Consider the following 72089-nt stretch of genomic DNA (forward strand, 5'->3'; position numbering starts at 1 on the left):
ACATTCTAGTAACATGGCACTGCCTGGGGCCAATGGTTCCCGCTTTGCTGATGGATCTTGTCTAAAGGATACCAGGGGGATGTGTAGCACCTCTCATGATGGGGATACAGTTTGCTGCAGGTAATGGGGGAAGTTCTTTATTAATTACCTATTGTTTGCGCCCCCAGAACATAAGAGGCAGGATATGTCTTGACAAGAATGTGGATGGTTGCATGTGTGAGACAAGATAACATGGTTGGAGTCTGGAATAATTGGTTCAAGTAGGAGACAGCCTTTTAGAAGTATGGATTTTTGAGAAGAGAACACAAGGGTTTAGTAGGATGTCAAGTAAGTGATGTGGGTGCGTTTGTTGGCAAGGGATGAAAAGTAGGGAAAACTTTGTAATTGAGAAATTAATGAAGGTGCAGCCGGTGCACCAATAATATTGATATTGACTACGCACTGATTATGCAATAAGGTGTTGGTTCATCACATTGATGGCGCTTTGTTTTTCCATTATATCTCTCTCTTTCAGAAGAGATTGTGTGTGTTGCAGTGTAGGAACTCAGACCACATCGAAATGTCACTAGAGGTCCAACCCTTATATGGCTCTTTTTGATGTTATGCATAGGAACCATGTTCCTTCATCTACTATGTTTGATAATAGAACAGCACAACAATGGCACACTGTTTTAGTGAATACACCACTGTTGTCACAGATTGGCTCTTGTACATCTGCCACCTCACAAAATGAGTACAGCTGTGTTGGGGTGGGGTGGTGTGCAATGATGGTGGATATTTGCACATCTGTGAAGCATACAGTACACGATACAACAGGACATGGTACAGCAATACAGAAGCCATCAGAGGTCAGGAGGAGTAAGTCACCACGGACCACCACCACACCTACTTCACCCACACGCCCACAGGGACCATGCAAATGACTTACATGAAATAGTAAAGAATAATTTGTGAGAAATAGTAAAGGAATACCAATTTATTTTGTATGGTAGAGGAATGACCATCCAAAAGGAAAAATTGAAGTTTTTAGTTAAGAAAGTTGAATATTTGGCTTATTATATTTCACAGGAGGGAATACCTCCCATATTTGATATATTGCAATACATTGAAAGAATGGAAGCCCTACTAAGGCAATAATGACAATGCATGCTGGGGTAAACAAAAAAAAGTACCTAAAATAAATTTTGGTTCACCCCTGGTACCTTGTAATGTATTTATGCAGAACACAGGTAATAAGATGAAACTGGTATGCAAGAGTAATACTAGACAATTTACCAAAAATAGAGTACTTTTCAATAGATACAAATATTCCATAAGTGCACATATACAACAAGTAGCACTTGGATAATAACTTTTAAAGATTTTAACTAATAAGCCCCAAAAGGAGAATGAACAATTTTTATACATGTGTGCGCATATTAATAGTTTCCTTTTTAGGGTCAACCAGCTCGTGGACAACAGGCTTTTAAAGGCTTAGATTGTAAGCGGGATGCGCTAAAATGCATTTTAATGCAGTGCATTCGCTAGGGTCTACAACGAATGGATAATGTGTGGTATTGTTATGCCAATTTTTGTGTTTTATTGATGTTTTAGTTAGAAAAGGTTAATTCCAATGCAAAAAGACAGTATGCATTGAATAACTATGCTTGGAGTTGTAATATTTACAGGATTTAAAATGCCCTTTAGGTAAAATTGCTAGGTGAGCGTGACAGGGCAATAAGCTTTCAGTCGAGAGATTTAGCACTGAACATCAAAGTTGTTTTCAAAGCGATGCTAATACCTTTCATACTCCCCTTCATTGTTTTTTTTTGCCCATTCTTACCGCAGGTGTAGACTTTAGTGGAGGTTGCAAATATTTTCCAGGTATGAGGAAAGGGATTGGCACAGTTCACCCACTATAAGATTTTAAATTTCCTTACATAAATATGTTGCTTTGACTGGGATTCTAAAATATGCTTTGCTGGTGAGAGCCAAAATAGTATAGCATTTTGGTCCCGCCTTGATTTCGAAACGGATTATCTAATAAACCATGGTGAGATGATGTTATTAAGATTAACTGTGCACTGATTGATGTTTTGGGGTTTGCAAACTGATGACAATTTTATTTTCAGGTTCCTTCCTTCGCCTTTGTATGCAGTATAATAGGTTTTCCTACTCTGAAAGTAATTTTTATGCATGTGCCCCCTGGTAACGTTTTCACCCTCTCATGTCTAGTTGGGAGTTCCATGGTGCAACTGTGTTTTGCATTGCTGGCACTTGTGCCCATAATGTAAGATACTGAACAACTATTGTTTTCACACCTGACCATAGGTAATAGACAGGGAGTGTTTGATGAAGGGTAGACCACACACGCGGTACACTGGGTGTATCAGGTGTGCACAAAGGAGAGGAGTCATATAACTGATTTCTCTTTCATATAACTGATTACTCTCACATGATAATGAGTTGTTTTATCAAGGACTGACATTTTCTGCCCTAATGAGTGACTTATTAACCCTGTGGTTTAGATTTGTTTACATCTTTCTGAGGCTCTTGCAATGAACTAGAGACAAACTTACCAGTGTTAAGACCAACAGCAGTACCCTGTACCATAGCAGCGTCCACGACGGACGGGAGAGCGAACCAAAAGTCTCCTTGCTGGATGCTCGTGCCTCTCCAGAGCTGCAAACGTTCCAGGTAGCGCATTTAAGGCAACCCAGATCTACTACTACAAAGCAGTATGTCCATAAACTGGAGGCCAGTAAGGAATTAAGAGGTTTCTATGCACCAGCCACAATGCACCATCACTGGGAATTTTGACACAGACACAGCGCAGGGTCTGAGAGGGCTTGTGCAACACCGACATGACATTGTGCATATCACCCACCATCAGCAGAGGATGTTGAGAGAAGAAATGGTGGGTTGAAGAATAGAATAGGGAGTATTTTGGCATCCACAGAACTATCATGGCCTGGTGGTATGCCACTAGTTTTTTTGTACATCAGAAGCACTCATGGGTGGGCCTTCATCATCTGGTGCTACAAACTCTTGTCTACATCCTTGCCAAAGCCCACATCAGACGGCACTACCTTTCCCGCTGTTTCTCTGTGGTGTATGTTCTACAAATGTGTAGTTGGGGTGAGGTGCCTATACTGATTTCATGCACCCAATAGTATATGTTGGCCTAGAGACCTGCTGGCTCACAGTGCCACCATAAACCCCTCTAACCTGTCCTCAGAGAAATATACAGAGAGTACAGAATGGGACGTTCTTCAATGTATTTATTTAACCAATTTTATTCTTGTATAGAATACATGTGCAGGGATACTCAGTAGACAAAAGCATATGAAAGTAATTATAAGCACCAAAATAGTAAATAGCAGGTATGTTCCACCATGGTGCTAAGAACAGTGTATATATTCAGGCATATAAAACAATTGCAATGAGGTGTACTCCTGTTATGGAATCCCTACCCTACGGCTGTCTATGGTGTGTTTGAATGTGTTTGAGCATATAGCCAAGAATCTACCAGAGATGATCAAACCCCATTACCTGGTGGGTCAGAATGTAGGACCCTGTCTTGGTCACGAACTGGACAACCCTCGTGGAGATGTTAGGCAGCTGTCTCGATGTCAGTAGAAGTGTCTCCTCTGACTAACCCCCAGAAATGCTTATTTATTTATAATAAAATGCATCATTGCAATGTGTAAGCAAAGCAGATTCAGAGAAACTAATCCAACATTGCCACATACGCATATTTGTAAATGGTTATTGTCAAATGTTATTGTGAAGAAAGAGGGCAATGTATGAAAATGTGCAGCATTGCTACATGAGCCTAACTCAGGCACATGACGCCCACTCCTCATACTATGTGTCGACCAAAAAGCTATCTAGAAATAGCAGGCCACATAATATTATAAAATCGATAAAATCTTAAAGCACTCTATGTAATCTCTAATTTTTTTTAACTAAAAATGACCATCAGGGAGTTTGAAACCTAAAGCACACAGAAAGCCAAGGTGACTAGAGGCAAAAGAGGAAAGGAAAAAAAGAGATAAGGAAAAAAAATCATAATTTTTGTCCTTTTTTGAAAACAGGGCCATATAAAAGCTCCTACCAAATGGAATAGCCCATTATTTATCTGTTCCGAGTGGCAGCTGCAACATTGCTGTTGCCAGCAACCGCAGTGGATGTTCCCAGCGGCACACCTTGAAGCAGGCTTATAGAACAAAGGTGTTCCCATCCGGCCCCCCCAGCAGCTGCCGAGGGAGGGACTACATCCTGTAAGCATACTGCAGAGCCGATATCCAGTTCACTAGGATCCAAAGCATCCCAGGGTGACTCGAAGAAAAAACAATGGATTTAGGTCCAGATCTCTGTAATGGGGTGAATGTATGACATTGTTCTGCATTCTGTCCATCAATTGTTGTTTTTGCATTTGTCACCCGAGTGGGACAGGTATGCCAAGACATGGGTCTTGTGATCTCCATGCCACTGAAGTCAAGCTATCCTTGCTCATGAGGGGTGAAACCCCGAAACCGGTTCTAGGATGCTTGTTTCCAGTCCAGGGAAAACCTGGCCTGGGTGTTCATGCTGGACAGTTCCCATTGGGCGCAGGGTCAAGATTGATTTGCATATCGCTGGTTCAGAGCGGAGTGGCATGGGGAGCAGCAAAACAATGGATTTAGGCCTAGATCTCTGTACTGGGGTTAATGTATGACATTGTTCTGCATTCTGTCCATCAGTTGTTATTTTTGTATTTGTCACCCCAAGTGGGACGGGCATGCCCAGACGTGGGTCCCGGGCTCTCCATGCCACTGGAGTCAAGCTATCCTGATGATGAGGGGTAAAACCTCAAAACCGGCTCCAATGATACTTGTTTCCAGTCTAGGGAGGACCTGGTCTGTCAGTTCAGGCTGGACTGTTTCCATTGGGCGCAGAGTCAATACTGATTTGCATACGGCTGGGTTCAAACTGAAATGGCATGGGGAGCAAAAAATGATGGATTTAGGTCCAGATCTCTGTACTGGGGGGAATGTATGACATCGTTCTGCATTCTGTCCATCAATTGTTGTTTTTGCACTCGAAGAATGCATTCATCAGCAATGGAATACGCTGTGGACAACTATACCCACGGGCCCATAAAGGATCAATCAGTACCTCAATGTCCAAGGGCACAGCCAAGTGCGATCTGAGGCAGAAATCCAGTACGCATTCATGACTGCACAGCAGGCAGCGGAATACAGGTTGCACGCAGTGAGGCCTCACAGGCCTGAACGATAAGAACAAATGCTCATTAAGTTCTTGAAGCTGAGGTGTACCAAAGCAGTGTACCATGCATTCATGGCATTGTAGCACAGGCAATACTGTCTCCATTCTATTTAGAACTGGTACATCCATCGTGGAGTGGAAAAATTAAAATAAGAATCCCAGCCACAAGTAGCAGGACCTGTCGAAGACCTCCAAAAACGCTTCCCAGTACAGAGTGAATACATGACGGAATTACTCTGAAAACTGTCTGAAAGGTTATAACCAATCCAGAGCCAATACATTTTAAAAAGTGTGCTACTCCCTTTGTATCAGATACATTAAAGATACAGTGGACCAGCCCCCCAAAATGCAGTGGGGAATTAGTATGAAGTAGCGTCTGTATTTCGGATGAGGACCTCGCAACCTGGAGGTCAAACGTTTCTTTGGCGGATGTTAAGGGCACATTCTTTTGAAAAAGCATGTCTTTCAGTTTGCTAAGAGAATCAAAGCGTATGTTGGAAACATTTCTCGAAAGCCACAGCGCTGCCTCCCTAATTGTTCGGGACGGTGGAAACAGTACTTGTGTGCAACAAGTGACTATGGAATTAACTGTCACCAGATAAGCAATGCCTGGTTCCATTCCACAGCAGCCTTGAATGTTCATCATCAAATAACTCCCATTAGAAAGCAGTCTGAAAACCGGACGAATCACAGTGGATGGGGTACCCTTCAGATAACAGGAAAATTTTGCAACCAATACATTACAAGCCCGGTGAATGGAAATGTCCTGGCACACTAAGACCTGTCTGAAGCATTCTCACAGTTTGAACCTCTGAGAAAATCTTGTGTCCCCATTTCTGCATCAAAACTTGAAAGGTTATTTCCAGTATTCATGCACTAATCCCTCCCATAATGCCTCATATCTATCTACCTGGTGATGTTGTAGACAATATTTAAATTGGAACGTCGTGACCAGTAGGATAATATATCCATAGATTATCCAATCCGTGGGACGTTGTTTCTGTAGCGGTGAAAGGTAATCGTTCCAGTTTTTAAATGTGCAACATGGTATACTTTGCATCACTCCATGCCATTACTATCTGTCATTCAGTTAGATCGTGTGAAGAAAACAGTTTGGAGGTGTTATTATAATGCCACAGCACAGGGCTAGAACGTAAGGTTTGAAGTGTCCAGCTTAACACAATGAACGATAGTTGGGACTGTCCATGTTCTAACATTGACATGTCTTTTCTGTATTAATTCAATTGCAGATGATTCTATGTTGCCCAATAAATATATCCTAGAGAATAACATGGTCAATCCATTGTCAATCACTGCCAAAACCATTCTACATTAAGCCTATCAATCCCATGCAGCCTCTCAGCAGCTTCCTGTTGAGAAACCTTCCATAGTTCATTGTATATGGCATATAGGAAGCACTTTTGATGTGGGTTCCGGGGACCTAACAAGATATCCCTAAGATCCAGATCATCTTAAAGAAGGAACAAGTGCTTTTTTCACCTGAGACAGTGTCAAGGTCTTAGCCAATCGAAGCATTTCCCAACACTGTATGATGTTACAACCCAGAGTGTTCAGATTGTACATTGTACCATTGATCAAGTCTATTGATCTTAAACTCTCTGTCATTACCCATTAATCTGGACTGACACCCATTAGTGTCTAAAGGCCAAACCAACTATCCCATCCAAATGGTGTCTGCTGAATTGTAGGAGCCATTACGTAGCATGGCATTTAGTGTATTCTCACTATAGCGCGTAAACTCTAAATTGTTTCCAATTTTCAAAATCGTGCAAATGTCTGGGAATCCATGGTGTGTTCAAGTCTTTTATCTTGGCTATTCCAAGACATGAGGTTTGTTGCACAGCTTTGTTCAGGAAAATCAGGTGTGTATAAGGCCTGTTCTAAACAAGGACTCAGTTCCCTGAACCTGCCAATCTTTTGTCCCCCAAACAGACTTCACATCTATTGTATCTTTTCAAAACTCAAAACCCTGTACAGACATCTGGGAAAGAAAAGAAGCAGCATATCCCTGCTTAGTATTTGTTGGCATATTTTTCTTAGCAGATGTAGGTGTAAGCATATAAAAATATGAGGCTGGGTCAAATGTATTTGAACTACATTTTGGTGGTGTTGGGCAGTGTTCCCATTGGGTGTAATTATAAATGGCACATGGAATACTTTATGCAGAAAATTGTGAATTTAATGTTGATAACAGAGCATTTCACTACAGTTAGAAATACCTTCATACAATTCATCAGAAGAAAATACAGATGATAGATCTAGATCTTTCAGCGTATTAAGAAATATGGAATTTGAAAAAGTTAGCTAGGGCCATAAACATCGTTCAATGCCCTGCCCCACAATATTTCTTTGGGAACTGGAACTGCTGTAATATTCACCAGGGACAGATCTCTTTGTTGACGGTGCGATGATTCATGTGGTGTCAATACCAAGTTCACCAGGTGTACTGCAGGCGTTCGGGGAGATAATGTTCATTCAGAAGTAGGAAAAAGACAGTCATCAAACCAATCCAGAAGACCAGAAATAGTAATCTGATTGCAATCCAAAAGTGTAACCAGGGAGTAACAAAGTATGTCTTTTTCAACCAAAGAAAGAGAGCACACACTTGTATATTGAAAGGGAGTGGCAGCGGTATCTCAGGTTCATTTGAATCTGATGAGAAGTTGTCATAGTCCAAGAAGTAGCCAGATTCAGCTCAGTATATTTTTGGCAGCTCAGCAGGTTTTCTAGAACCAGGAGATGACTCAATCTGTGGTATATTGATGTAGATCTTATTGTCTTCACATGGTCGAATTGAAATTTGCGTTTCTGTACTAGTTGATTGTACAGGTGTTGTTGTTCCAACAGGGACAAGCAATACTTTATTGTTGTTTACTGTTTCTCGTTGGAGAGAGGAATCTTCTGTAGTTATCAAAGCTTCCATCTGAACCTCCTATGCTGTATCTAGATGAGAGCAGTGGCTACCCAGGAGCCCACGTGGGTTACTGTTGAGAATCGGCCACATAATGTGGTTTGATCAGATCAATGGAGACAAACAGTTCTGGTACCTTCAACAGCCAGGACAAGTACGGGTGCTCTGTATCATTGGCCAAACTCTTTTTTGTCCACAATTTTCTCCCTGACCAGATCCCCAATCTTTGGGACCCAAACAGGTCTTACAGGGACAACCTTCACTTCACCTGTGGTGGTGAATTTTACTTGGATGTTGCTTTGTTCATCCCAAAATTCATTCAGTTCCTGTAAAACAGCCGATGTTCACTGTTGTCAAACGGTGTGTCTGTCGCCACTGTGCTGACTTTATCATGGTCTGGGACACATATTCTTACCCTGAAAAGGATTTCATATCGAGTTTGACCACCCAGGGATGTTCTTAGCATATTAAGTGCCCTTTGGACCCCATATAAGTGATGGGCCCAACTGCGATGTGAGCCTAGTTCCCTACCTGTTAAAGACTGCTTTAAGTCACAGTTTTTCCTCTCGACTACTGAATCTTCCTCTGGATCATAGGGTGAGGAGTATCACAAGGCCACACACAAACTTCCATGGGCCTCTTTGTAAGCCCAAGAGCTAAACGCCAGACCCTGATCGGAATATAGTGTGCCAATTGCATATGTCCCGATGATGACTTGCCAGTTCTTGATAAAAGTTCAGGTGTCAGCCGACCTTTGTGACTATACCCACATGAATCTAGAGCATTAATCCCCTGCCACCAAGATGTACTTGTCAGCCCGTCAGAATATAAGGGGCCGCAGTGGTCCAAATAGACACAAGTGGGAGGCTTGTTTGAAATCAATAGAGGTGTCTTTGGTGGACATGTGATGGTGGAGCCCTTTATCTGCTGGCAGAATTCACATTTGAGGACAAAGTCCGTGGTCTGTTTAGTAAGATCTGGCCACCAATAGCACTGCTGCAATAATAAAGTAATTCTTGCGTGTGCCGAACCAAGACCCTCATGTGCAGCTAGAATTAAGCTCAGTCTGCGATCAGTGTGATTCTATCCCCCACTTCTGGAATGTGAGCATATGGTATGTTTTGTGCATCTAACTTGTATGAGTACTTCAGTGGAAAACCTTTTGGTAAGTTCATGTCGTTGCATGCAGCATTGACTGCCACAATAATGCCTCTGTCTATCCTCATAATAGAATGAGTGATTGCAGCAACTGCAGCAGTACGAGCTGTTGCCTTAGTAACTTCATCAGCCATAGAATAACCTACAACGTGAACGACAACACTTTGATGACTTAAGGTGTGTATTACATGAGCCCGTGGCAAGCAATCCTTCAGCTTTGCCACTTGATACTAAAGCAGCTTGTGCTTGATTGTGCAACCCTTGTAAACTTACAGCCATCAAGTGTGAGGGGCTGATGTTCAGGATGCCCAGCCCTAACATCAAGCAGATGTCGGGCGGAAATGCTCCGAACGGCATTCGGATTTTCCTAAACCGTGTCAGAACCCATCGTAATCAGTCGGCCGAAAATATTTCCGACCGACTGATCCATTTTGGTGGAAAGGTAACCATTTGATCACTCCGAGATAATGACTTATAGAGTAATAGGGTTCATCACACCATAGACAGTGCTGCACAGTGATGGTAATAGTTCACTAAGGTAGTGTCCTTCTGCCATTTTTCTGTCAGTTAATTGGTCCACCTACTAGGCTGTCCACCCGCTCAATTTAGATGCTGGTGGGTCTAGGGGAGATAGATCGTCTGAGTCCCGCCATCTCTGCCAGAATGTTCCTCCTGTGTCAGGAGCATCATATGCAAAAGCAGCTGTCAGAGGGAGTTCAGCCAATATTTCCACTCGGCCAATTACGGTGCTCATCCCCATTGACGTAATTGAGGCGGGTAAACCTCCACACCTGAGTTGGTCATTTCAAAGGGGCATACGGTAGAAACTTACTTTTTTCTCTTTTTCATCTTCCCTTTCTATCATGAACCCGACTGTCCAAGTCCTTCCTTTGCTACTGCTACTTGATCACAAAGCCAATTAACCCCGTTGTTGCCGGAATCGAAGCTAAGCTACTTTTTTACTTGTTTTCTTTTGAATTGTCTGTTCACATTTGCTCAAGACTCGTGCATTTTTAAATTTCTCTTAGAAGCATTTTTTTTATTGTGTAATGCATATATGTGGAATGGTATTTAAGAACTTTAAAGAAACACACCTGCATTAACTTTTTTTTCCACAAGTTTCTATCATGAAAATGGACACACAAAATCTTACATTAATCAAAATTCATAATATGTTCATACAGGTGTGTTTAATTATTTTTCGTAAACTATCAAATTTTAAACATATGCATTACACATTTCTTCAATAATTAAAATGTTATATAATACAGTAATTGCACTAGACAAGGTAAAATGTTTTTATTTTAAATAAATGTAAAATCAATGTTAGGTCTAAACCTAAATAATGTAGGTATGTATTTATTTATTTATTTATGTAATGTTTCCATTTGTCTAGTGCATTTTAATAATTTGTTTTAAGGTGTAATGCATATGTGTTTATTTTTGCACTTAAGTTCAAATAGACATACTTCTATTAACACTTAAAAATAAACAATTTTTCTGCGGTGTAAGTGTTCATTATCATGATGAATGCTTGCACCAACATTTTACTGTCCATTACAACTTTTTTCTAATGTTTGCACTTTACAAACATGTTATATAAAAACTCTTTTGTATTTTCTGCTATAAATGTAGGTAAGAATATGCATTTCACATTTTCATCATAAATTTTTTTTGTAAACATTGATTTGTAAATGAATAAGAATGTTGGGACAAACTTTGTAAAATTACAACTTTTCAGTTATAATTGCGATAATTTTCTCATGAACTCTATTTTTAATCGTAAAAAAAGGGTTTTCCACAACAACATCTTGTGGCTTTGTTGCCCGAACTTGCCTCCTAAACATAGTCCAAAGGGTAACCTCCTCAGGAAGGGGCATCTATTGGGCACAGAGAATGTGCCCAAAGGATGTTTCTTGGGAGGGGTGGGGTTTGATTTGGTATGCGTTAAGGACAGATAAAAGGTGAATTCGGAAGGAGGAATGGGGTGGTAGAGGATTGGCTTTTGGATTTAGAGGGAGCTGGAGTAGGTGATGTGCTTGTGACTGTATGTTTGGAAGTTGCATGTGGGTCTGGTGTTTGTTTGGACTTGTGTTTTTGGGCTGTTTGATATTTTGGTGAGTGTGTGATTTTGGTGTGTGTGCAGGTGTGCTTTTGTGCGAGTGTGTTGGTTTTGATGAGTGTGTTGTTGTGGTGGTTGGTGTGGTTATGGTACTTGAGTGTGGGAGTGGTTGTGGATGTTGTGGTGCTTATGGGTATATTTGTGGTTGTAGGTGTGGTTGTGGGTGTGAGAGTCGTGGTGGATGTGGATGTAGTGGTGGCTATGATGCTTGTGGTTGTGGTGGTTATAGTGCTTGTGGGTGTTGTGGGTACGGTGGTTGTGGGTGTGGTGGTGATTGTGGTGCTTGTGGGTATGGTGGTGTGTGTGGTGGTTGTGGATGTAGTATTGGTTTGTATGTGATGGTGGTGGTTGTGGGTGGTGTGCTTGTGGGTGAAGTTTCAATAGTGTACATAGGTTCTTTGTGTTTTATTGTGTGTATATGTGTGTGTGGGATTGTGCTGAATACATCTGTTGGAGTGGGTGCCTGCAAAGAAGTGAGTGTGCTTGGGATTGGGGTGGGATTTTAGATTTGGGTGGAAGAAGGACCCTGAATTGGGGCAGAAGGTCGGGCTGGTTGATAGACTGGGGTGAGTGAGGAGGCTGCTATTTTGGCAAGCAATCCCTGCATGCCAGACATTGAACTGTGAATGGCATCCAGAAATGCAATCATTTATTGCATTTGGCCTGGATAACCTTCACTATTGCAATCTTGCCGACAGAGATGCTGTGTAATAGGGCAATAGCCTCCTCACTCAGTACAGCCAGGTTGACAGCAACCAGAGGTGAGGTGCCTGTGGCACAGGAGACCGCAGCCCTTTTAGGGGTTGGGTTTGACTAACTGGGGGGAGCAAGAGGGTGGGCGGAGATGTGTCTCTGGGTGGTGGACAAGGATGAGGTTGTTACAGATCTGATAGGGTCCACCACCACTAGGGATTGGTCACTTGTGGAGGCCTCCAATAAAGATGACGCTGTGGTGGCCTTCGTTCCAGTCCCCTCACCCTCCATGCCACTGTGTCCATCGGTGTTTGATGTTTCAACACCTGAAACACAGTGGCAGCTGCTTCCCCACCTTCTTGGCCAATATCTCCTTCACCTGCATTTGAAGATGCTGTAAAGACATATACAATAGTTTTATTGTGTCATTTTTAATATAACTGATCATGAAGTTTATTCAAAATTGTTATATTTCACCTGTTTCAAGGCTTTTAAACTTTGGTTTATTCTTATCTTTTTCTCCTACATGTAGGGAACATCTTCAGAAACCATTTGGTCACAGTTTTGTAATTTATATTATTGCTTCAAATTATTTTTGATCAGTTTTCTAGTCTTTTTGCAGTTCTCTCCAGGAACTGTTTTACACTTCCAAATGGTTCTGATTTGTTGTTTTGAATAATGAACGTATGTTAAAAAATGTAATTAAAAAAACTAAAATCCCTGGGTTCATTGTGTGTGCAAGGCATAATTCTCTAAAATATCTGAATTTATTTTTAGTTTCTTTTGCTATTGTGAAAAAAAAGTAGAAAATATTCAGGCTTTCAATTGAGTCAAAAATTAGTACATTATAGTAAGTTTTTAAACACATTGATTCATATTTTTTTTAATTAAAAAATCTAAATGAAATTTACAATTAAAAATGTTTTTACTATGACGCATTATAAATATTTCTAAATGAGTAATTGTTTCATGCATCACTTTGAGTTTTGCAGATGGGATACTCAAATATATACTAGACGGAATTTCCATCCATCCAGTCCCAAGTGCATTATAAAATATTGCCCTTGGAATAGGTTAGAGAGAATATCTGTTTAGTTTGTGATGGAACATTCCATCTGACAACGTCCCTTTAAGTATTCTATTTTTGTTCATTATTGATTCATCATCTGGACATAACAAAGGACATTAAAATAATGTTTTTTGGTATATGTTACTCTATCACTAATGTGTTCACATTCCTGTCTGTTTTATTAAAAAATGTATGCCTATAGAATTCATTTTTCAATAAAAAGACTGGCTTACATGCACAGTTCTGAATGAGTAAGACATCATGCAAAATTGTCATTTTTATATTTCAAAGAACTTTATTGATTTTCTTTTCAGACACAAAATACATGAAAAGACAGGACAAAGGTGTACAGGTACATCATACACACCATAGCTAGATGACATTTAAAAGGTTTTCAGGTGGCACATTGTAATCGGATAAATGCAATGGATAACCAAACTAGTAAGGGTACAGATTTTGGATTGTAATCAAGTTATAGTGTCCAAGTCTTCCAGTATATTTGAATTACGCATGTCTCCGTAATGATCAGTGAGGAACAGTCTAATCGATTCCGGTCATCATTATTGTCATTGCAGTTATTGATAATCCTTTATCTAGCATGGAGCGAATCAAGAGAGATAGAAAGACAAAGGTAAAAAAAAAAAAAAAGAAAATAGTAGCAGTAAGAAGGGGGTGAGAGTAAGAAGAGAGGTTAGAGCTCGGGGTCAAAGGGTAAGACTAAAGGGGGTGCACGCTGATTTTAGTAGGGAACCATTGTTTAATCCCAATGGGTTGGTTTCATAAGCAGAGGGGATCGTGAAGTGGCGTGATATAGTCGCTACTGGGATTGGTAGCTCAGGGGGGGTTAAAAACGTTAGGGGTAGAATCAAGCGCTTTCCATAGCTTCCTATGCCTGGGTTTCCAAGGGGAGGTGTTTAAGGCAATATTGTCCGCTCCTCTAAAAAAAGTTAACCATTCTTGCCATTTTTTAATGTGATTTTCCCAAAACTCTTCCAATTACACAATACTATTTTACACGCCAATGTTAGCATTAAGTCAAGCAGATAGCGGTCATCCTCTCCCTTCAGATCTGGGTCCGAGAAGCCGGCTAATATATATGATAGCTCTTTGACCGGTGAGATGTTGAGTGTCTGGGAAATGAATTTGAAAATTTGATTCCCAAACTTTTGTAACATAGGCATAGCAGGAGCATGTGAGATAAGTCACCTGTATGGGAGTAGCAATTCCAGCATAGATGGAGACTGGGTTAGTTTTAGTTTCAATAGTCTTGCAGGGGTCCGGTAGGTCCTATTTATGATCATGAATTTTGTTTGTGAAAGATTAGGGGAGATTTTGTGTTTGAAAGGCATTGTCTGTATTCGCGGCCAGTCCAATGTAATTGATTTGCTGTTCGGTTCTGCCTCCTATTTTGATACACTGCTCAAATGTTGCTTACCCAGCGAGGGTAGAAGTAATTTGTAGATCCTTGAGACTGTGTGACCAGCAGTCAATGATTGGGAAAGTTTTGAGGGAAGTGAGGGGGGGTTAAAAATGGAATTAAGTTTGGAGATCTGTACTTTCAGCTTCAGAAAGTCGTAGAAATCTAACTCTGTTAAACCTTTCTCATTTTTAAGTGTGGAGAAAGGAATAGGAGAAGTCTTATATAGGTCCTTGACGAAGTTAATACCCTTGAGGGACCATTCTTCCCAAAATATGTTTTTTTTATTTATTTTTATCGCGGGGTTGTTCCAGATCACCTGTGAATTTGAAGCACCCATTTCTGTTGTAGAAAGGGTATCAAGCCATGTTAAGGCTTTTTTAGTGTTTATTATGATATAATTAGAGTGCTCCAGTATAGTGGTCTGCATTGTCATAATTGCTTGGAGGGGAATTCCTTTAGTGAGATTTAATTCTACATCCACCCATTGTGGTTTGTAATTAGGGTTATCCATAAACCATGATACCCCTTGTTTGCAAAGATATGCTATTTGATAATTTCTGAAATTTGGTAAGCCTACTCCTCCACTATTTTTTGCGAGCCTCAAGTTACTTGTAGATATCCTTGCTTTTTTCCCTTGCCATATGAAGTTGCTGATAACATTATCTACCTTTTTTTAAAAATTGGCCGAGAGCATCATAGGCAGCATACTAATGAGATAGCTTATGAGAGGCGAGATCATCATTTTAACCGTTTCTACTCTCCCCCACCACGATAAGAATTTGGGTGACCATCCTTCTAGGAGATCTGCAATTTTTTTATAAGTACTAGTTTCATTTTCTTCTAGAGTGGAGATGAGGTCATTTGAGAATTCTAGGCCAAGGTATTTTATTGTTCAAGGCTACCATGACAGCCCTGACTCGCCCAAGATCTCCTTGGAACCACATAAGTTGAGTAGTTTTACCTCTGTCTTATCTCTTGTCATTTTTAACATAAATAATTTGTTTTAATTAAAAACAATTGTGATATGTTTTTAATAAAAATGGTATTCATATAATCTTATATTTTTATTCATTTTGGCTCACGCTTAATATTGTTTGTTTAGAATATTAAGTCACAAATGTGAAGTTTGGAACATCCACTGTATCATAAGTGCATTTTATGCTCTGTCACTTGCAAAAGGGGGAATATAACATCCTTCACAATTGTGATGGAGCATCACATCTGACACAAATACAACTTTTGGCCTGTTTGGTACAACTGCCCCTATAAAATCTAACAAAATCATGTTTAATTTACTTTAGGCTGGCATGTGTGTGCTCGAAACATCCTTTGTTAGTGACCAAAAATACCTTGGGACCACTTTTAACAAATTTAGAAAAAACAAAACATGATACACCTTGTTCAAAACTTACACCTTCAAGAACTCTTCTTGTGCATTGGTCACGTGTCAACCTTTCAGATGGTGCCAGATGATGGTGCTGTAACAAAAAATAGTTATTTAAAATGAAAAACACACAAAAGTACCTCCTTCATGCTTCTGTCTTGCTTTCATCTGCCCATCAAGCTGGGCATAGGTCACCTCAAGGGGCCATTGGGGGTGTTCAGGGTACAGTGCACAAGCTTGGTCCAGAGTCGTAGGTCCTCCCATCTCTTGCCACAGTGGATGCTGTGCCTCTTGTAGACCCCGAGGGTTTGCAACTTTTTGGCGATGGCCTTCTTAATATCCTTCTGTATGAATACGAAATTGAAATAAAATGAAAGATTTTTGTGACTTTTTGTATTTTTGTTCTGATGTAACACAATTTTTTTTAAATTAATCACAAGTTTTTGAAAAAATTAAAACAGCGTAGCTTTTTGTTTTTAATATATGTTTACATAAAAATATAAACCATTTGGAAGTAAATTGTTGAGAAACCTTATCCCTTGTAAGGTCCATTTTTTACTAATCCAGGCCAGTGGCATCATCTAGGCTGAGTTATTTGTTGGATTATAAAAACAATTATAATGTATTTATGCAGGTTCTGAGTCCAGAAGCATGTCAGAACTGAATCTGCAACACCCACCAGTAGTGACACAACTGCCATTCCAACTTGCATCTTGTATTAAACCTATCACACTAACAGCATTACCTTTACTTCCAACATTTGCATTGCATTGGTTTATGCGGAATATTCCAGGAATTAAATCAAGAGCATAGGTGAAGCAAACTCAAAAACAACAAATGGCAACTATGACAATAAAGAAGATAGCACACGTTGACTTGTATGATGAAACAGAAGTCTACTTGGATCAAGCGCCATTGGCCCAATAGCCTGGCAAAAAGGAACAGTGGCTACAACACAGCAGGCTGGCATTAAAGTATCTAGCATCTGGTGTAGCTAGTGTATCTAAGGAGTGGGTATTCTGTCCAGCTGCTAAAATTGTTATGTTCAGAAGAACCAGTCTCTCTCCTTACAACGTGAAGTGATTAATGATGATTAATATGAATAAACATTTCAACCTCTACAAGACACAGCATTGGATGAGGGTAATTTCTCAGATATCCGAAGTGTGGCGAGTGATCATCCTCCAGATCACCTCTCCAAGATGTACTTTACTTGCCACAAAAAGTAGCGTAACACAACAGAAAAATCTGCCTAAAAAAAGAGAAGACAAAAAGTCAGGTTTACTTTTACATTTGGTGTTGAATTGTAAATACACTTAGATGGAGCAGTATGTAAAGCTCAGACAGAATAAAGGTGCACACAGCCACTTTGACCTAGTGACTCAGTGGTGATAAGAAACTAATTCAACCTTAGGGTCAACCATAGACTTTATAATGAGCAATGGTCTCTAAGTCTTTAATGGACACCTCCATTTCCTGAAAGTACAAGATGCCTCCCAAACCTAACTTTTCATTTAATCTTCAACCATTACTAAAGATTCAAAGGAGTGCACTGCCTATGCATGTTACTTCTATGTGAAAAGAGACTCCTAGATAGATAGATGAATACCACATTTAGAGCAGGTAATGTATGTCAATTTAAAGCCAAATGATGAAAGTGACATATGTGGGGGAGCTTAGCTAAATTTGGTATTTCTAATGCATGTTTGACCATTCTGGATGAATGCTTCCATGTTTCGCTGGAAGTGTTACTTGATTGGTATTTTGTTATCTGCACTTAAACATCTCCTGGTTCTGTAGAGACCTTTCTGTTTACGTTGCCAATGCGGAGATTCCAATTTCTTTTTCTTTACTCATCCAACAGGTCCTTGAATCCAACACTGAAGCAAGAACAAATAAGGACTTGCAGAGCTGTCGTCATAAAATGCTTAGGAGGCTTGCAGTTGGCTTGCAAAGCAATAGAGTTTTCAAGCCTAGCGGCAAAATAATTTGAAAAGAGTGATAGATGAATTGAACATGTCTTCTCAGAATTAACTTTGTTTACTCAAATTTAATCCCCACAGCTCACATGACTATAGCAGCAGCACTTCATTTATGAATTATGAAACTATGAGAGGCTCAACCCGATTATATATCAGAAGCCCATTTTCTATACTTGGGCCGGACATCATATGCTCACATGCAACCAATGAAAATTGTTTTTAACATCATTTTTAGAATACATTTTAACAAGTTTAATGCAATACCATATTTGAAATAGTACTATTGTTTAATAATCTTTATGTATTTTGTGGGTAAATTGTGTCATGCTTTTATGATTTTAAATGAAATCGAATAAAAGTATTTATTTTTATTATTCAACAGGTCCGTTTCTTTTTAGAGGTTATAATCTGCAAGTCCTGTCAACAACATGCAGAAGAAGGACTAATTCCTGTCTATCCCTATGAGAAAAAGAAGACTCTAAGAAAGTCCCCTATGGACTGGAAAGAGGTGATTTATTTTAGAATATTGCAGATTGAGGCTTGAGTGACTAATCTTAAGTGATTAGAATATTCTGAGCATGATGGCCATTGCTACAGTTTTTCATTATTTGGTTGATTAATCATTCATAGTACATGTATGCAGTTGTTTGGTTGTTAGGGATTGGTTAGTTTAGTCTTAGTTAAGGGTATGCCAACTTGTGCTTTGCTCACTTGCCCACTCCTCACGCACCACCTTTAGCTTGACTCTTTTGCATAGCAAATTTATTTTCTTATTCAACTACCATTCTATTCTGCAAGGCACCTCCACGCATTACTGCTCTGCAGTTCAGTTATGTTCCTAAGATGGACAATGCCAGATGAGTGCAGTTGCACAATTTGCATTCTGTATCGTTTTCTTTACTTTTAAATAAGTATTTTTGAACTGTGTAGATTGCCCTTAGCTTGCTTTCCTACCTAACACAGACTTGGAGACTGTGGGCTGCTAAACACTATTTGAAAAGCATAACTTAACAGACATATTCCTTCATGAGAGCTGTGATGTGTTCATGGAGCTGCTGAATGCTGTGTCTCTTTCTCAGCTTTTCACTAATTCCTTCAACCCAACCATTAGTTTACTTCTTAACCTTCTGCCCCCAAGTTATGAGATCTATCATTATCTTATCTCTTTCCACCATCAACAGGTCCGACACTTTGTTGGGCAGATGTAGTGTAGTAAACACAATCCGGTATGGATAGAGACCACAAATCAAAAGTGCATGTCCACACCACCCACTTACCCTGGTCAGAAAGGGACATAATAGTAGGGACTTCGTTGCTCAGAACATTCATTATAACAATAGTAGACCAAGGATAAGTACTGTGTACTATTTTTCACAATCTGCCCCATACAGAGAACCATCTACTTGTAGATTATGCTGAAGTAACCTCCTTCAGAGACTTTTGAATGTTCATTAAACTTTCTTTTTTAAATTACTTAGTGCATTGTGTTGATTTATGATGTTGTCTGTCATAGATTGTCTACCCCCACTGTCTTTTGTTTTAGCCTCATGTTCTACCATGAGTATCCTTCTGGTTCACACAACACTGAAACAACCTGGGTATGGAGAGAAAACAGGTAACATCTAATCATGCCTGAAAAAACTCTCCTCTTGAAGGCATGGTATAAAAACTGAGAAACACCCATACAGTGCAAAGGATGGCAAGTGATGGTCAGTCCAAACGTTAGTGAAATAAAAAGATTGAAAAAGCCTAGTGAGAACGATATGTGAGTTTAATATCGTTCCCCTTGTAATGGTGTTGCTAGGCAAGTGAAGATATCACATGAAAAAATATATATATATATATCCTGTAGAGACAAACACCTAATCGGTCATAAAGGTCCTTACCAACAGAAAGAGCAAACTTTAACTGATTTACACAAGACAACTGATCTCTCTATGTTATCAAGAGCGCGAGACCAGCGAGACTAATAAGTCTAACGATTAAGGTGGCTGAATGAGGAAACAACCACTAGGTACGCATCAGAGTTCAAAATAGTAGTACCTATTCAAAGCATACGCTCACCTGTCCGTCGGTACCCCGGGGCGGTCTTTGAATCAAGACCGGAGGTATCTGCGGACGGGCGAGCACTGTCTATTTATCCGTCTTGCTCCGTAGTCGCTTCAGGTGTGATGGACCCGTGTAGGTAGCCACGGCAATGCCCGCACTAGGAAGTGCTGCACATGCGCAGAGACCCGATCATTAATCCAGAGTCCCTAGATCGCGGTACGCATGTGCAGACTCCAGAAGCTAATCTACAGCGAGGTTTACCCGCTAACATCAAAATAGTGTTACTATAAGTAATCGAGTGCAAAATTGGCTCGGAATATACAGCCGCCTGTAGCGCCAAACCAAGCGCATGCGCAGAGATAAGAAAAATGGGCTGCAGTCCCGTCTTCACAATATGTGTGTGTGGTGTGTAACACCCATAATATTGTGAAAATTTTTTTTTTAAAAGAGTGAAAAATAATAGCAAAAGAGTCAAAGAACCACATGAGGGTGTATGTGATTCACCCGCAGTGTACATGTGTGGTATCAGTAACAACGCTCAAAACACCACTAAGTCCTACGCCCTACCCGCTCACATACGTAGTGTAGTTAGAATAATACTATATATGTTCAAAGCGAACGAGTGGGTTGAGAGTGGTGGATGTCGTAACCTGCAGATATGAAAAGCCAGAGTACTTCACGTAACCTACAAATGCGAAAGACCAGAGTGCTTCACTCTAGGTTGTGTCTCATTACGCCCAAACATAGCTGGGAGAGCCCAATGTACAATACAAATACAGATCGGTATTTGTAGACAGTCTCAATAAGGTGAGTATGTCTATGACAAGACCTCCCAATCATATCAATTATCTGATATGTAGATAAATCCTTATCTACACCTTCGTTACAGGGAAGAATTATAGCAACAGCCAAGGAATTTCGTCATTCAAGCCCTCTGTATCTGAGTGAAGTCTATGCACCCACCTCTGCTCTCTAACAAAAAGGAACTTCTGAATGTCAGTAATGTGAGGGGGGATGCATGGTTGTTCAAGAATGACCCAGTGTAGCTCGTTCTCCTTATGACCCACTGATAAAAAATGGTTAGTGAGCTTAGTTGCACTTTTCTTGCACCGAATGGTGCTTTTGTGCTCCGAAATTCTCACTTTGACCTTGCGTGATGTCATGCCTACATAGTTCTTGTTGCAGGGGCATTTGATTAGATAGATCACCCTTTCACTGTTGCAGTTCGTATGTGTTTTGAGGGACCAAGGTCTACTTGTCCCAATATCCACTTCAGTGGTATGCCGAGTTTGTGGACATACTGAACAGGTCCCACATGGGAAATGACCCACAACTGGCGGTAAACCCCACAGTGTAGTGGATTCTGGGTTCTTCATTAGTTTAGGGCGAGTATGTACCAACTGGTCTTTCAAATTCGTGCCTCTTTTAAAAGAAAAAAGAGGAGGAGGTAGAGAACTACCCTCAATTTTGAGTACCCTCCAGTTTTTTAGGATGCTCTTCTTGAGCGCATTTGAGTAGTTACAAAACGTGTTAACGCAAGTAATCCTCTTATTGTCTTCGATGAGGCCCTGTGTTCTCCTCTCAAGCAGAGCCTCTCTATGGTTGTTCCTAGCTCGTTTCATAGATGTTTTAATGATCTTTTTAGGGTAATGTCTCCCCTGACTATGTTTGTACACAACTGGCCATTGTATATATATTTTTTCACTTTCTTCCACAGGCATCCGGTTTTGATTGTTCCTGACCTGACCGGTGCGGTAGGATGAGTTTATTCACATACCTTTTTGTATATTTTGTTGACACGTTTTCACACTCAACCACAGCAGTAATCTAGGTCCTGACGAATGCCCTGATACATTTGATCTTGAGTGGGCAGAAACATGTTGACCGACCATGCTATGGACAATAGCATAATGACAAAACTATCTATGCCATATTGCCATTTTGCTTCTTAATCTTGACAAGGATCCTCTACCAATAAAGATTTTTTGAGCATCCTTAGTCATTTTTAAATTCACTTTATTATTTTTACTGCTGCTTTTAGGATCTCCCATTCTGGCTCCTTAGGTAGGATTTCATCACAGATATCATCCGTGAGGGATCAGGTGACCATCCTCCTTTGGTGCTTCTTCTATGCTAGTGACCGGTTCACTGCTTCATGAACTGGTCCAGCAGGTTGGAGCCGGCAGACCCAGATGATAATAACAAATAACCACCTTAAGTGATTGATGGGTCCTGTTTTGGGAGAGGCTCTCTTATAGAGTTGTCACCTTTATTTCGGGGTTTACCTTGGCTTATTTGTGTACTTTCTTCACTCAGTCCCAGACCCAGGTTGTTTCAGTGTTGTGAGATTGTTAATTAGGGGAATCATAACCTGCTGGTCTTTAAATTTTTCCCTTAGACCTCCACCCAATTTTTTGTGATATTATCCTTCTGGTTCACCTGCTCCATTCAGAATGAAAAGAAAGTTTTTTCCTTTTATGGATTCCCTGTTTGGGACACCAGCATGTAATCCCCTTGCAAAGTCCCTGCATCAACAGCTTCTCACACGCATTAGGGGAGGTGGGAGATAATACATTTCTGTGCAGGTAAAAACTGGAAGGAAGGGGTGAAAGGGTTCGGGGTTGGCAGTAGGCGTAATGTGACATTTCTGTTTTGTGAGCTATAAGTATTCCTTAGTGGTGCCTGCTGAGGGCATGGCAGTACACATCTATGACTGATGTAAGGGTGCTCAAGTGACAATACAATGAGAAGTTAAAGGATAGGCATGGTGGTCAGTTTCTCAACATTGATTTCAGGAGGACGGACTGAAGGCCAGCAGGGAGTGCCTAGCAAGGGAGCTCAGTTAAAGGGAAACTATGGAAAGGACGATGGATGGACATGTTCTTTGTGATGGGCCAGGTTCAGGGCTCGACCTCTGTCTGTATTTATCTGGAACTTCCTGGTTTTATATGGGATGCTTCAGTAAACATAAAGCAGACAACTAATAATAATCTTTTTAAAAAACACATATGTCTAAAGAAAAAGCCTTTATACAAAAACAACTACCTACTCCACCCACAACAGTCCGTCTTCCTTGAATTACCATCTTTCAAAAAGGCAAAGGCACTGAAGCAGTCACTAGAGGCTGGGACACCAGTTGTAAGGACATTTTTTTCTTTTGATACAATAAACAATAATTAAATGGTCTGTTGTTTCAACAATTTGCCTTGAGGTGAAAGTTTCAGTGCCGGTTCACGAACTCTGCAACATCTGTATTCCTGCAAATAAAGTTAATAAATATCACCGTGCGTATGCACTGCTTTAGATGTGAAATGTTATTATTATATTGCCCATTCTCGGTTTATATATCAGTATTACATGCAACACACATGCCTAAACAGCTGTACATCCTGCTCATATTATTAGATATGCTGTTTCTAGTTTTGTTTGCTTTATTGTTCTATGCATTATATGTAGAGATTTTTAGTAACCTGTACATTATAACTTGGTTTTATGAAAAGCAATATGTCAACCACTGGTCCCTCACCAACCAATATAAAACTGCAATTAAAGAAGTAGAAAGAACTCTTCTGTTTAATCCAAAGTATGGTACATGCACTTTGGTTTCAAACTGGTTTTATTTATAAAATGCACAACAAATTTCCTTCTCAGGATTCCATATAGTCACGTTTTTCTTGAAATGATTCGCTGCGCTGAGAGACCTCTGCTTGGAAGATGATTATAACCCGCCTCCGTTAAGCTACACAGTCTCAGCTTCAGGGTGGAAGTTAAACCGACAGCTGCATATTTGACAAGCTTAATAAATGTAATCATGGATATGTGTTTTGATCACTTAACCTTCACTTTCCTTTGCTAGGTTAAACATGAGCCCTGTATACAAGGGGGAGATGCGAAGCAGCAATTTCCATCTGTTGCTCCCTGGTTTTACATTATGCACATGCGTGCATAGATTTTATGGGAAACTAGCATGCAATATTTTCCCTGCCCCGCGCTTGGGAAATCATGCCCGGCATACTCCAGTTTCCATCAGTATAACCCGAAGCCCAGGATTATAGGGATATGAATATGATGAACATGTGGGTGTTTACAGTTAGAATGGCTTTAGAGCAGCTAGTTTTTTCGGAATGTTTTCACTTTTTGACTGTCAATAAACTCAGCCCATCCTATTTTCAGGCTTGAAAGGCATGTATTGTATTATTTGTACGGTACTTACTACTGCCATGTTGTGCGCTGAAGCACTTACCCACACGTATAGCAAACTGCTCTGTGCAGAGTGTGTGGTTTGAAGGGTGTTGTTTTTGTTGTGGCCCTATGTAGGAATTGTATTCATGCCGTGGGTCGGTGTATGATGACCATCGAGATCAACACCATGCCGCAAAAATGCGAAACACGAATGCGGAAATTCATGCAATGAGGCCAATCGTGGCACAAAAAGTAGCGAAAACCAGCCACGCGTCTTGTGGGAAAATGCACCATAAAAACCACAGAAACAACACACCAGAAACAAGCCTAAGCACGGAGCAACATGGATGCACCCTGACCCATCACTGAGGACAATGTGAACCCCACAATCCCCACAGACCACCAGCAAGGAATAATGGGCACGGGGAAGGCCAAGGAGAAAGGGAGAAGAAGACGGGGTGCAGACCACAGGAAAACAAAACCCCCATCACGGAGGTGAGAGAACACTACCAGCAACTGACCCACAAGCAGACTACCTTGAATGTAGCCAGAGTGTCGAGGAGGCCAACAGAGGAGGCCATGAGGTGCCAGCAAGATGTGACAACCTAAACCAGGTACAAACCCCCCCCCCCCCCCACCACTAGGACCAGGGCAGACAAGCTACTCAGAGGAGAACACAGCCCCTGCAACAGACCACACAGCAGGAAGTAAACATGTAAAGTGATACTTGTATAGCGCACTACTCACCCGCAAGGGTCTCAAGGCGCTTGTACGAATACCGCTGTGGAACCCATCCTGGCTTTCCCTGTGAGGCGTCCACTCCTGGGCACCCCCAAGGTGGAGGCCAGGCATCCTTAGCGTTGTGGGGGCCGTTGTGGAGATTAAGCAAGCTATTGCCCAGAGTTACAGAGTGGGACTCCATGATTTGAATGGCACCGAGGCGAGAATTATCAGGTCCGTGGAATTTTTTAGCCCAAGACCCGCCGAGGCGGGGAATTGAACCCTGGTCCCGGGCTAGACCTCTGCATCAGGGTCTGCCGCTCTAATCATTGAGCCACACTTCTCCACTCAAGAAGCACACACAAGAAGCACACACAAGCACAGCTGTCTCAGGAGACTTCACCCACCCACAAATGGCACCCCAATGCCATGTGTCAGCACGCCAAAAGGAGGTGGCCGAACAGGTGTGGCTGGGGTCCCAACCCATGGAAGGCAAACTAGATCACATACATTGGTGTCTATTACCCTTCAGGGACCACATACACCCCACAAAGGAGACCCACACTGCCATAGAGACATTTGCAGATGCACATTCACAGTACAGAACCAGGGGCAGGGGCGCTCAAATAGCAGTCACACACCCATGTTGGCTCTTCATACGATAAGCCTGGACAGTCCCCTTACAAATTGAGTGGGGGACGACAAAGCTACATGTTAAAGCTAAAACCCGCTGCCTGCGGTGTCACATCTGCATCCGATTTACACAGCACAATGTAATGTCATAGGGCCAAGGGCCCTCATGCATACAACAAGACCACAGGGACACACGCCAATATCATGTTGAACTAGCTACGGGCACATGCGCCTGGCCCCTTTATTGTCAGGGCCACATGTACAGTGACGCCTGTGCTGGATGTGTGTGAGGTGAGTGTAAGCCAGTCCGCACTGAATGCTTGGTGCTGGCAACAAATTGAACATTGGACACCAGTGCAACGGAAACAGAAAACACAGGCATAACGGAGTCAACTGCACAGCAACATGGTGGGAGCCGGAGTAAGGACAGAGGTCCCCCAATATTCAGTCAGGAGGTTCCGTGAGTTGCAGTGCACTGAGGTAGGGGCACTAGAGATGAGCACGCTCATGTGAAGGAATTGCTAGTGGCACCATGTGTCGCAAGAAGCCCATATGGAACTATGCCTCACTGATCGTTGTGGGGCCTGGTGCTGTTGCAGCTGGCCCGGATTTGGGGTCACTGGCATTCATGACTCAGGACACAGTTTCACATATGGGACCGACTGGGCCGAAGAGTAGCTCAGAGGCGGCAGTAGAGTACGTGAACGAAAAAGGAGTAAAGCCTGTGTCGTGGAGGCCGTGACGGTCTGAGGAGGCTGCCAAGGTCATGGGACTCAGGCCTGGAGCTTGCACCAGAACGTGGCGGGCCCTCCTTGACACACGCCAGTGTCGGAATGTGACCAGTGAGGCCTGGCTGCGCAGGGGCAGGCTTACGGGTTCGTGGTCCAGCATGCCGGGGTCCGGCAGGCGCACAGCGTCGCAGGCAACTCCGCTCAAGAGGACGGCATCTGCCTCGTGGCAGGGTGAGAGGTGCCACCCTGCCAGAGACGTTGGGCTTTCCGGAAGAGGACCATGACCAGGGCTACGTGCTTCTTATTCACACCCCTACACTGGCATGGCATACACCGGGCCATCCCACTCCGGTCACGCTTAGGGGGACGTAACAGGCAATATTTCCGCGAGGTCCCCCACTGGCTGTGGTGACATGGTTGCGTCCTCTGTCCGCTACACTCCATACACCAGAGGTGTATGTCATCATGGATATGGGTGTGTGCTGCATACTGCGGTCTGTCCGGCACATCTCCACCACGCTTGGCATTGTGTACTTTCCCAATCTTGGTACTGCTGCATCCTTCACACATGCCTGTTTGCCCCCTCTCCCCACATTAGGCTGTTATGTGGCTGAGGTGCCATGCTATTGATGGCTCATGATCACAGCTTGGCTAGGTAACCATTGTGAGTTGTTCTGTTGTGTCTGGTGGTTGGGCGGGCATGTTGTTGTGAATGTTGTTTGTGATTTTGTGACGTGTGCATTGCCAGAGTTGTGATTTTTGTGGTTGTGGAGTTGAGGTGAGTGGGGTGTTCATTTGGAACTTGCCAAGGGGCTGTGCATTTCCCTTGTTGCCATCCTGGGTACGCTGGTTGATGATGGATGGTCGGAGGACACTGGCTGTGTATTTGAAGGCGACATTGTTGGAGGTTCCACGGTGTTCTGTTGTTCTGTTGTTGCCTGCACATAGGGGTGGGATGTGTGCTTTCTGATGAGGTGATTGTGTGCTGTGTCACCAGGGGGCACAGGTGGAACATGTGTGCTGTGGATTGCCCCCAACACGTGCGTGCATCCTGCTATGGCGTGTGGTCCTTGCTTATTCTCCAATGTGACCTGCGTATTGTGTTTGACGTATGGGGACTGGGGTACCAGGGTGATGGTGATGTCCAAGACATGTTTGAGGGACTTGGATGTGGCTGGCAGTGAGACTCCTTAGACTCTGGCGGGTGTTGGTTGTGGGGGTGCCAGGGGCCAATAGGTGCAGCCAAGCCAGCAGCTTGGTGTGGGGTGGGATGTTGGTTGTCCGCTGTGTTGGTGCCGTAGGCCTGTTGGGCGTTGATAGTCGGGATGCGTGGGATGGTTGTCTTTTTCAGCTTGTGGTGGACTGTGACATTGTCAGAGGTTGGGTCTGTGCGGCTGGTACGCTTCCTGGGGGTCCGCTGTCTTTGTCTGCGCTGCGACTGTTGTGGTCGGGGGGGGGACCCAGGTGTGGGTTGTGGTCCTGGGGTGGTGTCAGTGGGTGTTGTGGCTAAGGGTGGGTGGAATTTGCGAAATTGACTTTCGCAAATTATCGCGAAATTGCGCAAAATCTCAGTGAGCATGCGAAACTTTCGCGAAGATGCGGTGATTGCTTTTCCCACCCGTTCGCGATGTGTTTTTGCATGCTGCGGGGAAATACATCTCCAACTTGCTCATGCAGTCGCTAATGGGCGCGGCCATCTTGCTCGCGATGCTTATTTCCTGTTCGCGATCACAATGATGTGTTCGCGATCGCAAACTCTCGCGGGATAGCGCGACCGGCTACCAACAATCCAACATCTTGTGGCGCGCGCAAACGGATAGGAAAACTCGTTGGCGAACGCAGGGACCCAGTAAGTCGTGACCGCGCGCGCGAGAATGCATTTTTAAAGGGCGAACAAGAAAAATACTTCCATTTCGCGGCAGGTTGCGACAGTTTTGACATTTTCGCGCTCTCCACGGAACGCGAAAATGTCAAAATATCGCAAATTCCGTGAGCTGAACGAAATTTACCACCCAGGCCTAGTTGTGGCCCTCTTGGGTGTCCGGGCCGCATGATGGGTGGCTCCATGGCATCTGTTGCCCTTCCAATGTGGCCCTGGGCTGTGCTCCCTTGTGTTGTGCAGGCTGCTTTCCGACTTTACACAAGGTCAGAGCAGGTGTAGATTTCCTGGTGCTAATGCGCCTTATCGCCTGTTTTGTGTTTTTATCGCAGTTCTGTCTGGTCGTTGAGAATGTTGAGGTGTGATGTTGTCACGGCTTTGGGCACGGGAACGCCCACTCTGCATCTCATTAGCAATAGTTGCGGGGGGCCTCTGTGGCGATGTTTTTTGTGGCTGCTATCGTGGGTAAACTGGTGCTGTGGGTTGTTAACACCAGTTTGTGAATGGGGCGATAACGTTATCGCAACTTTGGCTGCAATAAAGTGCCGTTGATCCAGCGATAGTTCCTTGTGAATATGCCCCAAAGTGCTTGATTGACTCGTAGCCTGAAAGCACCTGAGGCAACCGGCCTGCCTCATATTACCCTTCTATCGTCATCGATTCAAGGGAGCTGAATCATTTTCTTAGAACCCAGAGACCATTCGTCTTTCTAATTGACATAAGAAGGCATCTTCAAGACCTTCAATACTCCCCCCCCCCACACACCTTCCACTTTCATTGTTAGTTGTGAATGACATTTCAGGGTAATAAAGAGACAATGTGTTGAAAGGAGACTTATACCACTTCCATTGTTCAAACTAGAACAGATGGTACAGTATGGCACAGATTTGGCAGTTCTCTTGTTGTTCGGTCTTACCCCTGCTCTCCTCTGACATGTAGGCCATGTGAGAAACACCTATTAAGTTTGTCTGTAAACTTTTACTGTTGTAAAGTGCTCTGACTCAGCTGCTTTGTATAGACTCGTTATCTTTGATGTGAACATTTACTTTTGTAAAGCGCTCTGATAGCTTCGGGTCTAGAATGCGATATATAAAAATCTTAAATAAAATAGCAAATATATAAATTCCATCTCCTCTATGTGATTACTCAATCAAGATGTCTTATATATAAAAGAATAGTAGGCAAATGTTGTGGTTTCTGGCTTAAGCAACTGCTGAGTCAACCTCTCTAAATGCCACCTCCAGGAAGGAGAGTGTGTAAATGGAGCCGTCTGCCCTGGCACAGTAGAGTCTGCGATTGCCTTCTCCATCCAGGAACTATAAGCTACTTCTTACTACTTTACGTCTGGTCATCAAGTCTCAGGCTAGGCATGCTGATTTGGGGCAGTTGGTCCCATCGTACTGACTCTGCCCATTGTAAATATGTGACCCACAATCTGCCTTTATCAGCATTTAAAGGTGAGAATAAACTGAGCACTCCCAGACAGGGAAAATCAAAGTATACCCTACCATTTTAAAGCTAGTTACAATGTATTGAGCTACTCTTGCTGACTCCTGGGGAATTAGTACGATCCTATTGACCCTTCCATTTGCAAAGATATGACCTACAATCTGCTTTTATGGGCATCTGAAGATAATAAAACACTGAGCCCTGCCAGTAAAAAATAAGGAAACTATCCCCTATCCATTAATCAATATCTTGGGCTATCCTTGCTTATTCCTGGGAACTTGGGCAAAGTCTTCTGACCTTTGCCATTGTACAGATACGAAATTGAAATAAAAAAGTAGAGAGAAAATAATAGGATTGCGATGCGGCGATAAAGGGCATTGTTCAAGTGATAATGACTCTATTCCTTACTAGGTCCAGTCAGGTCTCAATAAATGAAATCTGAGCTCCACCCTTAGTAGCTGTAGCACAAAGCAGACACGATTGAATGACAGGACCATGCATACTCTTTACTATGAAAATATTTACCACGCATATGCCTTTACCACCCATGAAGGTATTTTAAAGGGAAGTACAAACCCTATATATAATGAATTGAGCCTGCCTCAAACGCGCCAAACCTACTAAGGTGAAGATTTAGTTTTAAAATTGTGGCACGACATTGTACCTACTATAGCAATGGACTTGAATTCATCTCATTGGACTATAACACCCATAATGCACTAATTCGTATGCACTACGCAAAAGCCAATCAGGGCAAATTTTAATAAAATGATACCGGAAATGAGATGCTGTTCAATGCGTGTTGCTGTCCATGAAGAAGAGGCGTTGCCTCGAAACGCGTCGACCATGACCAAAATGTAAGGCATGCTGGAGGCAGGCAGCAGCGAGGAGATAAATACCGGATGGTGGGGGCACGGTCGAGTGACCTTTCAAATGCTGAGATCATCTTTGGGAAACAAACCCCCCCCCCCAAAAAATATATATATATATATATACATATATATTCACTGAAAAAAGCAGAGGTTACTGGAACATTATTATAGTTAGGCTCATGTTTCATTTCTGCAAAACCAGTGAAATTCAGCAGTTTAGCTGAGCTAACTATATCTCGCACCCCCGCAATGCACTACTTATGACCTCACATATCACATCACTCTGAAATGGTCAGTGACATCACTGATGACATCTCAAATGACATACCTGATGACATCATCCAGTGACTGTGAGTGTTTTTCAAATATATATGAGTGTTAAATATATATACCAAGGTGTATTGGTGAACTAGTGGTTGTATGGCTACCTGTAAGGATGATTCAGTGTGTGTGTGACTGACGGTATAAGGTAGTGATTAGGTATCTCAGTGAATGCATGGGTGAGTGACTGGTTGTGTGAATGTCTGTATCAGTCTGTCATTTGGTGTCTAAGTGGCTGTATGGGTGTGTGAATGGGTACATCAAGGCTGTATGGGTGAGTGATTGGTTGTCTGAGTACCCGTATGGTTGTTTGAGTGACTTTGTGGGTGGATGAGTATGTGTGTGACTACCTGTATGGATGAGTTGGTGGGTGAGTCAGTGGCTGTATGTGTTAGTAAGTACTGTGTGTGAGGGATATTATGGGTGAGTGAGTGTGTGTATGGCTGTGAAGTTGAGTGAGTGGATGTGTCACTGGTATATGGGTAGGTAACTGGGTATATAAAATGCAGCATAGGTGAGTGATAGGGCATATGAGTAACTGTATGGGTGAGTGAATGAATGTGAGAGTGGCTGTATGGGTGAGTGTGTGCTTGTGTCAGTAACTGTATAGGTGACTGAGTGCATGTTAGTATCTGCATGAATAGGTGAGTGTGTGTGTGTGTGTATCTATATGGGTGAGTAAGCGGCTGTGTGAGTGACTGTATGGGTGAGTGACTAGGTGTTTGAGTAGCTCTATGGGTGCCTGACTCAGTGTGTGAGTGGCTGTATGGGTGTGTGAGTGGGTATGTCAGTGGGTGTATTAGTGAGTGAGTAAGCATATGAGTGGCTGTATGGGTCAGTGAGTGGAAATGTGTGTAGATCTATGAATCAGTGAGTGGGTGTGTAACTACAGGTATGGGTCAATGGTTGTGTGGGAGTGCAAGTGGGTGTATGAAAGGTTCTATGGGGGTGTTAGTGGGTACATCAGTGATTTTGTGGTTGACATATTCAGTAATATCATCAGTGATGTGATTTGAGATGTTATTAGTAATGTCACTGACCATGTCATGAGTGATATAATATATGCGGTCATAAGCAAAGCATTATGGGGGCACAAGTTACAGTTAGTTCAGCTAACTATAACTGCTGAATTTCTCTGGCTTTGTACACCCGAGCCTAACTATAATGTCTCTGTAACCATTGGCTTTTATTTGGCATTTTTGTGGATTTCTAAGAGTTTTTTAATTCTATTTCTAATGTTTTTAAAATGTTATTTCCCTGCTGTAAGCAATGTCCTTTGACAGTGTGTGAATGAGTGTCTCAGTAGGGCTGCGAGTGGGTCTGAGAGTTTCTGAGTGGGTCTGTTGGTGGGTGTCTGAGTGGGTCTGGGAGTGGCTGCATACATGTCTCACTGGGTGTGAGTGAGTGCATCAGTGTCTGAGTGGGTGTGTGAGTGTCTGACTGGTCTGTGAGTGGGGGCATGGGTCTCTGAGTGGGTCTGTAAATGCATGCATGAGCCCATCAGTACATCTATGAGTGGGTGCATTAGTCTATGAGTGAGTCTGTGAGTGAGTGCATGAGTGTCTGGGTGGGTATATCAGTGAGTACATGAGTCTCTGAGAGGGTCTGTGATTGGGTGTGTTAGTCTCTGAGTGGGGCTTTGAGCAGACATATGGGTCTCCAAGTGGGTCTGTGAGTGGATGCTTGAGTGTCTGAGTGGGTCTGTGAGTGTGTGTGTGAGTCTCTCAGTGGGTCACGTTATGATCTAAGTGTCTCTCTCCGCATATTTGTTCAGGCTTGAACAAATCTTACCAACTGCCTCATTCAATTTTTTAAGTAATATGTTCTTTACTTTTGGCACATTGCACTTTATTACTCTCTCGACTTCCAGGTATTCTATGCCGATTGATAGACCTGACAGTCTTCTTATTAGTTCATCCTGTTTATTGCTGCTACTATGACTATTTTTTGCACATCAGTTTCAGATTGGAATTTTCCATCTTCCAAATATTGCGCTATTTTGCACTAATGTATATAGCATACTAATTGACATATTAGTATATGAATTTTATTTGTGATAAGTATTCCCTTTTTTTGTGGCTATTATTCGCAACTGCCATTCGTGTCACTGTTGCACATGTGATCAAGCCGATGTTTCAATATGCTTATTTGCACAGTGTTTTAGAATTCTGATAGGAATTTTCCTTGATATCATCATTTTTCTTTTTCAAATGTTTCTTGTTATATATTTTAGTTGAGCTGCTATATGTTATTACTCATTGAGATAATACCTATGTCCTAGTGACTATTAACACTTGTAAATGACTCAGCAGTGGATATATAACTACTACACTTTGCACTTGCATTTTTGCACTTATAATATGAACATCGTTGCAATTTAGAAACACTTGATGTTTTTGAATGATATGGGAACTTTCGTGATTATTAATTCTGTATTTTCGATATTCTGTTTATTTACAAATACGGTTAAATAATATGTCTTTTTTTAGTATATTTATGATGAGATTTTCTATTATATTTATTGTATTTATAATGTGATACGTAAACATTTCATGTGTTAGCAGCAAACAAGTATTTGACTTTATATGGTTGCAATCAGAAATTATTATTTGATTCTGATGTATACATATACTTATTTTCTTCTTTTGAACTATTTGTACTGTTGGTAGTTTCGTGGCAAGTTACCAATTGTTTTGAAGTCTGTTGTTTCGTTTTATGCACATAGTAGTTTCGTTTCTAAAGGAATTTGTGCATGTGTTTTGATTTAACTATGGTTGTCCCAGAGCGCGTCATGTGATCAAGCTCGCGGATGCGAGCGAAACGCGTCATGGTGGACACTATGTCCGATGAGTACATTGGATATTTACTAAAAAGAATTTGGATCGTGCACGAACCTCAGGGTAATGAAGTTGAATTCTTGTCGTGTGCCACAGAGGTATCACTCTCATAACCCAAGGAGTGTAAGTGGTCCAAAAATTCTCATGCGTTGGCTGTCAACAGACAACGTCCCTCTGGGCGCGCCGTTAAATCTTCGCTGAAGCGAATTAAAAGTTTGTAATGCAGCGTTGAAACAAAGAAGGTTGATGCTTTATTAGTCTCAAAGTTTATTGACAAGACTCTATGGGTAATCCATATAGTTATATACTGGAGACTTCCCAATGAAATGATATCGCTGTGTAAGCTTCGTCTCAAATATTAGACGTGATCCCAATGCATTTCGGGCCCATCAGGCCCTTCATCAGGGGAATCTAGATAACAAAAGAATATATACATATAACTAAATGTTCCAATGAGGGATTATTCCATTTCAACAAAAGACAAAAGGACAATGCCTAGAAAGTGAATTTCAGTAAAAAGCCCACGGTGTTACGGTGCTTTAAAGTGATAAACGCCATAAACTGATTTGTGCAGAAATGTCACAATTTCATCATGTTGGTAAACAAAATCCAAAACATAAAGCGCAGTAAAAACACAGAAGACTGCAATCCGCCATTATAAAGAACGAAAGTGTGTTAAATGGATGCTGATGCCGTATTAGTGAAACACGAGGGTCGTTAAAAAGAAAAGTTTGTTGAAAACATCGCCGTTAAGCATGCTCCGTGACTTGTTTGTTAAGGAAAAAGTGCCTACAGAACCAAGCTCTATAAAGGACGCCAGTGCGATGTGTGAAACGTGGCTATGTTTAACTGTTATGGGGGAGAAAAAGCCGGTGAGTGCCATAATGACACGTAACGAAAAAAGGAAAGAAAACATGCTCCGGTTCGAGTTGTTCAAAAGGAACGTGTAAGTGAAAATCGCCAGTTATAAATCGCGCTAACAAAGCAGCGCTTCATACCTGTTAAATGCAATGGTGTCAAGCAACAATCCTGTATCGGGTTTGTTGGTGCTTCAAGGGGCATGCTCTTAAAAAGAAAGATATCCGTGAAAACCGGATGTCGGAAGTGATGAGAAGATGTTAGGCTGCGAGCGTGTGTTACAGTGATTGCCAACTGCAAGCGCCATGTTGCGAGTAGTGTAAAGTGAAAAAAGGTGATAGATGTGATGAACCAGGTCAATGAGAAAGAAAACACATGCTGCATATTGAAACGGATGTTGGTTGATCAGACAAAAGAAAAAACAATTTCAAAAATGTGTGATGGGTAATGCATAAATGATGAATAAACAAGAGGTGACATTTGTCAGCTGCACATTGACTAGTAGTGTCGTTGTTCACAAATAGCAAGCAAATTCCAAGCGGTCATTGAGACCCTTTGGTTTCAAAGATTCCAATTTGTAAATCCAATGATTTTCACGTTGTAACAGAAAAATGTTATTATCTCTGCCCTCCCTTTTCCCCACAGTCTCTAATACCATGAATTTCAATTGTGCAATGTTGTGCTGATTCTCAAGGAAGTGCGTTGCTATGGTCGATTTTAAGTTGCTGGTGCGTATGTTGCTCTTGTGTTCATGTATGCGTGTCTTGATCTTCCTTTCGGTTTTTCCCACGTATACGAGGCCACATGGGCATTTCAATAAGTAAACCACGTTGGTGGTGTCACAGGTGGCATTTACTTGCAATTTAATGGGGGTGCCCCTCATGGGATGTGTGATTTTGTTACCCTTAATGATGTTATTACAGTTACTGCAATTTAAACAGGGGATTGTCCCCCGAAATTCTGTGATGGGTAATTCAATATTTGGTCGAATCAACTCTTGAATATTTTTGCTCCTGGTATGTGCAAACATCGGTGGGTTGCTGAAGATGCCATTGAAGTCTGTTTCAAGGGCCAGTACTGGCCAGTGTTTTTTAATGGATTGTTTAAATCTGTGACTCATGGTGGAGAAACGAGAGACCACCACCATGCGACGTTGTTCTCTCCGTGTGGTTGGTTGTAATAGCACCTCTCGTGATGTGCTAGCCACTTTGGTGATTGCATTCTGTAGAATCTCATGAGGATAACCACGGGTGGTGAACCGGCGAACCATTGCCTGGGTTTGTACTTGTAGTTCTGAATGATCTGACACAATCCTTTTCACCCTGAGCAGTTGTGAAAATGGTAAATGATTGTTCAATGATGGTTGATGGAAGCTTGTGTAGTGTAGAAAATTATTGCGATCAGTTGGTTTTCTGAACATAGATGTGGTAAGTTGTTTGTCTCGTATTGTCAACAGGACATCCAAGTATGTGATGGAAGTGTCATGAAAGTTAAACGTGAATTGAATACGATCGTTGATCAAATTCAGGTCGTCCAAAGCTGACTTGAGAGAATTTGAAGTGCCAAATCATAATACAAAAATGTCATCAATGTAACGTAAAAAAAGACGTGCGTGTTTCTGCCAAGTGTCCAAACTTAGAATGAATTTGCTTTCAAATGTGTGCATGAAAAGATTCACGTAGGTCGGTGCAGCACAATTGCCCATAGAAGTGCCAGTTAACTGTAAATAATAGTTGTCGTTCCATCTAAAGTAACTCTGATACAGTGTGAAGGTAAGAAGTTCCATCAAGAATATTTGAAAATCGTGATCCAATTCAGACTGAAGTAGTGTTTCTTCGATGGCTTCAATCCCGAGATCATGGGGAATCGAGGTGTAAAGCGATTTAACATCAATGGTGCATAGCCAAACTTCTTCATCTTTGGCTAGTGGGATCTGATTGATCTTAATCAAAAAGTCGGTAGTGTCCTTGACATACGTGTTCATTTGCGATACAAATTCCTGAAGATGGATGTCCAGGAATTTGCCGATAGTTTCATGTATGCTGCCCTTCGTGGAGACTATTGGGCAAAAAGGAGGATTCTTGAGGTCCTTATGAATCTTAGGTAGCATGTATAGAGTGGGTGTTCTAGGGTGCAAAGAAATCAAGAATCTCTTAGTCTTCTCGTCTATGGTACCATTATCCACAGCCTTGTTCACTATACCTTGTAGCAGATTTTGAAAAGTAGCAGTGGGATCCTGTGACAGAATCATGTAGGTGTCTCTGTCATTTACGTGTAGGTCTACTTGAGCCTGGTAAAAAGCCGTGTCCATTATAACTAGCGCTCCGCCCTTATCAGCTTTTTGACAAGTAATGTCTCGATTGCCAGCTAGTTTGTCCAATGTTGCTCGCTCCTTATTTGTGAAATTTTGAAGTTTGGATTGTTTTTTAAAAGTGAATGATTGTATGTCATTCTTCACCAAATTCTCAATGGAGCCTAGTGTTTTGTGGGAGATGGGTGCCTGGTAGGTGCTCTTGGTGCGAAGATGTTTCAAAAGATGAGTTTCGTTTTTGTTGGGAGATTGTACCACGTTTTCAAAAAAGTGTCGTAACCGGAGGTTGCGCATGAGCTTGAATAGGCAGATGTCCAATTCCAATCTGTTCGTGTGATAGGTGGGTACGAAAGACGTTCCGTTTTGTAATGTGCGAGTTTCCATCTCGGTGATTTTGTGCTTAGAAATGTTGATAACCAGTTGTTCGGGATTTAAAGTCTCTTCCCTTTGTTCCGTCGACCTATCGATGGTTGAGTCTTCGGATTGGGTATGCTTGAGGGGACGTCTTTTGCCCCTCCTGGGTCTTAGTGATCTTTTTGGCCTACATTGGATATTTCTCATGCCGAATAACTTAATGTCTGCACTGAATCCGGACTCCTGTTGGTTCCTGTAAGCCTGAGCATATCGAAGAGGTCCTTGCCAGCGTTCTCCCCGCCCATGTTTGCTAGTGGCGGGGCTGGATTAGTTTTCTGATATATATATATATGTATATATTCACTGAAAAAACCATAGGTTTCACACACGTTATAGTTAGGAATTAGCATTTAAAAAACCTTGCAAATTCACTTAAAAAACCATAGGTTTCACACATGTTATAGTTAGCTGGACATTTCACTCATGAAAAACCATTGAAATTCCCCCGTTATAGTTAGTGCAGGCAACTATAACTCACGCGACCGCAATCCTCTGCTGATGACGTCAGATATTACATCACTGTATTTAGACACTTATTTACCCATGTCATTAATTTTTAGCTATACATATATTACAAATATTTTTTTTCAGAAAGACACATATGTCATCAGTGATGTAATATCTGACGTCATCAGCAGAGGATTGCGGTCGCGTGAGTTATAGTTGCCTGCACTAACTATAACGGGGGAATTTGCAAGGTTTTTTAAATGCTAATTCCTAACTATAACGTGTGTGAAACCTATGGTTTTTTCAGTGAATTTGTATGGTTTTTTAAATGCTAACTTATGTATTTTTTTTTTTTTTTAAGGTTTTTCACCGTGCGCGTACCGTACGCGCACGGTGCACTTCGCGCACCGTGCGCGCGCAGTGGGCGTGCAGTGCGCTTCGCGCACCGCACGACCACGTTACGCATTTCGCAGAATTTTTCCGTTTCTACCGTACGCGCACGCTACGCGCACCCCGCGATTTTTCGAAAAACAATTTAAAGAAATTTTGGCACTTGGGGGTCCTTCTGGGACCTCCTGACAAAGGCTAGGGGGTCAGGAATTGTCCACCCTGCCCCCTTTTCACGTTCTCCACCTTTGTTTTTCACCCCCTCAGACTGCAAGAGACAAAATGGCGGCCGACACTTCCTGGTTTCGACCGATTCGAATGTTTACTAAGATCTAACAACCAATCAGAATCGCGCTCGCGCACGGCAGCGTGCGCGTACGGTAAGCTTGCCGTACGCGCTCGGAGCGCGCCTATAGATATATATATTGATTTAAATGCTATTTTCTCAGGAACTACTGAACAGATTTACACCAGACCTGCAAAAGGCACATCCCTGACCTGAGGACTACCTCTCTGCCAAATTTCTAGTAATTCTGTTCAGCCGTTCGGGCAGTAGCTTGGACTAAAGGTCCTATGGAAAAATGCATGGGGAAAACGCGTTTTGGGACCCCCCCTTTTTCTCAGCCCCCGCTTGACGAATCCCCCCGAGACTTTCAGGGAAGGAGCGGAGCGGAGCGCCCCACCTATTTTGAAAATTTCGCGAGGATTCGACAATCGGCGCCAAAGTTATTCAAAATAGAATGTTGCGGATTTCCTATGGAAACACGGTCCTAACTATAACTATCTACTGGCGACCGCCAGTAGATTATATATATATATATATATTCACTGAAAAAACCACAGGTGTCAGGGGCGTTATAGTTAGGAATTGGCATTTAAAAAAACCTTAGAAATTCACTGAAAAAACCATAGGTTTCATGGGTGTTATAGTTATCTGGACATTTCCCTCATACAAAACCCTAGAAATTCCCCTGTTATAGTTAGTTCAGCTAACTATAACTCGCGCCCCCGCAATGCACTGCTGATGACGTCACATATTACATCACTCATGACATGGTCAGTGACATCACTGATGACATCACTGATGACATCTCAAATGACATCACTGATGACATCACTGATGACGTCATCCATGTGATAAATTAGTGTATCTTCTCACACCCTAATATAACCTTTGATACACCGACTCAAAATTTCAAACGGCCAATTTGACAACCATAGATACTCCAATACCAATAACTACACACCAACTCATTGACTTTTAGGTCTACATACATGTCCACTCACTCACCTGTACAGTCACTCATACATACAGTCACTCTGTGCATTTATACACCTATATAGACACTCACACACCGCCAATCATCCATTGAGGTACTGACACATCTAGTCAGTCAGGCAAATAATTAATCACAGTCCAATTTGCTCATCTATACAGTTAAACACACTCAAGTTCACTTACTCATAAAAATACTAACAAATTCTGTGTCTTCCTGCAGAAAAACAAACAGCACGTGACACAGATATCCTTGCACTATGGCGCATACAGCCACTCCCAAAATCACTCACTCTCACATATAGATAGTTATATACTCTTACACACATATACACTGCGTTTCACATATGTAGTTACTGACACATGTACAACTGAGATATACATTCAATCACTAACACACCCATACATACACTCACCCAACCATACAGTCCATCACAGATGCACTCTTAAAACCATGCACCCACTGAATCACCCACTCACACATCTAGTCAGAGTCACACACACCCTACCCACACAAACACTCAGGCACCCATACAGATACTCAGACAACCAATCAATAACCCATATAGACACTCATATAGCTATTCACAAAACCATGCAGCCACTTATACACCAACACACAGACACATACAGACATTCACACAGTTTAGTCACTAGTCTGCAGTAAGATACATTTAATGACTCACTTATAGAGTCAGTTACGCACCTAGAAAATCATCCATTCACACACTTGTACATCCACTTATTTTTCAACAGGCCTTTCCCTATATATATTAAACATATTAAAACTGTTCAGAAACACATACTCAATGGATGATGTCATCAGGGATGTCATCAGTGATGTCATTTGAGATGTCATCAGTGATGTCATCAGTGATGTCACTGACCATGTCATGAGTGATGTAATATGTGATGTCATCAGCAGTGCATTGCGGGGGCGCGAGTTATAGTTAGCTGAACTAACTATAACAGGGGAATTTCTAGGGTTTTGTGCGAGGGAAATGTCCAGCTAACTATAACACCCAGGAAACCTATGGTTTTTTCAGTGAATTTCTAAGGTTTTTTAAATGCCAATTCCTAACTATAACGCCCCTGAAACCTTTGGTTTCTTCAGTGAATTACAAAGGTTTTTTAAATGCCAATTCCTAACTATAACGTGCATGAAACCTATGGTTTTTTCAGTGAATTTCAAAGGTTTTTTAAATGCTAATTCCTATCTATAACTTATCTCTAAAGATATCATGAAAAGCATTCTTTTTTAAAAGTAGGGTGCACATTAGTTTTGTGGAAAAGCATCTTTGTGATTGGTTAAGAAAAAGCAGTTTCAACGTGGAGTACATATCATAGGATAAAATTTTCTCAGCTCAACCACACCTGCTACTTGCATTTGGAAGGCACTGTTCGAACTTAAAACAATCGCTAACTTTTAACCTGCACGTGACGTTAAATGTTCAAGAAAATGTTTAAAAAAAATATCGTAAAGTTTTTAAAAATTGATGAACTTTTAACCTGCACGTATTGTAGAATGTTCTAGAAAGTGTGTTGATAGAATACGTTGCACTTCTGACTTCTATGTGTTGTTGAATATTTAAAAAAACGGTTCATGTAGAAAATTAAAAAGAAACCAATAGAATCAAGGAACTATTCTAATTTATTCTTTACATGTATTTATGTGTGCAGCAACAAAATTATAGACACAACAACACTAGGAAGAGGAAGAAGCAGGGAGTGGGGGGACGGGGGGAGATGGGCAGAATGGCACACATGCAAAATTAAGTACAGCACAAGTATAGACAAACAATGGCCAAAATGAAACACACTAACGAGGAGCACAAGTCACACAACCCGCCAACATCACACCACTGAACGAGCATAGAAGTTAAAACCACGCTGTATTCATACAGGATGTGTACAAAGGCCAGTCGTTGGTGTTGTGGGATGTCTGCGACCGTGGTCATCATGGATGAGATGCCCAGCATGTGGCACATGGTCGAGTTCACTGTGTGTTATGCTGCCAAACGGCTGCTCCTACCTCCCACGAGCCCCCACACTTTTGTACAGTGCGCTGTTGTATCTTGTGCACTCGTACGGCACACCATTGTAATGCCTATTTGCGCATGTCCTGCTACATTCCAACTACAACATCACAGTGCCGTTTGGAGGTGGTGCATGCCACTTTACAACATCGACTGCTGCGGCTCTTGAAACAGGCCACACCAGAACACAGAGACACACTTACCGCACTTCCTGTACACGGACATGTCCGAGACACCCCGTTCCCCTTGCCGGATGGGCACACCCCTCCACTGACCTGTGAACCCCAGACCAGCACACGCCAGTTGTGCATGCAGGAGGATGCGTGCGTAGCTCCACATCCAGGCTCACTGCCAATGCTGAGGTGACAGCACACTGTGATGTTGCAGGGCTCGTGCCTATCATGCTAAGACAATGACCACAGGGACACACTTACTAAGATGTGGGTTTGGGGGGCATTGGCGGTCCTGGAGTTGTTGAGATAAGTCTTTTGGCCCTCATGGGTATCCCTGTATCATGCTCATTGACTCTATGGCACCTGTGTGTGTTCTGGTGTGGCTCTTGGCTGTGTTCCCTTTCATGGTGCAGGTAGTTGTCCTGCTTAACACCAGCAGAAAGCAGTGTAAAATCCCTGCTGCTAACGTGTCTTATCGCCGGAATTTGTTTCGCATTGCAATTGGTGTGAAAGTTGTGATGTGATTTTTTTCGTGTGCAGAACAATATACGAACTGAGCAGTGTATCTCGTCAAGATCCAGCACCTGACGCACTATTCCCAATCAATATAAATACAATAAGATTTCTTAATAGATTTTGTGTGTACACTGTAAGTGCAGCCAATACCTCAGTGCAATACAATACAGGACTTTAGTATGTAGAATAAATCGGAAAGGTGCACCTTGTGTCTTTTTGCAAGGGGACGGCTACTCTCCATTTCATTATCAGCACTTTAACGGAAGATAAATCTAACACACTATTCAGAAGTTGGTGCAAACTGCAGATATCACCAGTATTCCAGCGATAAGTGCCCCAAAATTTAACACCATGGTGGACTCCTTCAAATAACAGTAATAAGAACAAGAAAGAGTCACACAGCAGTTAGGAGAACAACCAAAAACATTATTAATTTTTTTTCCAAACTTTATTTTTATAATAATAAATATATAAACGATAAACTATTTTCAAACTTTATTTTTTTATTAACATAAATATAAACAATAAACTAATAAACAAAATGTAACAACAATAATACAAAACAACAAGGCGGAACACTCTTGTGGGAACCACGGATGTCGACGACAGACCTGGAAAATCAGAAAGATTGTTAAAAAAACAACAACATGGTATTCTCAACAAAATACCACAAGAAACAAATCACAGATATATAAAATGCATACATCTAACAAAATGTTATAAGTTTAACTTACAAAAACTGTAAATGTTGCCGCTTTAAAATATTTACCGAATCTGAGGAATTTTTTTTGCAGAAGGCACCATGGCCACAACGTTTTTCTTCAGTGGTGAGGAAATGTTTTACTTTTTCAAAGGGGCAAACAAAGACCAATGCGACCTTCGTCACTCGCAAGATTTGCCAAAGAGTTCTGTTACGAGGGGATCCTAACAAAAAATACTCGTGCGGCACAGCAAGTATGATGAAACACCTAAGGACCCTTCATCCAAACAATCTTGCATGAGAAGAGTGCAAACAGATGAGAAACACTCCTGTTCTGTATCTATAAAAAAGAATCACAAATAAATGTATATTAATAACTTTCAAATTTATACTATTCCATTACTGTACAAACACATTTTATATAAAAACTGACTAAGAAACTATAGCCCTGAACCACAAGTGTGACGATCGTTAAAACACTACATGCATAGTGCATACTACTTTGAAGCAATTCATGCCCTAAAGCCTACCTCACTAAAATACTACATGCTAACTGACTAAATGATTACAGTACTATAAGGAGACACACTGGGTGAGTGACAGGGTATTTGCTAGAAGAGTATGAATACTAACTAGGGAATTGAAGGTGTGAAACACAACTGTGTAGGTGATTAGAGGACTGCATCCATACTGCAAAGGCATTTAAAGCAGTCCATGTGCTAAGGCCTGGCTCACTGCATGACTACTTGGGTACTGACTGCATGATTAGAGTACAGCAAGGAGAGTGCCTAGGTGAATTTATAAGTGCTAGGCTTTTCGCACAGGGAATGGATTAGTACTTGGTACTGAATGGGTCACTAGAGGAGTGCAAAGGCAGTGACAAGTGCTGGACTGTATGGATACTGACTAGGAAATTGAAAGTGTGAAAGACAAGTGTTTAGGTGGTTAGAAGACTGCATGCATAGTGCACAGGGGTTTGAAGCAGTCCATGTGTTAAGGCCTGGCTCAGTGTATGAATACTTAGACACTGACTGAGGGGCATATGTATCAAGCGATTTTTTACTCGCAAACGCTGCGATTCGCAAAAAACAGCGTTTGCGAATAAAAAATCGCTAAACGGTATGTATGAGCCATTTTTCAGCGCAAATTTAAGGAATCGCTAAATTTGCGATTTCTTAACTTTTCGTAAGCATTTAAGAAATCGCAAATTGCGATTTCTTAAATGAAATGTAACAAGCAACAATTTTTTTTCGAAAAATCCTTAAGAAATCGCAAATTACCACCAACTTCTAGTTGGTGGTAATTTGCGAATTCTTTTAAAAATGCACTTTTTTAAATTTTAATAAGTGCCACGTGGCGCACATACATGCCCTTAGGGCATGTATGTGCGCCATATGTCCACACATGCTGATTTCAGGGGTGCATCAGGGTGTCATCTTGACACCCTTGCACCTTTGAAATTATTCTCAAATTGCGATTAGCAAATTGCGAATCGCAATTTGAGAATTACTTCCCATTCATTCCTATGGGTCTCCTGGCCCATAGAAATGAATGGGCAGGTATTCCTTAATTGCGATTTCGCAATTTGCTAATCGCAATTAAGGAATTTTAAGAAATCGCTAAATATTAGCGATATTTTAAATACATCCCATTTTGCGATTCTCAAATAGCGATTCTCAAAAAATCGCTATTTGAGAATCGCAAATTCGGGTTTTGATACATATGCCCCCTAATGATTAGAGTACTGCAAAGATAGTATCTTGGTGAATTTATAAGTGTTTGGGTTTTAGCACAGTGAATGGATTAGTACATGGTGCTGAATGGGTCACTAGAGGACTGCAAAGGGAGTGACAGGGTATTTCGTGGAAGTTTATGGATACTGACTAGGGAATTAAAGGTGAGAAAGACAATTGTGTAGGTGGTTAGAGGACTGCATGCATAGTGGATAAGGGTTTGAAGCAGTCCATATACTAAGGCCTGGGTCACTGGATGAGTACTTGGGTACTGACTGAATGATTAGAGTCCTGCAAGGAGAGTGCCTGGGTGAATTTATTAGGGTTTGGCGCAGTGAATGGATTAGTACATGATGCTGAATGGGTCACTAAAGGAGTGCAAGGGGAGTGACAGGGTGTTTGCTGGAAGTGAGCGGATACTGACTGGGGAATTCAAGGTGTGAAAGACAAGTGTGTAGATGGTTAGAGGACTGCATGCATAGTGGATAGGGGTTTGAAGAAGTCCATGTGCTAAGACCTGGCTCAGTGCATGAATACTTATACAGTGACTGAATCATTAGAGTACTGGAAAGAGAGTGTCTTGGTGAATTTATAAGTGTTTGGCTTTCAGCACAGTGAATGGATTAGTACATGCTGTTGAATGGGTCTCTAGAGAACTGCAAAGGAAGTGACAGGGTGTTTCCTGGAAGTGTATGGATACTGACTAGGGAATTGAAAGTGTAAAAGACAAGTGTATAGTATGTTAGAACACTACATGCATACTGCATAGACATTTGAAGCAATCTATTTGGTACTTAGAAACTGACTAAATAATCAGACTACTTCAAGGACAGTGCGTAGGTAAAACTTTTACATTTTCAGTTATGCTACAGTGAACAGAATAGTACATGGTACTGCACCTTAGTGTCAAACCCTGACTCATTTTATCAATGCATAAGCAAAGACTAGCTTCTAATGCTGCTAAAACTTGACAACATGAGAGGTTTTAAATTAGTTATCTGTCAGCAAATACACGATGTTACCAAATGCTTCTCTCACAGTGGTTCTCAAATGCACACAGACTCACAGTGTGATTCTAGACAACAACCACTATACCTAGGAGTTTACCAAAAATCATTCACTACTGTGGAAGTGGTAAGGGAACTGCACACAATCTTCATATTTCAGGACTGCACTTTTATGTCAAAGCCTGACTCATATAATCAAAGCATAAGCAAAGACTGGCTTCTAATGCTACTAAAACTTCACAACATGACCGGTTTTAAAACAGGTATCTGTCAGCAAATACACGATGTTACCAAATGCTTCTCTCACAATCCTTACCCAAATGCACACAGACTCACAGTGTGATTTTAGACAAGCAACACTATCCTAGGAGTTTACCAAAACTCATTCACTAGTCTGGAAGAGTTAATGGTACTGAACACAATCTACATATTTAAGTACAGCACATCAGTGTCAAAGCATGACTCATTTAATCAACGCATAAGCAAAGACTGGATTCTAATCCTACTAAAACTTCACAACATGACAGGTTTTAAAACAGTTATCTGTCAGCAAATACATGATGTTACCAAATGCTTCTCTCACTCTGATCCCAAATACACACTAACTCACACTGTGATTCTAGACATGCACCACTATCCCTAGGAGTTTACCAAAACTCATTCACTACAGTGCAACTGGTAAGGGAACTGCACACAATCTACATATTTCAGGACTGTACTTTTCTGTCAAAGCCTGACTCATTTAATCAAATCATAAGCCATAACTGTCTTCTAATGCTACTAAAACTTCACAACATGAAAAGTTAAAACAGTTATCTGTCAGCAAATACACAATGTTACCAAATGCTTCTCTCACAGTGGTTCCCAAATGCACACAGACTCACTGTGTGATTCTAGACAAACAACACTATCCCTTGCACTATACCAAAACACATTTCTTCATCTAGAAGTAGTATTACATTTTAGAATAGAAACATAACATAACTCATTTCACAAATTCATAAACCATGACTGGTTTCTAATTCTACCAAAATATAAAAACAGCACAGTGATCTGTCTACAAACACATGAAAAACACAAATGGTTTCTACATGCACACACATTGTAGAGAAAAAAAGTACTCCCTACACTTTAGCAGGGAAAATACATTAGTCTGATTAAAATCAAAATAGTCTACATACATCCCCTCACAATTAAATAACTCATCGTTCAAGTTCTTTTGTAGATTAAGAAGTATATCAATCACTCACCATATTTTCTTTTACAGAATCTCTGCACTGTGCACCTCTCAGCAAAAGCAAAGAATGGAAAAGTTTCCCTTTCATTTTCCACACATATACATGTAAACATCAAATCACAATCCTTCACACATAAACTCAAAAGCAAACACACATTTCTATTGGTTAAACATTTCAACCCTTTCCAACTGAAATACATTTCAACCCTTCCCCCAATCTGCCTTCTGCCTGTTACCATAGAAACAGGTCATGGAACACTGCACTGAGCTCACAGGTCACAAGTTCAGCACACAATGTTCCTACACAAGACAGGAAGTGTGCTTGACTTTTCAACATATCAGCTTATCATATATAATGTTCCTTACAATCTGTTTTTGGTAACCAATAACAATCATACCTTTAAAACACAGAAATATACACCCTACCTTTCAGTGTAGAAAGTTGTCATATAACCAATGATTTCTTGTCGTTTTTCAAAAAACGTTGCCGTGGATCCGCACACCCACCGCGAGAGAATCCGTGCATCCAACGCGATAGGATGCGCGCACCGTGCGCACATTTCCCCGTTTTTTTTTTTTTTAAAAAGGGGGCCCCAGGGGGTCCTTCTGGGACCCCTAAGCACCTCTAGAGGGTCAGAGTATTTCCACTCTGCTCCCTTTATATGTTTTACACACTTATTCCCCTTGCATCTTCAGCCTCGCTTCTACCGAGGCAGAAAATGGCCGCCAACAGTTCCTGGTTTCGAATGTACAGAGACACTCGACAGCCAATTAGCATTCAGCGCGCGATCGGGAGGGTGCGCGCTCGGTTCGGGGAGGGTGCGCTTACGGTGCGGGTACGGTCCGCGGATCCTCCGCGGCCATAGATATCACTAACTTTTTTACTCTAATTTTCTCAGGAACTACTGAACAGATTCACACCATATATGCAAAAGGCATGAGTCCGAACTGAGGACTACCTTTTTACCAAATTTGGTGTCATTCCGTTCAGCGGTTCGGGCTGTAGCTGCGACAACAGATCCTATGGGAAATTGCATGGGTAAAACGCGTTTTGGGACCCCCCTTTCAGGGTAGGAGCGGAGCAGAGCTGGCCAAAAGTTTGGAAACTTTCGCAAGGATTCGTCAACCGGCGCCAACGTTATTCCAAATAGAATGTTGCGGATTTCCTATGGAAAATAGGTCCTAACTATAACTATGTACTGGCGACCGCCAGTAGATTATATATATATATATATATATATATATATATATATATATATATATATATATATATTCACTGAAAAAACCATAGGTTTCACACATGTTATAGTTAGCTGGACATTTCTATCATACAAAACCAATGAAATTCCCCCGTTATAGTTAGTTCAGCTAACTATAACTCGCGCGCCCGCAATGCACTGCTGATGACGTCACATATTACATCACTCATGACATGGTCAGTGACATCACTCATGACATCACTGATGACATCTCAAATGACATCACTGATGACATCATCCTTGTGATAGAGTGGCAGACATCCTCTTCCCCTAATATAACCTTTGATACACACATTCAAAAATAGAAATTAAAATTTTCAAAACAATGGACATACCAATACCAGTTACAACAACCTATTCAGTAATTGTAAGATCCACATCCACATCCACTCATTAACCAACAGTCCTATACAGTCACTCATACATGTACTCACTCATCATATGTACTCATACACCTATACATCCTGTTACACAACGCCACTCATCCATAAAGTTACTCACACACATAGTCACTCATGCTAATAAAGAATCAAACATCCGTTTACCTGCATATACAGTTATACACACACCACCACACTTAATTCTACAGAAACTTACACATACTTAGTCTTTTTAACAATCACTTATAGAAACACATACTTATTCATACAGGAACTCTTTCAATCTCTCACTCTCACATATACTCACTTATATACACCAATAGTCACATATACTAGTTTAAAACATATGTAGTTACTCATAGAGACACTATTGAGACAGTCATTCACTCACTAACACACCCATGCACACACTCATCCACCCATACAGTCCTGCACACATGCTGTCTTCAACACATACAAACAGTGAGTCACTCATTCATGCACCTATGCACTACGTAATACCCCCCACCGAACCATACAGACATCAGACACTTATACTGATACTCAAAAAAACAACTAATAACCTATATAGACACTCATGTAGCTACTCACCAACCCATGCAGCCACTTATACACAAAGTGAGAGACTGATACAGATATTTACATATTTAAACATTACTCACTAAGCCATGTATTCACTAAGATACACTTAATCAGTCAGTTACACAATCAATTTTTCAAAAACAAATCATCCATTTAGACACTTATATACCCATTTATTCTTCCATCGACCTTGAGGTATACATATATAAAACATATTTTATTTTCAGAAACACACACATTCACTGGATGATGTCATCAGTGATGTCATTTGAGATGTCATCAGTGATGTCATGAGTGATGTCACTGACCATGTCATGAGTGATGTAATATGTGACGTCATCAGCAGTGCATTGCGGGCGCGCGAGTTATAGTTAGCTGAACTAACTATAACGGGGGAATTTCATTGGTTTTTTACGAGTGAAATGTCCAGCTAACTATAACATGTGTGAAACCTTTGGTTTTTTCATTGAATTTGCAAGGTTTTTTAAATGCTAATTCCTAACTATAACGTGTGTGAAACCTATGGTTTTTTCAGTGAATTTGCAAGGTTTTTTAAATGCTAATTCCTAACTATAACGTTTTTGAAACCTTTGGTTTTTTCAGTGAATTTGTACGGTTTTTTATATGCTAAGTTATGTATTTTTAATTAAAGATATTTTTTTTTATTAAAATAAAATTACTATATATTCATTTATATATTATCTGTATCTTTTTTTTAAATGATTTTTTAAGAAAATTCTATTAGGATAATTTTTTTTTTTTACATTTTTTAAATTATTTTATGTCCACTTGTTTTTTTTATTTTATATAAATTCTTGGGGTGCGCACTCTGAGCGCGCTCCTAGTACTATTTCGTAAGTTTTTTATGAATTCCGGCGTACGTTATTTACGTACGTAAATATACTTCATGGTGCGCGCTGGGAGCGCGCACCCAGTACGTATGCGTACGTACATACGCATGCGTGCATGCGTCCTACGCGGTTTACTTCCGCATACGCTAAAATTATGCGCAATAACGGTCGCGTATACGCGTGTTCAACGTATGCGCGCTAGGTACGCGCATATGACGTATGCACCTGCGCGCTTACGCGTTCGTGCATACGTCATCACGGGGTGCGCGCTCGGAGCTTGCGCAGTGCGCGCACCTCGGGTTTATACATAATAAAACAATATTTCTTATTGGTTATCATTACTTTCAGTTTCTAATTGTTTCAATACCACACCCAATCCCCTCATGGCAAGTCATGTGACCAAGAATCATCACTTTTGATTGGTTTGAAGTACTTTCTGTTCCAGATTCTTCCCAAACCACACCTACTCCCCTCATTATTAGTTCTGATTCCTTTGGAGAAGGAGCTATTCTGTTGTTGAGAGACAATGGCTGAACAGCAACCTACTTCAGACAGTGACCAGGACACTCTTGAGAGGCAGAGGAACAGGAATCAGAAAGACAGCTTTATATGGCAGTTTTTCTCTTTTCCAGAAGGTGAGAAAAAGGTAAATGCACCGAAAGTTACATGTCTACTTTGTAAAAAAGTCTTATCTCGTGGGAATCCTAACAAGAAATATTCTTTTAGCATTCACACTATGTTGAGACATGTTTACAAAATGCATCCAGTAACTTTTCGTCGAGCTTCTGGAGAAAACCCTCCACCTGCTCAGCCGACGACATCAGCAGCAGCTCAGCCGAGCACATCTTCGGCAGCTCAGGGGAGCACTTCAGCTGCGATGGTGCCTTCACCTGTTTCTATACCTCTTGTTGGTCCACCTTGTTTGGCGAGGTTGTCTACACGGTGCACTGATTGCGGTTCTCTTATTTCTGTGGGGGAGACCAGTCTTGATCTCCTTCAGAGAAAATTTGATGCGCATCCGTGCACTAGGCCATAGATGTTTTTTCTTTTTTTGCGTTTTTCTCTTCCTGTTTCCCTCCATTAACTCAAGGGCTCTTTTAAGAGCCACTTATAAACTAAACCAAACAAATTTTTTTTTTAGATATTTTTTTTGAAATTTTTTTGAGGTGCGCGCACCCTGCGCGCACCCAAGGTTTTTTTTTTTTTTCTTTTTTTTTTGAGAGACTACAATTAAAAACTGAAAATGTGATTGTAGAGAAGTAGAAAAAAAGGAACCATGATATTGGTGACTTACCATACCCACTCAAAAAAATATTTATTCATTTATTTTTTTAAAAAATTGCTTTAAAAATGGTTCTAGTTTTCGTAAATTTTCTATATCAATCTGAAAAAAAAGAAAAAAGTATTAATATTTTTTAAAACATTTTATAATACAGTACACAAATTTACATATTTATCAAAAAAAATTTTTGCCTTTTTTTTGCTGTTTTCAGAATATATTGCATTTCACTATAAATTGTGAAAGCAATTGCATTCATCATTTAACAGCGGGCAAAAAAAAAACTATCAATCACAAAGATTGTATTAAAAAAGCCCAGAATCTCTTCTCACTTAAACTTAACATTATAGAAATGCATAATATTCTAAAAAAATATCATCTAAAAACAATACTTATTTCTTTAAAATACCGTCTTATATTTTTGTTTCAGAAGTATAATCACAATATTATATCTCAAATAACTCCACAATACATCTGATTCCATTTCCTTTAGGCCAAATAGTAATTTTAAAATTCTTTTTTGATTAAATTTCCAATGGTAATCCAATAAAATTCTAAAGTTAAATTTGTACAGATCTCACCGATTCTCTGTAACATTTTGGTTCCCGAAAGATTTATTAATAATTTATTAAGTCCACAATAGAATTGGTTACTTTTCCGCATGGCCAAATAGTAATTTTAAAAATCTTTTTTGAAAAAATTTCCAATGGCACTCCAATAACATTCCAAAATTTGAATTGTGCAGATGTTACCAATTTTATCTAAATTTTTGGTTTTTGAAAGTTTCATAAAAAATTATAAAAGTCCACATTACAATTGGTTATCTTTCCATTAGGCCAAATGATAATTTACAAAATCTTTTTTTTGAAAATTCCAATGGTAATCCAATAAAATGGTAAAATTGTTTTGTCCAGATTTTGCCAAGTCTCTCTAAAATTTAGGTTTCAGGAAGATTAGATAGGAATTTGCTAAATCAAAAGGCAAACGTTGCTTAAAAACCAATTGGGAATCATTACACAGTGTCCAGCCTTTTTCACATTTAAGATAAACTGTGTAATGTCCAGAAGTAACAGTAGGTCCTTCATGGAAAATTATTGCAACAGTTACAAAAGTTTTTCCTGAAATTGATAATTGCTGTCCTGTAAACTTCTTTATTAAAGTATCCAATTTTGAACCATCAGCTCTACATCGTTGCATCATTAAAATTACATACTGTCCGTATTCCTTTAAAATTAATGTTGAAAACATGTCAGATTGACACTCACCGCATTGCATGCTATGATTAGCATCTTTAACTAATTTAGCAAAAGTGACTGTTTTACTCTCTGGTAATGTCAAATAAATAAACCTTTCATTATCAACATTAGAGCCACATATATTATAACAGTTTTCACAACTATGTTCCCATTTATAAGAGAGACCAAATAAAATATCAATTGCAACTTCTTCTTCTTCCAGTACTTGAAGAAAAAACATCAAAAATTCGTGTGCATCTTGCTGTTCATTTTGAGAAAACTGTGTTCGTCCTGAACATACATCTAAAAGTTTTCTAATTTCAGTAGCACTTTCTATTTGAGTTTTATCATTACTCAGCTTTTGAAAAAGGAGACTCAGCTCAGAACAGAATCTTTTTCCCTGATTTACTATTATCTGCTCTTGCAAACTTTCCAGATAAAATGCAACATTCAGCACTACATTAGCGTAGCAGTTGACACCAGAGCTATTTTCAAAATGATATCCTACAACCTGTTCTTCTTTTTCCTTACTCTTTTTGCTTGCAATTACATCACTCCTCTTTTTTTTCCTCCTCTCTACATCTTCATTACAGATATTCTCATTTCTCCTTTTACGAGAAACTACACGTTTCTCCAATAAAGGATACTGACCTAAATGAGGAGCATAGGTTCTTCTTAATCTATTATACTCCTTTACACAATTTGCATCAGCACTAACTTTTGAGTCATCAAAGTCTATCATGAATAAACCAGATAATGTTTTCACTCGTGACAAAGCTACATAAGCCATACCTTCTTTGAACACAGTTGAACCAATGTTCACAAATGCACAATCTACAGTCAATCCTTGAGACTTGTGAATAGTTACAGCATATGCTAGAGAAAACGGAAACTGCTTCCTACGTACATATAAGTCTTTCACAAGCATGAAACGAACTGAACAACAACAAATATCTTTAACTTCTTCTATCTGATCAAATTTTATTTTTAAACATTCAATTCCATCTTTTTTCTGATAATTAATAAAACCCACAACTCTTCCCATAGCTCCATTAACTAAACCTTTTTCAACATCCAAATTTCTCCTTAAAAATACTCTACAGTTCATGCAAACATATAGATTTTTTTCTAATCCAGCTGTTTTGGAAATGTTCTTCTCTAGTGAATTCAATTTATTTTTCAGTGTGCCTGTTACTGTGACAGTAATTCTTCCATCCTCAATTTTGTCAACTGCTTCCAATTTCCTGATCTCTTCCTTTTCCAATTTCAAAAGCTCCTCATTGAATATTGAGCATTCACGTAGAGTTGGCATTAAGCAGATGACACTTTTGTTTTCTGCAATGTTCTTGTATATCTTCTCTGCAACTATTTCTTCCTTTGGAAATAAATTATGTAGCAGCCGACTCTGTAATGCTTTTTTGCCAGCTTCAGTGAGTAGTCCAATTCCGATATCTTTCAGAATACTTCCATATTCTTCATCGCTTGCTTGCCTCATATTAGTAGTAAGTTCCTTGTACTCAAAGAAGGACCAAATATTTGTATTTCCGATGCTTCCCAATGACTTCTTCGTGTCTTCATGTGTGACAGTATTAAACACTGGTTGTCCTTTAACTGGAGTAAGTTGCAAAAGATCTCCAAAAACTATGACGTGTTTTCCACCAAATAACATGTCATAGTCTGTCTTCAAAATTTGCTGCATTCTTAAATGCACAAAGGCAAGCATTAAGTTTGATACTATGCTCACCTCATCAATAATGAGAACTTGCATCTTCTTCAATACTCTTGAAACTTCCAAGGATGCTTCTCCAGTTAGCTTGTTGTATTGTATTTTGTTCTCATGCTCCACTGGTAACATTAGCAAACGATGTAAAGTGATTCCTTTTATGTTATATGCTGCTAACCCAGTTGGAGCAGTAACCACACAAGACAAAGTAGAATCCGTTTTTTGCTGTAGGTAGCTTCTGATGACTTTTATAAGGAAACTTTTCCCAGTTCCAGCTTGTCCGCTTACATACATCCTGATTGGATGAAATGATGTGCATGAGCACTCTTTTTTTTCATGTTGAAATCCGTGATCAATTTTGCTTCTGATCTCTTCATAAATTTGTTGCTGCTCTTCATTCAGTTGTCTTTCCAAATTTTGTAAGTCTATAAATTCTTCTTGAGCTTGATTCATAGCCGTTTCCACTTCATTCATGGCTATTGATGCTTCATTTTCAACGATTGGTTGTTCTAGGGGATCTTGACTGAGTGTTCCTGAACTTTGGCTGTCTTGAGAACTGTCTCTAGCTACTTCTGCTGCAATTGTAGTTTCCTGTTCAATTTCTTCATTTAACATTTGCAGATAAGTTGTGAATGTACTGCATTGTATGCTGTCTTTGCAAGCATTAAAAGAATCTTCATAGCTTTGAAATTCTCCCAGTAGTTCGTCCTCTGAACGCCATGGTTTAAACAGCTGTAAAAGAGCCAAGTAGTAAAATTCCTTTTTGTCAGTAGTGTCGCAACTCAGCTTCCTGTGATTTATCAAACTTCCTTTTGTTTGCTTCACCAAACATCCTTCCTCACCAATGACTTTATATTTTCCATTGTTGATGTCTTCTGCGGCTTTCCGTGAATAAATGTAGTTCTGCAGCACTTCATAGAGACACATGTTCTCCAGATGTTGACTTCTTTTTGGATAATATGTGTCCAACATGTTTGATTTCAAAATATCTGTACTTTGTGGGTCATTCTCGGACAAATATTCAATTTCTCCAACAGATTTCAGTACCCGATTTCTCATTGCTGCAAGGCCTAAACTTGCCCAAATTATTCTTCTTGATTTCGAGTGGAGACTTGCAGAAGATAACCTATCTGAACATTTGTAGGATCCAATTTCTCGATGCGATAACATCTTCAAACTGAAACTGTACAGCTTCTTACTGACAGTCTTCTCGTGAGAAATCTCTTCCCACATTTCCTTCAATTCTGTTTTTTCTGATTTCGTAATGTAAGACGTTACATATCGAGCAACAGCAATGGAATTGTCAGCTACATACTGTATATCCATGTTAGCGTTCCACATGGATAAAATGACTGGGTTGTAGTCATTTATATTTTTTGATTCTTCTTTTCTTTTTAGGTTGTAGGTATTCTTAGGTGATTTTCTTGTGATAGTATGTCTCACAGCTGACATAAAACTGTTTACTCTTCCATTTGAAAGAACAGGTCTAGGAAATCCAAATCGACATTTAGTGTAGTATTTATCTTTGCTCTTGTATTTCCGTCGACAGTACTTTCCACACCGATGGCTTTGGAAACGTAAAACTTGCTCCTTTAACTTTTTCTCTTCTGTGCTTTTTGGTATAGCACATGTTGCATATTCTTCAATGTAAGATAACACTGCTTCATCAGTATCTGTTCCAAACTTTGGGGCATCCTTGATCCACAACAGCATATGAATATGAGGAGCACCTCTTGCCTGGTACTCTTTTCTCCAAAAGAAATCTACTACTTCTCCAAGAGGTGGATTTTTTTATTGCAGATGAAGGACATCATAGCCTCAAATCTATGATTGAAATATCTGCAAACATTAACTGGATCCAATGAGCACAGTTCTCCTGCTGTCTTGTATTCGATGTTTTTAATGTTTGAATTTGCCTCTCGTAGAAAATCCAGTAAATCATCCCAAGCGTACTCGGCACAGCTTAGGGTAACGAACCATGTTGGTGTTCCTAAATTCCGTAACATGCATTTTAATTCACCATGGCGTCGGTACCAATATTCATTTGTCCCACGCTGACAAGCCATCAGATTGATCAGTTGTGTTTCCAAATGATCATCTCGGTGCTGCACTTTCTCCATAAAATCCTTAGCAGACACATTTTGCAAATGTACTCCACTTTTTAAAATGTGATTTACTGCATAAGACAGTGCAGACAAATCGCTTTCAAATAAAAGATGGAACAAATAAGGAATACTTTGTCGAAATCTGGGATCTTCAGCATATAGTCTTGTAGTCCGATACTCAGAAGCTGGAATCTGTTCCGGACGTTCATCATATCGTCCTCCTTTTCCTTTAGGAAACAGCTGGGGAAAACATCGAGCTTCCAAGCTCTCCTCCCATACACTCACGGGAGTTCCTTTTGCTTTCTTCATCTGAAAGAGATCAATATTGTCTCCCATAACTTCTTTTGAATGAAGAGGATGTATGCTAAAATGTTCACAAATTTCTTCTTCCTTTGACTTGTCCACTTTTTCAATTTGTCCAGTTGGTGTTTCTGTGTCTTCTTGTAAATCTTCTTCTTCTTCTTCTTCTATATAAATTGATTCATACCATTTGTTATTCCTTTTCAAATACAAATTTGCTCTTTGTACTTTCCGTACATCTACCAGCTCCTGCCAAATCTTCTTATTCTTTGTAGGTACACCATTAACCAGAATAATTAATGGTTCAGTTTCCAAAGTATTTGCATCAATAGTTTCCATATTTTTTTTCAAATCCAAGGGCAAATACACCACTCTACCTTTTAAACCTCTCAGTAAATCTGAAGGAGGTAATTTACCAGTTTTGGGCTCCATACGTACTATGGTCTGGAACGGATGAACACATTGAATGAGTATAGACTCATATGTATTTAATTCAGAAAGTTCAGCAGGAATAGCATCCAATTCTAAATTATTATGTACAGCTCTGGTCGGCATTCTATTTTCCTCTAACTTGTTGTAACAGTATTTACAAATACGCTGATCTTCACCCAAATCAAAACAATTTTCAAGAAATATATATGTGGCAAAATCCTTCCACTTATAATTATCTTAATTTTCACTCTTTCTGTAGAGATCAACATTCCTAGTTTGTTTTCTATAATGAGTTCTGCGGCAACAAATACAAGTAAAATTTGGTCTTTCATTAGAGATTATTGCAAATTTTGTTATATGATCATTAAATGTGTTACTTACAGAGGGTTCTACATTCTCTTCCACTTCTTCCTCATTTACTGTGTCCTTCTCTGCACTGTTTTGTTCAGGACCAAAGTAACAAAACTGAATTTCATCAACAACCTTCTCTACATCTAATACCGTTCCTCGGAACAGAGCCCTATTCAATTCATTTAACTTTATTGCTGGACTTTTGGCAAAATACAACCGTCTCACAAACTTTCTCATTTCAGTATGATGAACAGCCAGCATCCTAAAATGATGGAAAACACTATTACACACTTTTCTAGATAGACAAGCCAGAGAATGACCCTGCAAACCAGTATTCTCTCTCACTCTGCATGGATCCAGACTTTGAAGCACCTTAATCTTCTGTTTTATACTTTTTTTTACTATATTCTCTTAGAAACTCACGAAATTTGTCAATAGATTCCTGACGCACAGTGCAAATACTACTACAATTCCAAGTGTACACTGGGGCTTTAGGACGTCTCCCCATAGCCTCATCCGCCATCACTTGTACCTCATCTCTTGGAACCATTATCTCCTTCTCCATTATGCAACCATTTGTCACTTCGTAACCACGACCTCTGGTGTCAACTGCATGCAGCAAACTATTACTTTGAAAATAGCTCTCTTCATTAAAAAAAGGTTCACTACTTGAACTATGCATCCACTTTCCTAAAAACACTTTACAAAAGTTTGTTCTGTTCACTACTCTTTTCCTTTTGCTATGTGATTTCAGTACATTAACCATTTTGTCTAATGTACGCATCCTATTCAAAATTAAAATGAATAGTTTCCTTTTTAATTCTAATGCCTTTGCTGCAATGACTTCAATTTCTTTTTTTCTTTTATAAAACTTACTCTTTTGCTTATATTTCTTCACATCCTTTATCAAATTGGACATAACTCTTCTCTGAAACATTTTTCTACGTATCTCTTTAAACGCTGTTTTTCTGTTTATGTAAATCTTTTCAGTTGCAGAAGGTATATTTGCATTAACTAAATTCTCAATTTTTTCCTGTCCTTTTCTTTTCAAAACATTCTTTCCAGTACAGACATTTTGTACATTTTTCCTTCTTTTGAATATATTTTTAAGAAATTGTTTTTTCTGCTTACCAGAAGATTTTTTCTTTTTCCCAACATGAGCATCTTCTACTAACTTTGGTCCTCCAATTGTCTTCAAATATACGTTTTTTTTCTGGGTTTTTTTAACTCTGGATTTTGTAGGCATCTTAAATTTTGTTCACTGCTCTTCAGCAATACCTGAAAAAAACTAAAAAAAAAAATCCTTTATTTTATTTAAATATATTACTACATTTCTTTTCACATTAGTCGCAAAACGAAATTTCTTTGCCAATTTGAAAGCACACTTACTGCTCTTTTTTTTTGGCAAGTGATAATCACTTTTACAGACTGACACATTATAAATCCACTTTTCAGATTTTTTTAAAAGCACATGTCCAAACTGCTTTTTCAGACCACCACCATGTGTATCCTGGGTGACTGCCTACACTCCAGCAAGGGCAACCAGCCTTAGTGATGCTGAATGTATTTGCATTACAGACTGAAACCTCAAACCCCACTCGCTTGTGAATACTATGCATGATTATACATGGAAAGGAGCTGGGTGTGTGCTAAGAGTCTGCTTCTGCACCAAAAAAACGCTCCCCCTTTTTCCTACTAATGCAACTGTGAAATCACCAGAGCAAAACGCAATAAATCTCTGCCTGTAATTCCTATTTGCACACAGAGTCATGTTTTCACATTAGTCACAAAACGAAATTTCTTTGCCAATTTGAAAGCACACTTACTGCTCTTTTTTTTTGACAAGTAATAATCACTTTTACAGACTGACACATTATGAATCCACTTTTCAGATTTTTTAAAAAGCCCATGTCCAGACTGCTTTTTCAGACCACCACCATGTGTATCCTGGGTGACTGCCTACACTCCAGCAAGGGCAACCAGCCTTAGTGATGCTGAATGTATTTGCATTACAGACTGAAACCTCAAACCCCACTCGCTTGTGAATACTGTGCATGATTATACATGGAAAGGAGCTGGGTGTGTGCTAAGAGTCTGCTTCTGCACCAAAAAAACGCTCCCCCTTTTTCCTACTAATGCAACTGTGAAATCACCAGAGCAAAACGCAATAAATCTCTGCCTGTAATTCCTATTTGCACACAGAGTCATGTTTTCACATTAGTCACAAAACGAAATTTCTTTGCCAATTTGAAAGCACACTTACTGCTCTTTTTTTTTGACAAGTAATAATCACTTTTACAGACTGACACATTATAAATCCACTTTTCAGATTTTTTTAAAAGCACATGTCCAAACTGCTTTTTCAGACCACCACCATGTGTATCCTGGGTGACTGCCTACACTCCAGCAAGGGCAACCAGCCTTAGTGATGCTGAATGTATTTGCATTACAGACTGAAACCTCAAACCCCACTCGCTTGTGAATACTGTGCATGATTATACATGGAAAGGAGCTGGGTGTGTGCTAAGAGTCTGCTTCTGCACCAAAAAATCGCTCCCCCTTTTTCCTACTAATGCAACTGTGAAATCACCAGAGCAAAACGCAATAAATCTCTGCCTGTAATTCCTATTTGCACACAGAGTCATGTTTTCACATTAGTCACAAAACGAAATTTCTTTGCCAATTTGAAAGCACACTTACTGCTCTTTTTTTTTTGACAAGTAATAATCACTTTTACAGACTGACACATTATGAATCCACTTTTCAGATTTTTTAAAAAGCCCATGTCCAGACTGCTTTTTCAGACCACCACCATGTGTATCCTGGGTGACTGCCTACACTCCAGCAAGGGCAACCAGCCTTAGTGATGCTGAATGTATTTGCATTACAGACTGAAACCTCAAACCCCACTCGCTTGTGAATACTGTGCATGATTATACATGGAAAGGAGCTGGGTGTGTGCTAAGAGTCTGCTTCTGCACCAAAAAAACGCTCCCCCTTTTTCCTACTAATGCAACTGTGAAATCACCAGAGCAAAACGCAATAAATCTCTGCCTGTAATTCCTATTTGCACACAGAGTCATGTTTTCACATTAGTCACAAAACGAAATTTCTTTGCCAATTTGAAAGCACACTTACTGCTCTTTTTTTTTGACAAGTAATAATCACTTTTACAGACTGACACATTATGAATCCACTTTTCAGATTTTTTAAAAAGCCCATGTCCAGACTGCTTTTTCAGACCACCACCATGTGTATCCTGGGTGACTGCCTACACTCCAGCAAGGGCAACCAGCCTTAGTGATGCTGAATGTATTTGCATTACAGACTGAAACCTCAAACCCCACTCGCTTGTGAATACTGTGCATGATTATACATGGAATAGAGCTGGGTGTGTGCTAAGAGTCTGCTTCTGCACCAAAAAATCGCTCCCCCTTTTTCCTACTAATGCAAATATAAAATTACCAGAGTTGTACACAATAAATCTCTGCCTATATTTCCCAACATGTGTAACCTGGGTGACTGCCTACATTCCACCAAGGGCAACCAGCCTTAGTGATGCTGAATGTATTTGCATTACTGAGTCCAACCTCAAACCCTTAAACTATTCTTTTTTTATACCAATACACCTTAATTTATCGTGAAAACATAGTCCATATTATTTTACATGTTCCTCACATTTAAATTTCTCCCAAAACAGAAAATAATAAACACAACTTCAACAAAAAGAATTACATTTCTATTATTCATTTCTTAATTTACCATATACATCTCCTCTCAAACTCTAACCTCACCTTTAAAATTAGTTAGTTGTGATAGAAATGTGGCACTCAAACAGCAGATTATCAGAGCCAGGATCTCTGTTCTCTACACCTCTCTCCTCTCAGCAGAACCAGATAATGGCAAAGTTTCCCTCTATTTTTCCACACATATACATGTAAGTTTCAAATCTCAGTGCTTCCCCCTTTTTTTCAAATGTAATCACACATTTCTATTGGTTGAAAACCAACCCTTTTCCAAAAGTACCCTTCCCCCAACTTGACTTCTGCCTAGTACCCTTCCCCCAACTTGACTTCTGCCTGCTACCATAGCAACAGCTCATGGAACACTGCTGTGTGGAGTTAGGTCAGAAGTTCGCCAAACAATGTTTCAATTCCACAGAGCAAGAGTGCTTGACTTTTCAAACCTTACAGCAAATCCATAGTACTGTTCTTTGGTAACACATTTTTCTGTACCAATACAAAACATGCTTCTATAAATTTACACATACAGCCTAGTTTTTAGTGTAGAATGGTATGAAACAGCCAATCAGTTCTTTTTTTTATAAAAAAATATGTATGCCTCCATTTCCAAACTGTCTTTAATATCTTTTTCCCATTCTACTGAATTACACCTCCTGAGTGCATCCAGATCTCCTTTGAAGATGTTCACAGTGTGGATTATAGGACACAGCTATGTCTTCTGGAGTGAAAAATTTGCAGAGAAAAGAGGTATGGTGAGAGACCTTGCTTTGCCAAATGTAGACATCAAATGGATTGGTCAGAGAGGGTTAAAGTGGCACCAATTAATGCCTTTGGTGAAAACCTTTCTACATCTCCCACAGCCTAACCTTATTATTGTGCACTGTGGTGGTAATGATCTAGGCACTTTAACTGGGGTAGGTCTGGAAATGCTTATTAAGGACACCTTTGTGCAATTGATGTCGCTTTTTCCACAAACTGCCTTTGTATATTCTAATATATGCCAAAGGCAAAAGTGGAACTGGTCCAACCAATTTTGTCCGCAGATTGACAAAGCAAGGAAGCACGTCAACAAATCTATTTATGCTTTCCTCAGAGACTATGGTATGGGTTCCATTTACCACAACAACTTGCGTTACGACATGCAAGACATTTATAGAGGAGATGGTGTGCACTTCACTGATGAAGGCAACAGAGTCTTCCTCTTGAACCTTAGACTCTGCATTGGTACTTACTTGTAGGTACCAAAAAACAAACAATAAACACAAGGGCTCTTTTTAGAGCCACCTTATATCTAAACACTTAAATGCGATTTTTTTTTAATTTGTTTAATAAAGTTTTTTTCCGGGTGCGCGCTGGGTGCGCGCACTCGGCGATATTTTTTAACAAAATATAAATCTTTTTTTTTGCCCTACAAGGTCCTACTTTGACCCCCTTACAATGCCTACTGGGTCAATTTCTACCCACTCTGCCCCCTTTTCAAGTTCTCCCCCTTTGTTTATCACCCCCTCTTTATGCGATAGACAAAATGGCGGCCGCCGCTTCCTGATTTCCACCGATTCGAATGTTTACTAAGATCTAACAACCAATCAGAATTGCGCTCGCGCACGGCGAGGTGCGCGCACCCAGCGCGCACGGAGCGCGCTTACAGATATATATATTGATTTAAAGGCTATTTTCTCATAATCTACTGAACAGATTTACACCAAACCTACAAAAGGCACTTCCTTGACCTGAGGACTACCTCTCTGCCAAATTTCTAGTAATTCTGTTTAGCTGTTCGGGCTGTAGCTGTGTCTAAAGGTCCTATGGAAAAATGCATGGGAAAAACGCGTTTTGGGACCCCCCTTTTATCTCAGCCCCCGCTTGACGAATCCCCCCGAGACTTTCAGGGAAGGAGCGGAGCGTAGCGCCCCACCTATTTTGAAATATTCGCGAGGATTCGTCGACCGGCGCCAAAGTTATTCAAAATAGAATGTTGCGGATTTCCTATGGAAACGTGGTCCTAACTATAACTACCTACTGGCGACCGCCAGTAGGTAATATATATATATATATATATATATATATATATATATATATATATATATATATATATATATCCAAACAGAGAAGATTCCCATTTAGGAGAGCCCACGCAGTTAGCATTACAATTTCGTTTTTATTCAGGAAGCTGCAGCATGCTGGGTGGAAGTCAGTTCCAAAATCAAACAGCCTGACGCGTTTCATGCTTCACACAGCATTTCTTCAGAGGCATAAGTCTTTAACACGCGAAGCACATCGGCATTACTGATATACTCACATCAGCTGCCCCAGTGGGCGTTGGCTCTGGCTGAGCCTGCTGGTTATTGTAGTGCCGTCAATGAAACTCCAGTGAGTTGCTTTGCACGTGTAAAAATTCAGACAATAAAAAACCACAGTGGGTCTGGAAAAAGAGTCCCGCTCTCACCATGCTGCACCTCATAACTTCCAAAAACGGCCTCACTGCCCTTAGTGCTGCCAGTAGGTTGACTGCAGCGCGGTCCATAAAGTTCCATGGCAGGGCTTCTCCCACGACCGGGACCAGCCGTAAATAAATCCAAACAGAGAAGATTCCCATTTAGGAGAGCCCACGCAGTTAGCATTACAATTTCGTTTTTATTCAGGAAGCTGCAGCATGCTGGGTGGAAGTCAGTTCCAAAATCAAACAGCCTGACGCGTTTCATGCTTCACACAGCATTTCTTCAGAGGCATAAGTCTTTAACACGCGAAGCACATCGGCATTACTGATATACTCACATCAGCTGCCCCAGTGGGCGTTGGCTCTGGCTGAGCCTGCTGGTTATTGTAGTGCCGTCAATGAAACTCCAGTGAGTTGCTTTGCACGTGTAAAAATTCAGACAATAAAAAACCACAGTGGGTCTGGAAAAAGAGTCCCGCTCTCACCATGCTGCACCTCATAACTTCCAAAAACGGCCTCACTGCCCTTAGTGCTGCCAGTAGGTTGACTGCAGCGCGGTCCATAAAGTTCCATGGCAGGGCTTCTCCCACGACCGGGACCAGCCGTAAATAAATCCAAACAGAGAAGATTCCCATTTAGGAGAGCCCACGCAGTTAGCATTACAATTTCGTTTTTATTCAGGAAGCTGCAGCATGCTGGGTGGAAGTCAGTTCCAAAATCAAACAGCCTGACGCGTTTCATGCTTCACACAGCATTTCTTCAGAGGCATAAGTCTTTAACACGCGAAGCACATCGGCATTACTGATATACTCACATCAGCTGCCCCAGTGGGCGTTGGCTCTGGCTGAGCCTGCTGGTTATTGTAGTGCCGTCAATGAAACTCCAGTGAGTTGCTTTGCACGTGTAAAAATTCAGACAATAAAAAACCACAGTGGGTCTGGAAAAAGAGTCCCGCTCTCACCATGCTGCACCTCATAACTTCCAAAAACGGCCTCACTGCCCTTAGTGCTGCCAGTAGGTTGACTGCAGCGCGGTCCATAAAGTTCCATGGCAGGGCTTCTCCCACGACCGGGACCAGCCGTAAATAAATCCAAACAGAGAAGATTTGCGCTGCAGTCACCCGACTGACGGCGCTTTTGGCAGTGAGGTCGTTTTCCTGAAGTATTATCGTGCAGCTCAGTGTGAGTAGAACTCTCGCCAAACCCACTGTGGCTTTATCTGTTTTAATGGTCACCGCGTGTGAATGACTCACTGGAGAAATACTATATGTACTACATGGACCATCAGGCTCAGCGCGAGCCGACGCCCACTGTGGCAGGTGGAAGCAATATAAAGGGATGTTGATGTCACACGTTGGTAATGGACTCTGTGCCTCTGAAGAAATGCTTTGTTAGCATGAAACGCGTCAGGCAGCTGAAAATTATGGCGTTTGCGTACCCACTTTGCTGCAGCTTCATGAAATAAACGGATTTGTACCTACCTGCTGGTGTGGCTCTCCTGAATGGGAAAACTCTGTGTTTGGTATATATATATATATATATATATATAAATATATAAATATATATATACATATATATGTATATATTACCTACTGGCGGTCGCCAGTAGGTAGTTATAGTTAGGACCCCTTTTCCATAGGAAAACCTCAACATTCTATTTTGAATAACTTTGGCGCCGGTCGACGAATCCTCGCGAATTTCTCAAAATAGGTGGGGCGCTATGCTCCGCTCCTACCCTGAAAGTCTCGGGGGGATTCGTCAAGCGGGGGCTGAGATAAAAGGGGGGTCCCAAAATGCGTTTTTCCCATGCATTTTTCCATAGGACCTTTAGAACGAGCTACAGCCCGAACGGCTGAACAGAATTACTAGAAATTTGGCAGAGAGGTAGTCCTCAGGTCAAGTGAGTGCCTTTTGTAGGTTTGGTGTAAATCTGTTCAGTAGATCCTGAGAAAATAGCCTTTAAATCAATATATATATCTGTGGAAGCTTACGGTGCGCTTACCGTGCGCTTACCGTAAGCTTACCGTACGCGTACGGTGGCGTGCGCGAGCGCGATTCTGATTGGCTGTTAGATCTTAGTAAACATTCGAATCGGTCGAAACCAGGAAGCGGCGGCCGCCATTTTCTCTCTCGAACTGTCAGGGGGGTGAATAAAAAAGGTGGATAATGTGAAAAGGGGGCAGGCTCGACAGTTCCTGACCCCCTAGCCTTGGTCAGGGGGTCCCAGAAGGACCCTCAAGGGCAAAAATAAAAAAAAATTATTTTTCGAAAAATCGCCGTATGCGCGTAGCGTACGCGCACGGCGACCTGCGGAATTACGCGTACCGTGCGCGCACGGAAAAAAAAAATTTGCGAAAAGGGAAGCTTAAAAAAAAATAAAAAAAATTGTGAGGTAAGGTTGGCTCTTATAAGAGCCGTTGGGTTCATACAGGGATGGAGGAAAGAAAGAATGGGAGTATTATGAGCATCTACAAACATGCTGGTCTATCTTATTGTTAATAAGGGGAAGACTGACCTCCCCAAAAACAATAAGACCACCACATTTTGTACACCTCATTTCAACACTCGCAAATCGAGGGTTGATGTCCAAAGGAAAAGAAGAAGGTGATGCTCCAACAACAGAGGAAGGGCTCAGCTGAGCTGCCGATGATGTACTCGGCTGAGCATCTGAGGCTGGGCTCTGGTGACTTACTGAAGAGTTTTCTCCAGTATGTCGAGCAAAGGTCCTTGGGTGTTTGTCCTGAAGGTGTCTCATCATAGAGTGATTTCCAAAGGAATATTTCCTACTTGGATTTCCTCTTGATAATACACGATCACAAAGTATGCAAGTGACCTTTGGAGCATTGACCTTTTTCTCCCCCTCTGGAAAAGTGAAATACTCCCATACAAAAGAAGTCTTTTGTTTCCTCCTTCTCTGGATCATGGTGGTGCTGCTGGCCTCACTCTCAGAAGAGCTCTGCTGTTCTGCCATTGTATCCCAATGTCAATCCAGCTCCTGCTCCTAGAGAATCACAAGCAGAAATGAGGGGAATGGGTGTGGTGTGGGAAGAATCTGGAACTGAAAGTAGTATCAACCAATGAAAAGTGTTCTTTCAAGCAGTAAAGAGGGGAATGGGTGTGGTGTGAGAAGTTTCTGGAAGTGAAAGTAATTTCAACCAATAAAAAGTGTTCTTTGTAAGTCACATGGCCTACCGTGCGCGCACGTGACGCTTACGGTGCGCTTACGCAGCGCTTACGTCACTTTCACGCATGCGCATTACACGCCCCTGCGTAACCGCGACGTTGCTTCCGGGTGTACGCGTACGGCACGCACGTATCACGTATCGCGCATGCGCATTACACGCCCCTGCGTAACCGCGACGTTGCTTCCGGGTATACGCGTACGGCACGCACGTATCACGTAGGCGCGCTGCACTAATTACGTCCAGAGCGCGTAGCGTCAGCTTACCGTACGCGTATTTTACAAGCGCGTAGCGTCAGCTTACCGTACGCGCACGGAAAAAAATGCATAAAAAAAAACCTTTCGATAATGCAGGATATAGTACATAAATTATTAAAAAAAGGCTTACAAAAAATGAAATAAAAAAAAATTTCATTAAATTATAATAAAAATATAAAATCGAAATAAAAAACCACTATCCACATTGACCCCACCCCCTGTGCTTTTGGTGGCGTTAAGTGGGCGCGCACGCCACGAATGGCGTAAAGTAACTTAGCATTTAAAAAACCGTACAAATTCACTGAAAAAACCATAGGTTTCACACACGTTATAGTTAGGAATTAGCATTTAAAAAACCTTGCAAATTCACTGAAAAAACCATAGGTTTCACACATGTTATAGTTAGCGGAAATTTTACTGATAAAAAACCAGTGAAATTCCCCCGTTATAGTTAGTGCAGGCAACTATAACTCACGCGACCGCAATCTTCTGCTGATGACATATGTGTCTTTATGAAAAAAAAATATTTGTAATATATGTATAGCTAAAAATGTATGGAAGAAGACATGGGCAAATAAGTGTCTAAATACAGTATTAGCATCAGCAGAGGATTGCGGTCGCGTGAGTTATAGTTGCCTGCACTAACTATAACGGGGGAATTTCACTGGTTTTTTATCAGTAAAATTTCCGCTAACTATAACATGTGTGAAACCTATGGTTTTTTCAGTGAATATATATATATATATATACACACACATTATCTACTGGCGGTCGCCAGTAGATAGTTATAGTTAGGACCGTGTTTCCATAGGAAATCTCAAAATTCTATTTTGAATAACTTTGGCGCCGGTTGACGAATCCTCGCGAAATTTTCAAAACTAATGGGGCGCTCCGCTCAGCTCCTACCCTGAAAGATTCGAGGGGATTCATCAAGCGGGGACCGAGGAAAAAGGGGGGTCCCAAAACGCGTTTTCCCCATGCATTTTTCCATAGGACCTTTAGTCGAAGGTACAGCCCGAACGGCTGAACAGAATTACTTGAAATTTGGCAAAGAGGTAGTCCTCAGGTCAGGGATGTGCCTTTTGCATATATGGAGTCAATCTGTTCAGTAGTTCCTGAGAAAATTGCAGTTAAAGTACATAAATATCTATAGCCGCGCACCGTGCGCGCACCGTGCGCGCACCCTAATGTGCGCGAGCGTAATTCTGATTGGTGGTTACATGTCAGTCAACGTTCGAATCGGTCGAAATCAGGAAGTGTCGGCCGCCATTTCGTTTGTTTTGAGTGCGAGAGTGAAAAAAGAAGGTGGCGAAAGTGAAAAGGGGGCAGGGTAGAGAGTTCCTGACCCCCTAGCCTTTGTCAGGGGGTCCCTGAAGGACCCCGAAGTCAGAAAAAAACATTTTAATTTTTTTTAAAAAAAATCACGGGGTGCGCACGGTGAAAAACCATAAAAAAAATTTAACATTTTTTAATACGTAGTTTATTGTAAAATAAATATATTAAAAATATAATAATAAATACATAACTTAGCATTTAAAAAACCGTACAAATTCACTGAAAAAATCATAGGTTTCACACACGTTATAGTTAGGAATTAGCATTTAAAAAACCATGCAAATTCACTTAAAAAACCATAGGTTTCACACATGTTATAGTTAGGTGGACATTTCACTCGTAAAAAACCAATGAAATTCCCCTTTATAGTTAGTTCAGATAACTATAACTCGCGCGACCGCCACTCTATCAAAAGGATGATGTCATCAGTGATGTCATGAGTGATGCCACTGACCATGTCATGAGTGATGTAATATGTGACGTCATGAGCAGTGGATTGCGGGCGCGCGAGTTATAGTTATCTGAACTAACTATAACGGGGGAATTTCATTGGTTTTTTACGAGTGAAATGTCCACCTAACTATAACATGTGTGAAACCTATGGTTTTTTAAGTGAAGATATATATATATATATATATATATATATATATATATATATATATATATAATATATACATATATTGATAGGTATCCAAACTCCAGGTCACGATTTTCTCTGCCTCTTGAGTGGTGGCGGGCTTCGGTGAGGTAGCGAACCTCGTAATACCAAGTCCAATTCTTAGGATTTTTTACCATAGAAACAGAGCCCAAATCCGTCAGCGTGGTTAAAGAATTATTTATTTGTTAAATGGCAAAAACGCCCGACGCGTTTCGGAGCGACAGCTCCTTTGTCACGGGTCATTGAATGTTTGTTACTTCAAAGTATAAATAAAGTGCTCACATCACTTGACAAAACACGAAGGTAGGACTACTACACCATATCAGGATTACAGCAAACTGGCAGCCATTTTGGAGTGGTGGTATAACTCCATGTAGAACTGTACTAAGCGTCTTTAACATGATTACTCTAGATCACTTTTGACTGTCTCACAATAATTGGTAACAATTTATTAAGCCATTTCATTTAGACAATATTGTTTAAACATGATTCTCATAATTGTCATTATTTATAACATTATTTGTCATTATTTTTCAACCGATTCCGCCCCAGTGGGCTGACATTCTATATACCAGTGCTTTAATCATTTTTCTTTACAGAATATAGTATAATAGTTATACCTTGTCCTTACTCCACATGAGTGATACATCATCAACAATTCTGCCCCTGTGGGCTTATTTGCAATTTATCACAGATATCTTAAGCTTTTTTGCCTTCCTCCTCATCTTGTGATGATGGTGTCTCTGTCTCCTACAGTATAAAAACAGATATATGATCAATGATCACCTGTATATGAATTAAAATACAAACTTCATCAGGGTTGCACGGTTCATTTTAACAATATCTTCATGTCTCATCATGGTTTCATCCTAGGTGGACAGACAATTCCTCATCTTCGTTCAATCCTAACAGATGCATTGTTTCATATCTAATGATCATTTATGATTCTAACTGTCTAAGTTCTTTTAGTCTGTTTCCCCCTCTTTCTGAGATGGGGATTCTCTCTAATGGACAGTTTTTTAGCAGATTAACATTTTTATCATGGGCTTCTTTAAAATGTCGTGCTATTGGATACTGCTTATCCTCATTGATAATAGCCCTCCTGTGTTCCAGGATGCGTTTTTTTACTTGGTGAATGGTGCTCCCAGTGTAAATCAGTGGGCAAGGACACATTAGTGTATATATACAGTAATCCGATTTACAATTCAGATGTTTATTAATAACAAACAGTTATTGATTTTTTGATAACTCAATTTGTTTCACATTAGTACTATATTTGCACGCTTTACATGATCTACAAGTAAAGAAACCCTTTATCTGTTGGCCACTTGTCATCGTTTGTATGGAACTGCTACATAGCATAGCACTTAACACTGTGCATTTCCTGAATGTGATTTTAGGATTGTCTCCCACATACTTTTTCAAAGTCTTGTCCGTGACCAAGACATTCCAGAATTTCTTAAGACATCGTCTGACCTCCCAGGATTGATTGTTATATGTTGTTATAAATCGTATGGGTAACTCATTATCATCATCTTTACTTTTGTCTTTCAATAAATCCATTCTGTTTACCAACTGGATTTTATCACATACTTGATTTATTATCTTGTTAGAGTATCCTCTTTCCCTGAAATGGGATATCATGTTTTTCTTTTCTCCCTTGAAGTCAGTATCTGAACTACAGTTCCTTCTAGCTCTCAATAGCTCACCGTACGGGATACTATTAATCATGTTTCTCGGATGGCAGCTATCCGCATGCAGCAGACTGTTACCAGAAGTTTTCTTTCTGAACAGTCTAATCTCCAATTTGTTGTCATTCACTCTTAGTTCTACATCTAGGAATTCAATTTTTTTTATCATGAATTGTACTTGTGAACTTCAGGTTTAGATTATTTTCATTTAGAGCATCTACGAATTTTGTAGCTTCTATTTCAGAACCTCTTCAAATACAAAATACATTGTCGATGTATCTTGTCCAGAGGACGACGTGTTGGGTAAAGGCCACCTGCTCCTCCTACCAGCCAAGTTACAAACCCACACAGGTGGTGGCGAAGCAGGTTCCCATCGCCGTTCCCTGGGTTTGGCGGAAGATCACATGAGTGAATAAAAATAAGTTATTCATTAAACATGCTTGCATCATACTAAGAAGCATTTCAGTATGTTTGTAATAAGATAACTCACGTGTTTTCAAGAAATACCGACTGGCCACTAAACCCAGTCAATGATGTATACATATATAAAGACTATTGACATCCAATGTCATTAATAATGTCCTTTTCCCATACAATATTTCAATTTACATTTACAATAAGCCTGAGAAAATCACCCGTGTCACGAACATATGTAGGTAGGGGTTGAATCTAAGCTCTGAAGAAGAAGTCTATAGAAGTATTTTATATAGACTTCCCATAGAGGAGACAATAGGTCATCCAGGAGGTATTTTATAATCTTTGTGAAGCTTAGGTAAAAGATACATTACTGGCAATTTCGGATATTCACAATATAAAAATGTAAATTAATACCCGGTTAAAAGTTGTTCATTCCTCCATTTAACCAGATTCTTTCTATATTGTTCATTGCTCTCTTCATAGCACATCTTATTAGATCTTACATAATTATTTACATCATTCAACTGTCTGTTCCCTTCATCTAAATACATTTGTAGAGGCCACAACACAATATTTCCGCCCTTGTCGGATTTTTTAATTACAATTGATTTATTCTCCTGTAATTCTTTTAGTGCCAAATACTGTTCAGGGGTAAGGTTGTACCCTTTGTTAAATTTACTTTTACTAAGCTTTTTCAATTCATCCTTCACTCCCTTCTCAAATATTTCAATGGCATCACAGTGTATTTGTGGTAAAAAAAACTTGATTTAGGTTTGAAACCGCTGCCACTGCTGTGGTCCAAAATTAAGTGTTCCTCAGTCGCAATATCTTGTGGGCTCACATTACATTCATCACTGCCCACCAATTCTTGCAAAGTTTGTAAAGTTTCCAAATCAGCAATTTACAAATTGGAATTCTAATTCCTTACAGAACATTATACACATTTTTTATATTTTCATACCATTTTTTAAGTATCAACTTCCTGGTAAAATGGAACAGATCTATTCTGCCTTGTGTGTAGTCACATTTCTTAGTGGGACAAAAAGTTAAGCCAAGGGATAAAACATTAATCTGATTAGTAGAAAGTAAAGTATC

Source organism: Triturus cristatus, chromosome 2_2 (genome assembly GCF_964204655.1).
Source record: "Triturus cristatus chromosome 2_2, aTriCri1.1, whole genome shotgun sequence".
In the NCBI taxonomy this organism is placed as follows: Eukaryota; Metazoa; Chordata; class Amphibia; order Caudata; family Salamandridae; genus Triturus; species Triturus cristatus.